General features: G+C 46.7%; 1 protein-coding gene across 1 annotated transcript; it reads left to right on the top strand.

The window, feature by feature from the left end:
* The first annotated feature begins 23,982 nt into the window (after window positions 1-23,982).
* On the top strand, window positions 23,983-44,413 carry LOC139701850 (snake venom metalloprotease inhibitor 02A10). Its single transcript, XM_071601980.1, has 6 exons — window positions 23,983-24,063; window positions 24,389-24,439; window positions 42,509-42,730; window positions 42,796-43,356; window positions 43,422-43,585; window positions 44,263-44,413. Exons 1-6 carry the CDS (start codon window positions 23,983-23,985, stop codon window positions 44,411-44,413), a joined length of 1,230 nt encoding a protein of 409 aa, XP_071458081.1.
* The last annotated feature ends 27,676 nt before the right edge of the window (window positions 44,414-72,089 follow it).

Here is a 72,089-nt window from a genome sequence, read left to right as displayed (position 1 = left end):
TTTAATTGAGTAGCATTATAGACAATTTTACAACTAAAACTTTGCAACTTTCTACCCAGAGGATCAACGGTGGGGTGAGACTTTGTGCTGTCAACTTGTTCACATACAGAGATTTCTGCACAGAGCAGGACCCTCAGGACTCCTTCCCCCTAGACTCCTGTGCTGAGGATGGCGGAAAGGGGACACCCATGCGCCGCATGGGTGGAATAACGTGATGACCACCAAACGACTAGACCTGGTCAGTGAAGCAATTCTGACTGTAGGGAACTTGGTATCAATGTTCTTATGGATTTTCTAGGAAAGAAAGGGAAACAAATTCTGAAACAGTCATTTGTGTATAAATTATAGTTAAAAACTATTACAGAATGATGTTGGCAATGCTGAAACTGGTCATGGGGACACTTTAAACTGCACAATTTGATTAAAAAAAATAACTCATTAGAAATAATGATTCATATAAAAAATGCAAAATGGCATAAGTTCTGACCAATACACAGTAAGAGTAAAAAAATATGTAAATTAAATTGTGTAAGTTCACTCAGAAAAACATAATTCTGTGAGGAAATAAAAATAAAATGAATGCTAAAATGGAAAAACTCAGAAATGTTTTCATTGTGCAGGCAGGAAGTCGTGGAGTGACTAAAAAGACTGACCACAGCTGCCCCTGACGCGATACTTCAGAAATGAAAATGCGTTGGTTTGGTCTTTCAAGCCCATGTCCAGCCCCTAACCACTTGGGTGTGTCGTGGAGACCACCAGAGTGTGGTGCTCAGCTCTGGGGGCGGGAGGACACGCAGATCTGTCTGCGTGTGATTTGGAACCACTGAACCTGGCTGCCTGAGAGACTTGTGAGTGGAGCAACGTGGCAGTGACAAACACCAGTGTTCTCTGTGTCTTGTCATTCATTAAATTAGCATGAGTGACAACTGCATGCCTGTCTCTACTAATTTAAATTAATTCAGTCATAATAAAAATGAGTTTTAATGAAACACATTAAATGCAGGAGATCTGGTCAGGAGTTATGTTTCTGGGGAAAGTTCTGTTCTTTAGAATCATCAAAAGCAAAGTTGACTTCTCCCCGGTCTGATGCCCCCTCAGAGCAGTGGCTATAGGGAGTTAGACTTCCTAAGTCCAGTAAAGATTTCCAGTTTTATGTCAAGCAAAAGCAAATTGAACTTGGGATGTTTCCTCCGTGCTGACCCTGGGGCTGCTGGCTCAGCCAGGGTTTCCTAGTCCCAGGCACCTGGGGATCATCATCCAGGGGTCAGCTGCTTTTGCCAAGTGCACTCTCACTTGTTTAATATGTCTACACGTCCAGGTCACGTCTGTGGCCATACAGTGGACACTGAATTGCTTAAAAATGGAAATTTACCAGGAAAATAAGCAGTTTATTAACATATTTCAGAATCAGAAAAATAAACAAAATGAAAGAATAAAATGCCAAGCTTTGGTTTCTGTGCTTTTTGTTTGTTTGTTTGTTTTTGTTTGTTTGTTTGTTTGCAGAACTGGGTATTGAACTCAGGGCCTCATAAATGCTGGGGAGTCCCAGCCTGATTTCTAGGTGACTGTAATTCTCTGAGGGTTACAGGTAAGAGATAGTTTTAGTTCTGAAAAGCACAACATTGTTGATAGCCAGTTGATCAATGAGCTGCTGTCCTTTGTTGTCCACAGGGGAGGACTAGACACATGGTGCCTTTGTAGAACTTCATGACAATTTTGTGATGGAGCGAAGATGGAAGTCCATGTAACAGTCACCGAATTTGTATATCTAGTACATTTGGGAAGAGGGAATGATCACTACGAAGCAGTGTCTTCAGAAAGGATTTTGGAGCGGCAGGGGAAGCACTCCAAATTTTCAGCGTGTCTTGGGATCTGGAATCTGCGGAAAGCACTAAATGAAGGTAGACCGCAGAGTCGGGCACTGGGTAGCACCAGCCGCAGAGAAAGTAACCATTGCACCCAGTTTAGAAAGTACCATCTGGAGGCTCTTCTGTGCTCTTGACACTCCCCCGCATGCTGAGGAGGCCAGTTAGCCAGCCCTGGGGGCTTCCTCTCCCTCAGAGAAAGGAGTGCAGTAGTGTGGACAGGTGGTGTGGACAGGTGGTGTGGACAGGTGGTGTGGACGCTGCAGGAGCCCAGAGGCAGGAGAAAGCAGAGTCTGGCTAAACCCAAGAGCAGCCTCAGAGCCAGCTCGCTGCCTTCTCACAAACCCTGGCTGAAGCCCCCTCTGAGCAGAAGACTCGCCTGTGGTTGGGGACCCCGTGGGGCAGGGCAGTACTTCAGACAAAGACGGAATACACAGGAAGTCCATGCCTCCAAAACCTAAGGGTGTGTGCTTTGACCTTGAAGAAGGCTGCAGGGCCAGATCCCAGGGGTGTGGGAAAGTGGTGAGCAGAGGGCTGGAGCGCTCAGATCCACCCCCGTTAAGTCAAGTGCACCACGTGGAGTGCCAAGATCAGAGTCCCGCTGGGCAGCACCTTTCTGGTGCACGTGGGAGATCAGGACCAGGTGGCCAGATAGGAAGACTCCGAGGCCCTCACGCTCCAGGAGAGGGAACAACAGGGGAAGAAAACGTGATAGCAGTGAAGACTAAGGAGAGGGCGGGTGCGTCAGCAGGACACGGTGAGCCTGCAAGTGCTCAAGAGTTGGAAGGGAGCAGTCTGACCCTGGGTGACTGTCTTGGACTCACAGATCTATTGTTGACCAAAATATACAACACATGAAGAAGAGCAGGTTTGAGAACAAAATCATAAGAATTTTAAACGACATCATTCTGCAAATATCGGAAGCAGATACTGCAATTATACTGTGTGTGGAAGGGAAAAAAAAGTGTCTGGATTCTTGAATTGGGAATTCAGAAAAACAGGTGAAATCTACAGCTGTGGGAGGAGCAGACACAGGTGTCTAAGGAGGTGGACTGTACTTGCTCATGAAGGAGTCCTAGGAGATCGAGCTACACAAGTAGCATAGGGTTATTTTTATGCAGCTTTAAATATCAAACTACACAGTTTAAAACATGTAACTAGTGAGGAAAGTTCAGTGTTTTCTCCCTCCCCTGCCCCAGGAAATTGGTATGGTGTATAACCATTATGAAGCTAAAGCGAATCCTGGGAATTGTTGCTGGTATTATCAACAAATCACTGCAAAAATCTTAAATAGCAACTAGAAACTAAAGATGAATGCTATCACAAACCACTGGCCAGAGACCAAGGAGAATGTGGGCACTGGAAAGATGTTTTGTGATTTGCTACATCATCAAATACATATTGGTTTTTCTCCAGACTTTGTCTTGTCCCAGAGAGGCAAGATAAAATTAATTAAACCACAGCAATGCTGCTACATTGTGTGCATGCACAACTATGTAACAATAAACCCCACCATCGTGTGTAATTATAATGCAACAATAAAAGGAAAAATATTTAATAAAATCGGTGAGAGTTGTCCTCCCCATTCAGCATTTTATTGATTCTGGAGATCAGAATCTGCATCATCAAATCAAACATGATAGTGAGTTGCTAAATAGTCTGTTTTTTCACAGAGCATCTGTGAAATCCCAGAAGATCTCAGATTTCAAGGTCTAGTACCATAGATCAAGAAGAGGGACAGGACTAAACAGCTGTTCTGCAGGGGAATCTCCCTCCAGAGGCGAGCACCTCTGTTCCCTGTCATGACAAAGATGTGTGTGGTTCGTGCACATTTCTACCACTTCCTATTTCATCTGTTTCCTTGTCTCTATATTGAAACAGGCAGGATGCCATTAGAATCCTTTAGGTGATTTTCACCACATTAGATGACTCTTCTTTCTCCACATTAGAACAGTGAACTATCCCTTGCTTTAATACAGTAGTCTATATTTTGTAGATGAATGTTGCTCTACAGGGAAGAACCTAGATGTCCAGTTTGGAGGGTGCAGTCCTATCAATTTCTGGCTCAGATTGCAGGACTCCCTGGGCTGGGAGGTATCTCCACGGGATGTTCAGTTCTTACTGTAAAATTGTACAAAACAGTGCTACACAGTTTAAAACTTCTTTTATTCTTTTCTAAGTCTTGGTGCTTCCATAGTACTTCTCTTATATCCGTTCCCTTTTCTCATAGGAGGCTGAGCAAACATAAGGTCAGCCTTTCAGCTGAGAGGGGCTTTCCAAAGTCACAGATTCCCTGAGCCTTTCAGATCCTTTAAGACAGAGACCTGCAGAGTTCAGGTCAGCCTTGGTTTGGATCTGGGAGTCACATGTACACTGATTCAGATCCAGGTAGATGGGCTCTAGATGCATAATATCTCTGTGGTTTTATTTGCATTTCTCTGAAACACTGTTGCATACTTCAGCCACCTGAGCTGCATCTGAGCCACTGGGGGCTCATGCTTCCTGCTCACCCTCTGCTCATCTCTCACACCATAGTTTTCCACCAGGGTCAGGTAGGTAGGACCTTCCACAAATTATTAAGAGTACATAGTCCACTGTGAGGAATGATTTTACATTTTTGTGATTTTGTGTATTTTCAAAAGTAAAAATCATCCCTTTACTCAACAAGGTGATTATTTCTGTGCCAACTCCAGGGGCAAAGGTGTGGCTGGCAACAGACTGTGGACAGCGAGTGGAAATTGTCTCAAACACATTTCTGTGTGGACCTGTAGAGCTCACTTGGGGCTGCAGGGGATGTAAAGGGGCGATGAGGTGTTCACTGGGCTGTGTCCTTCACCGCTGACCACTATGGACTGCACAGTTCCCAGAGGATGGGGCTGTGGAAGCCCCCAGCTGTGAGGCAGGGCTGTGCTCCCTCCTAACGCAGCACTGATGCTGAGCACTTCTGCTAGAAGGCAAGGAGAAGAGGGGACCCAGACAAGGGTGGCATGCTTCAGCAAGGTGTGCATGTGCCAGCTGCCAGGTGGGGTGGCAGACAGAGAGATCCAGGCCCCCCTCAGCGCGCTGGGTGGTCCCAAGGCCACAGTGGCACCCTGCAGTGTGGAGGGCAGAGCCCTGCCTGCAAGTCCATGGATCCATGCTGTCCACAGACTGACACCAGCTCAAGCAGGGAACTCGCACAGGGAGACAGGCGTGGTGACATTTATGAAAGCTAATGCAATACACATGTGCGAGTCCCACAAAAGGAAATTAAAATCTAATTTCAGAATTTGATATCCAATGGCTGTCTAAAAAAGCAAAAGGCACAACAAATTAAGCTGAAATAATCAACTGCTGCCTGAAATCATTGATTTGAATCACACAGAACACATAATTGTCTCAATTGAATAGAGTCGCAATCCAAAACAATTCAGTTTTAATAAGGAGGCATTCTAAATGAGTCACAGTGAGAAAGGCCCAGCTGTGACTGCATTTGCCCTGGATGATGATATCATCTTCTGTCTCTGCATAAAGCAATCCTGTTTATCCTTCCCGGTGCCACACAAGTAAGCAGGCATTGTAGCAGGACCAATCTGCAGCGACTTTACAAGCTGAAAGCATCTTCATAATCACCATGACTTCATAGCTGCAGCTATTAGTTTTTTTAACAACCTGAACTGTACATGGCTGATGCTTGAAAGACCTAGAAACTGGGGGCCCAACATACAGCTTTGCTAGTACCTGAAGAGGTGGAGAAGCCTTACTTAAAGTCTTAGACTTTTGGGCTGGGATTGTGGCTCAGCGGTAGAGTGCTCCCCTAGCATGGGCAGGACCCAGGTTCCATTCTCTGCACCACATAAAAGTAATAAAGGCATTGTTGTGTCCTTCTAAAAAAAAAGATATTCTCTCTCTCTCTCTCTCTCTCTCTCTCTCTCTCTCTCTCTCTCCATGGGGAAAAGAAAATGAAGAATGCCTGTGAAGTACCACTTTGGGTGGTACTGAGAGCACACAGTGCTACAGACTTACTTCATCTTCAGATTTAAACTATGAACTCTTTATGGCGGTCTCATTAGCACTTGGCGTGAGCTTGACAGAGAACATGCTCACTCCTTATTTGTCAAAATAAATCAAATAAAACTTAGGCTTCTAATTCTGCGTTTGCACCATCAGCTGAGTGAAAAATCCCATTGCTCCAGCTTGCAGGAGGTGCCCCCTGTGCGGGTAGGGAGCCAGACACTGCCCCACCAGCCGCCAGGGGCAGGAGAAACCCTTCACCCTAACTGAGTATCCATATTTGGAAGAAAAGAGCCATGAATTCACAAGAGTAATTTCAAGTTTTCTCTGTATTTAATCTTCTATTTCCTCCCCAGTGTTTCTCATTCACATTTTAAATATTGTAATTACCAACTGCAAAATCCCCAGGGGCATCCACATTCGAATTTTGAGAAATGAGGAAAAGGGGTGTTAGACAAGGCTTCGAGACATTTAGTGAAATTTGGCAGTCTTTCATTGGGGTGCCCAGAAGGAGGGATACTGTGGAAAATTTTGACTGTTCAGATCGACCAGTGAAGTGTGGAGAAGCCCGAGCACAGGGAAGGTGCAGCCTTGACCTGGTTTTGCTTCCCAGGTTAATGGCAGTTAAAGGAAAGATGGAGAGGATCAGAAGGAGAAGCACCTGTGGTTCAAATTCTTCTGAGAATCTTCCAAAAACCAAATGTAGACCCACCTTTTAATAGAACCATTTGCTCCATCTGTTTAACTGGCCTCTGCATTTAGTAAGAGAAGGACATATGGCCCCTAGAACCCCAGGTTCCCTCTGGTTGTTGGGATTAGTGGAATTCTCCACGGCACTGAGAGGAAAATAGACCCTATGTGATGATGCTGCTTCACCACCCAGAACTGCCTTTGTTAGGGCCGTGACATGGCAATAAGAGGTGAAGTCCCTGGGCTTGCCTCTCTAGCACACAGCTGCAAGGTCAAGCCTGTGCTGCTACTTTCAGTGTTGTCAAGTTGTCTGTGAGCTCTGGGCGGCATCATCCATGTGAGAACTGGGCAGAAAAGATGACTTAGAACCTGGAGTGTCCTGGACAAAATGCTAGTGTCCCTTCAAATCCGTATGCTGCCACCCTGGCCCCAGCAGTTGTCAGCAGGGGGGCTGTGGCAGGTGGTCAGGTCTTGGGTGGAGCTGCCAGAGCTGGGATTAGTGCTCCTGCAAGAAGAGACAGCTTCATCGTCTCCGTCCTCTGCCCAAGGGGCACGTGTAGAAGGTGCCATCCGTAACCAGGCAGGAGCCCTCTCCAGACACTGGGTCTGCCGGTACCTTGATCTTGGACTCCCACCTCCAGGACTGAGAGGCATCAGCACCTGTTGCCAGGCCACCCAGTCTGTGCTGTTTTTATAGCAGCTGAGCTGACTGCGTCCTGTGACAGCTGTGAAGATGCGACCTTGCATGCTTACTCTTCTCAGCACTAGGAATCCAGAAATAACGGGCCAGCTCTCTGGAGTTCAGCCACCAGAAGCTGTGTTTGCTCTCGCTCCTGTCACCCAGGGGCTCTCCTCTCTGCCTAGGCCCCAGGCACCTTCTCTCAATTGGAACCCCTAGAACATGTGTCGTTTAACTGGACTCAGTGCACTTTAGAATTTGGGGTGTGTCTACACATTAGTGCAGTGAGAATATGTCACTGAGATGGCAAAGGAGTCCCCCCACCACGATCCCATCTCCCATACCTGTCCCACACCCATGTTCTAGGGGGACCTAGAGCTAATGAGTGGAACAAGCTGGCACTCAGGAGCATGTGGCAAAGGCCACTGTCATTTCCAGGGCCCTGCCCATACTGACATGTGGCAGGCCCTCTGTAGGTACCTGTGGTATTCTCCAGGGGACCCTCCTGGAATACAATCCTGGTTAGAAGATCACTTCCGCCTCACGTGGCCGCCTCCGGGCCTCTCTCCCATTCCTCAGAGGTTGTTTCTTTTTTCCTTAGTACGATTTCCTCTACCCGGGGGGAGCGAATCTCTAGTGTAATCTTTATGTCTCAAGATGGTACTTTCATATCCAGTGAGTCACTGCCACATGCACTATAAAGTGCACCCCACAGTGAGCAGGCAGAATGACATTTGTAAGTTTCCCTTCAGAGGATCACACTGCACCAGGGGCAGGCCCAGGAAACGCTTCTCCAAACACAGAATCCACAAGTACATTGCTGGCCATCACTGGAAAGCCCTTCCCCTCTTTTGGGGGTACCCTGATCCCAGTGCGGACCACTGGGCTTTACTCCCTGCTCCTGGCCAGCTGGTTTCAGGAGGAAAACAAGAGTCGTGAAGGAAAGCTGGGGATTTTCCATCAGGGATCCAGGAGCTGGGGCTCTGGATGGGTCAGCTAGCTGAGGGCTGCAGTGCGCCAGGCTGTACCTCACCAGGTGCCAGCCTTCCGCTTCTGCTTGGTCATCGAATGCAAGCAAATCCAGACCCCTGAGTGGGCAGAGAGACCTTCACTGTTTGTCCTTTGGTGAGGACTCTGGAGATGGGCAGCTGCTGTGACAGGAAGTTTGTGTGGCACATGGGGCCAGGCAGGACTCCCCACAGATGTGCTCCAGAACTCTTTGTTTGGTTCCCTGCCCTCCCAGGACAAGGGGAACTAGGTGTCATCTACCCTATGTATCAGTACACATCAGTCTGCCTCTCAGACAGTCTGCGTTTGCTTCCTGTGTTGTCTGTTTTGAATGAAGACAGCTTGATGCAAAGGAGGGACGCCCAGGTGTGGAGCAGGTGCGCAGGACGCCCTGAGTCCTTTGCAGGAGACACACCCACCCGGGATCGAGGGTAAGGGAAAGGGATGCACAGTGGAACTGGAAGTCAGAGTTGGGATGTGGGCAGGAGCAGAGGAGGACAGGGCCCCTGACCACCTGTGGCTCACATTCCCCAAAGGAAACATGGCCCGGCCAAGGCTGCCATTCTAGAGGCACTGGGAGGACAGTTCCAGGATCCTGCAAAACCCACAAACTCCACTGATGGCAATGCCAAGAAGTGAGCTAGTCCAGTGCACAGGAGGGAGCAGTCCCTACCCAGGTTCCAGCTGTGATCCTCCCCCCAGGAATGACCTGCAAAGGCCTGGCAGGGATCCAATGGCAAAGAAGGAAAAGGGCTAGAGAGGTCTCAGTCCAGCAGGCAGACAGGTGGGTGGAATGCAAGCAAATGAAGAGGAAGAGCTGAAACCGACAGTGTGTGTGCATGTGTGTGCAAGTCTGTGTCAGTGCATGTGTCAGTAGGTGCATGTAGGTGAATACGTGTGTCACGTGTGCATGTGTGTGTCTGTGTGCATATGTGTCTATGTGCGTGTGTGAGTCTGTGTGTGTGCATGTGTGAATCTGTGAGTGTGCATGTGTGAGTCTGTGAGTGTGCACTTGTGAGCCGTGGGTGTGTGTGCATGTGTGAGTGCATGTGTGTGTCTGTCTTCATATCTGACTCGTGCGAGGAGCTCCGCAGGTGCTGCCTGCTTTCTGGCTTCTGTGCTTCTCAGCACGTCACTTTCCTGGCTTGGCGAGGAGGTAATAGAGAGAATGTGAAGAAACAGTGTTCATGTATAGTAAATCTTAATTATCTATCTATTGTCTTGTCTTTACTGTAGGATCAAGAGTAAAGACTCTTATCATTTGTTTCATATAGACATTTCATTTCTGCAAGTTTTGACCACTCTATTTTAATATCCTCAGGATATTTGAAAACAACTAAATCTTACTAACACAGGTAGGAGAGAAAACTTGTGTACCACTCTGAGTCAAGGAAGATTTTCAAGAAAATGAAATGATGTTATCAGGATCTCATTAATCATTCTGAACTTGGATACTTCCCAGTTGAGGTTCTACCTCTTTTACTAAAATGATGACAGTTGTTTTGGATGCAGTACCACATGGTGCAAAGCCATAGCTATGAGACATACTTGATTCTCCCACTACAAGCGCATGGTCCAGTCCAAAAACATGCATTCATTATTAAAATCTGCCAACTTAAATAAGTATAATAGAAGGCAGATATCTCCATTTCTATATGTGCACATGCGATGGGGACAGTAAAGCCTATAATTCGGTCGTTGTGGAGGTTACAAATAATGTGTGCAGAGTTCTTGCGCCCTTGAGTGCTCCGCAAGTTCCTCTTCTGTGTTTGTTACTTAGGGAGGAGAGCTCTGAGTGCAGAACAAAAGAACTCTTGTTGAATATTTGACACAAGCACATGCACAATGAAGGAGTAAGCAGGATAATCAAAGGAGGAAGGAGTAAGAAGGGGATAAGCATGGCAAAGGGAAACAGAAAAGGCAGACCACGGACTTCCGATTTCTAAAGTAAGAGACTGCAATGAGCGGAGCCACTCGTGGCCTGTCTCCTTGAAGGAGGTCCATGGTTCAGCGAGCCTCCACTCCCGGCATCCCCTGTGCTCCTGGAGGACTGATCAGGAATGGAGGTAAATGGTGTTTCTGGAGCTGCAGATGCAGCCCTGGGTACCCAAATCACAGGCACTTGCTCTGATGGGATGCTTCGTGATTTTCCTCTGTGTGTCCCTAATTGCCTTTTTACGTGGAAAAGTTAACCGTGCAATCTTCAAATGCCAATGTGGAAAGGCCGAGTGGTAATACAGATGGCTGCACACGACACTCCTGCCTGGGAAGGGGCTCAGACACTCTGGGGCCCTGCCGCTCCACCCACTGGGCGTTGGACAGCCTGGGAAGTCCTTCCTTTCAACAGTGACAGTGGAGGAAGCACCCAGGATGTGGAGCACAGCGGGGGGCGGGGGGGACCACCCCTTCCACAGGTCACCTTGACCATGACTCCCTTCCTTCTTCATCTGACAATGTTCTGACATTGCCACCTGCAGGGGGCGTCAATAGGCAAGAGAACGGGTGAAGCAGCTCTACCCTCACGTCACCACTTCACGTTCTGTGGGCCACACGGGGCGAGGTCGGATGTTATCTTCCCCAGGACAGGGGGCTGTAACACTTGGTGTATGTGCAAATGTGCACACATGCATGCACACACACACACACACACACACACACACACTTTCCCTCAAAGAAGACGATGTTCCACTGTGATAAGACATAAGGAGCAAATTCTTGGGATTGTGATAGACTTTGAAATGAATCTTAGAGGGCTGTCATGTCAGCACTCAGAAGGTCAAAGATACTTAAAGGGTAAAGAGCATTTTGAGGGAAGGAGGAATATTGTACACAGAAGAAGCATTAGAGGCTTGAGTTCTCTGGGCACGGTTGGTTTGGAGTGTTGGTCTGTGTGGTGCTGGTGACCAGTGTGGACCGTCCAGGGAGGGACTGTGTGGAGGGGGCATTCAGAGCTCTGGGCTTTGTTTGCTGGATTTGAGCAGAGGTCATGGACACCAGGTCTGCAGGTAAACTTTCAGAGAAAAATAGGGAATATCACATAAAAAAAATTCTTCCAAGAATTTAAGTAAAGGAGACAATGTGTCCCATGACACAGGCCAACAGAGTTCACTCATATGACAACCACATCCTCAAACTTCCTGAGAAACCTCAGGCTCTTCCCTGGAGAACAAAGGACAGGTAAGTTTTCCCAAGTCACTGTGTATCGTCTGCTCCCAGGGAGCGTTCACAACTCAGATAGACAGACAATAGGTACACACATAGATAGATAATATGAAGGTAGATAGATAGACAATAAGTAGGTAGATAGATGGATAGATAGATAGACAATAGGTAGGTACATACATAGGTAGATAGATAGACAATAGGTAGGTGGGTAGATAGATAGACAATAGGTAGGTAGGGTAGATAGAGAGATAGATAATAGGTAGATCAATAGATAGACAACAGGTAGGTAGATAGATAATAAATGATGGATGGATGATAGGTGGATGGAAGGAAGGAAGGATGGATGGATGATGAATACATGATAGATAATTGATGGGTAGATAGATGATTGATAGATAGATGATTGATGATTGATAGATAGACAGGGAAATTTCTAAATGAATTTAACCCTGAAGGAGAATGAGAGATGAAAAAGAGGCACTTCTAGTAATCTTCAAATTGTGAACTGAAAAAAAAAATTAAAACCCATAGAAATAGGTGTAAAGTACACTGATCCACAGCCTTTGGATTTTAATTTGTTTAAAATAGTTAGTGACTGATGTCCAGGGGCTAATCTTTCTTACCACTTCAAAGTTTTCTCTTCCTCTTCTTATTCCTCTAGATCCTTTTCCTTTAAAGAGCAATGACTGCATGTGGGACTGTCAGGGGAACGGTGTGGTTGAATTTCAGAACCTCTTCTCTGTCTCTCTTGGGGGTCCAAGACAGCAAAGCCTGCTGGGATGCGCACTGAGGCTTTGTAACGGCAAATGCAACCTGCAGGAGCCACGGTGGCTGTGTCCTCCCTCCACGGACCTCACTCCTGCATCATGCATGGTCTGAAGGCGCTGAAGGACTGCCCTGAGGTGCGGAGTTGTAATTCTTGCTTCATGACTTGTAGTTAGGCATTGGTGGTCAAGTTGTTGACCATATTTTTATATCTATACATGAAGGATTTGGATAATAGGAAAATCAGTGTTTTGAAGCAAACTGAAAGTCCATGCACCATGGACACTTTCCCGCAAGGGACTCTAAGCTTTTGACTTTCATCATCTTGTTGGGTTTTGTAACAAAACCCTGACAGCCTCCATCAATGGGATGCAAGATGTGCTGGGAGAATGTGATGTCAACAGCCAGATCACCTTCACTTACTGCTCTCAAACTGTCACTCGTGTTTTCAGATGTGTGGCTTTTCCCTGCAACTGAATGTTTGCATGATGTTAGTCTCAGAGCAGAAGATGTGACTCCCTCTCTCAGCACTCTCAGACTTTGGGGCAGCACTTCACGCGAGATGTGTTTCTCCAGACATTAATTAGCAGACGAGACAGCCACACCTATCCACACCTGTAATCCAGATGTTGCTGCACACAGCTGCCTCCACGGTAGTTCACACACTGCTACCACCCCACCAGTTAGTCATTCATTATGCTGTGATGTTTTCCAAAATAGGATAATAATAGAAAATCTTTCAGCAGCTGTCAAGGCGGCAGGAAAAACACGCCGTTGTTAGACGGCCTTGACTGTGCTCAGTCCCGGGGCTGGAGCCCAGCCAGAGGCTTGCAGCAGTGCCTTTTCTGAGCTCTGCTTCACAGTATCAATGCAGAATAATGTGGTGACAAACTCATTGGTGCACCTTAACGACATAATAAAAACTGGCCTGGCAGCAGAGGACTCACACGAAAGGCCTTTTGTGCACCCTCATAGTGTGCTGGGTTGGCTACAGAAGGGGCCAAGACACATGCACCCAGCGTCCACTCCAGAACCACACCTGGCCTTGGAAATGGAGGTGAGCAGCCCTGTGTACCAGGGCCCAACTCATCCAGTGTGGACGCAGGCGTGGGACAACCACTGACTCCAGAGCTGTGTTCCTGGGAATCCTGGTGCCCACGCGTTCCCGTCCTGCCTGGATAACATGTGGTTCATGACAGACTACCTGACTTTGGAGATTAGTGTGTGTATGTGCTCACTTATTAAGAAAATTGTTATTTGGAAGGACCTGGGATCTCTTAGTTGTGGGCACCGGCTTCCCTTGCAGAGGAAAGACCCATAGACTTCAAGAGAAAGAAGAACTTGAAGTGATGGTGACAGCCGTCCTCAAGTCACAAATGAAACGCTGGATGACATCCAGTAAGACCACGTCTCCCCTTCTGGCGGGATCTCACACATCCACCTGCATCAAGGGCAAGTTCCGGACCTGGACGTAAGGGTGCAAGGCAGATACTCAGTACTGCTGAGAGTTGTCCCAAGTCCTGCTATTGAAATTCAACAAAAGGTAAGCATAAATTTTATGTGAGTACCCAAGCCAGCATCTCACCAAAGAGACTTAATGAGCTCGTTCACCTGATTGAGATTGTCTGGCTAGTGCAACACGTTCAGAGCCATGTGGGTGTGTGGGACGCAGGACCACATGCCGAACTTGAAACAAAGTCTCGGGAAAAACAGGAGTAAGAAGCTCAGGTGTGAGACCACACACAGGGTACTCACTTGCAGATAGTAATAGCCACACTTCAAAAAGCAACAAGAAAGGACTTTGAATATTTTAACCATAAAAAATGGTACATATTTGAGGAGACAGACCTATTTAGCCTGATTTAAAATATAATAAAAAGTATATATGAATCAAATCCCCACAAGATGACCCACATACATATGATTTTTATGTATTTATATATCAGTTTACAATAAATTTAAATAGGAAAGAGGATGAGTGCGAGGGGCCTGTGGGAGCAGCCACAGAAGGCAGGTGGCACACAGCTGGACGGGGGTGGACCGTCCTTGCAGTGTCCCACAGAACCTCCTCTGCTGAGTGGGAGGGGGCCAGTGGCCACCTGCCTCTTGGTGTGGAGGTGCACACTGTTCTTCCCACTGCTGCTGTCCTTGTCCCATGCCTCTGCTCGCCTGGCCCCTCCCTATTCCTGCGACACTCACGTCAATCCTGGGCCTCGTCTGGTTTGGAGAGCCGTACAGCAGCAGGTCTCCCATGTAGCCTTGCACTTGAGACACCATGGCCTCCGTGGTCCTCACCTAACCGACCACATCCCAGCTGGAAGAGGCACCAGCCCCCTCCTGCCCCTGAATGAGCCAGGACACAGATTGGACCTGCTCTCAGGGGCCCCAGGTTCCCATACTTCCCTCCGCAAAGGTAGACTCACCTTTCAGGCCTGGAGTGGGGATCACGCATCTAGAAGAAAGGGAAGAGCCAGGGCATCAAGCCTCACCCCTCCAAATGTTTGTGCGTTTGCCTGATCACGTCACAGGTACACTTTTCTTATTTAAGAAAACCAAAGCCTAAATTTCCATGTTGATTTTCACCCCCAACCCAGACGCACTGTGCATAAGAACCCCTAAGCCACGACAGGCCTTGGGAAATGAGGACACCCCTTGTGGTTTCAGGTCTCCTGTTCTTCATATGCCTGTTGGCTGCAGGGCAGCTGTGGGGGCTCTAAACACCAGCTGTCGCCCTGAAGGAGGGGCCTACGGAGAATCCCAAGCTGCTGAAGTGAAACTAGAAAGGCTGGTGTTCCTCCAGTCACCCTGAGCCACGCGCCCCCATCCTCCTCTGAGACTGGGAACCGGTGTTTAAGGCTGCCCAGGAGTGGGGACATCTGCTCCCACCGCCTGGGCCCGGCAGGGCCACAGGCACTCTGGTCTGGGTCCCCTGGGCAAATGCATGTGAGCTGGTAGGGTCGGGAGGAGGGCAGAGAGCCCCATGGGTTCTCCTGCTGCTGCCGCCCTGGATGGTGCCTGCCCCTGCTTTTGCAGCCCCACGGCTTGGCTAGGGACCACGTAGACTCTTTCCTACCGCCAACTTGAAAATGATACTATTCACAGCTACTTTTAAGTCTCTCCAGTGGAGCAGCAAGATTCCCTCCTCTCCTCCTTCTGTATCCCACATATCTTTGGAGACTGGCCTGTGGTTGAACTCCTTGGCTCTGGGAAAGTACTTTTCCTGTGGATCTACACAGCTACAGAAATGCACCGGTGTGTGGAAACTGAACTCATAGAGCCAATAAGGGGGTCTCCATGTCAAGCTGATTATCCAAGTGAACTGTTGAATTGCCGGTAACTGGGCGACAATGGAGCTCCTCTTCCAATTCCACATCTTGGAACTGGTTAAAGCCTAGAGAGAAGGAGGTGGAAGAGGCTGGGCAGCTAGCAGTTCAGGGCTCCTCTGTAGGTCACAGACTGGGCTGGCCTGTCACAAGAAAACCACAACATGTAATTTACACATATGTAAGACCAGACCATCTATCCAGCCCACTGGGCAGTGAATGTGCCCATACCATGAGGGGACAAGTGCATCCTCAGGAGAGGGAGAAAGGCACAGCTGGTGATGGCAGCCTCAAGGAATTTGGGAGGACAGACCCCTGACCTGAGCTATAGGAGAAGTGGGCAGATGAGAGTCACATTCCACTGGGCAGAACAGCTCTTCTCAGTCTGCATGTCTGCGCCCAGCACCAGCCTGAAGTGAGGGCCATGGGTAAGTATTCAGAGAAACCAATTTCAGTTCAAGACAGTCTTCCCCAAAAGCAGCTGACCTGGTTGGATGTGAACTGTCCCCTGAAACTCACATGTTAGGCAATGAAGCAGTGTTTAGGGTGAAAACATTGGGTCATAAGGGTCTGACCTCACCTACAGATTACTCAACTTGGTGGATTAAGAATAGATCATTGGTGGTGGCCATGGCAGGTTGTGGTTGGAGGAAGCAGGACACTGGCAGCATGCCCTTGGGGGTAATATGGGTCCCAGGCCCCTTGTCCTCTCTCTCTGCTACCCAACTGCCCTGAGTTGAACCGTTTTCCTGCACTATACCCTTGCACTGTGATGCCTCTGCTTTGAAATCTGACGATCATAGATTGAACCTCTGAAGTCATGAGCCAAAATAAACCTTTTCTCCTCTAACTGATCTTGTTGACTAATCTGGTCACAGAGAATGAAAGCTGACTAACCCAAAAATTGGTACCAAGATGTGGGGTCTGGCTACCTCTACCTAGAACTGTGGTTCAGAAGCATAGGAATTGGGTTGCAGGAGGAGTTTGAGGAAGTTTAGAGATGCAGGTGGGACACCTTAGACTGTTGTAAGGGGAGCTTCTCGGATGATTCTGGTGGGTGCTCAGAAGACCAGAATGCTGATGGGAATGTGGGGGTAGGGTGCTCAGAAGTTTCACCGAGGAACAGGACTCCTTTGGGGACTGGACTAGAAGCCATTCCTGTTGCATTCTGACAAGGAACTTGTTCTATATTTTTTCCTGAGTCCTGAGACTTTGTGTGAGGCTGAATTCAAAGGAGATGGGATAATCAATCTGGTGAAGAAAATGTCAAGGCAGCACAGCCTTCAGGCAGTACCATGGACAATGATGACAGATTTCAGACAGATTGACTCTGAGGCTCAGGAGCAAAAAAGAGACAGAAAACATTTTTAAAATTTGCAGTTTGGCCAGAAAAGCTCACATAAAATTGGGGTCAAGGAAGATGTGGTTGCTCAAGATATTAGCATCATTAAAGAGAAACTTTAGCTTCATCCTAAAGTACTTTGCACAGAGATAATAGGAAAGATGCCTGAGGGCCTCTCGGGTCTTGCAGCAAAACAACTTCCTGAGCCCCCCTGTGAAAGCAGGGCCTGAAAATCATCTCTTCTCAATGGAATTTTCCTTTCTATACCATGTGATCCTGACAATTCCTGGGATACTCTTATGCCATCTTTCCTGTGTCTCTGTGCAAAGAACTTAGCATGCCTTTAGTGGCTGTAGTCTCTTCAACAGCCATGCCTTTCTCAATCCATTATATGCACTTTTATTTCAAACAGAGATTTTTAAAAATCTTTCAGCTGTGCTTTCTGCTGCTGCTGATTCTCACATTGAAACTGGCTAAAGGCTTCCAGAAATACCATGCCATTGCCTGAATGCATCTACTGCCTTAAAATTTCTTCCACCAGATTAATTAGTCCTTCACCTTTAACTTCAGCCTCACACAGTCTCAGAACCTGGGCAAAATGTAGAAAAGTTCTTTGCCAAAATATAAAATTAATGGCCATTAGTTCAATTTCAAAAGAGTGCCCGTTTTCCTCTAAAACCTCATGAACACGGGCTTACTGTCTGCATTCTGGTCTTCTCCCATTAACTCTGCTTGCAACATCCTAAAACTTATCTACCCTACACCTCAAGTATTTCCAAACTCTCTTCCTGCAAAGCCACACCAAGGGCTTTTGAACCACAATTCTAGGTATCATACTCAAGACACCACTTTTCAGTACCGATTGCTGTGTTAATCATCTTTTCTATGCTATTACCAAAATGCTGGACAAGAACAATTCAGAGAAGGAAAGTTCATTTTGGTTCATGGTTTGAGAGATTTAGTCCATGGTGGACTGACTCCATTGCTCTGGGCCCAAGATGAGGCAGAAGACCATGGTGGAAAGGTGTGGTGGAGGACCCTGCTCCAATCACGGCAGCTGGGAAGCAGAGGAGGAAGGAGCCCAGGTGCACCCTTCAGGGCAGCCCCCAGTGCCCTCTCTCCTCCAGTTAGCCCCACTACCTACAGTTACCACCCACTTAGGCCATTTAAACTAGAATGGAATGACTAGGTTACAGCTCTCGTAATCCAATCATTTTACCTCTGAATATTTGTGCATTAACATAGGAGCTTTGGGGGATCCCTCATGTTCAAGCCATACCAGCTTGGAAAATCCTTCTGCTTATTACTGACAAGAAATGTTCCTTTCTCCTAAGACAGGCTTCTTCTAGTCCTCTGACTTCTACCCTCTTAATTCCAGGAAATCTGTATTGCTGGTCATCTTCAGTCTCTCACATTCCCAACCACACTGAAGACAGATGAAGAAAGCTCCACCTTTGGAGCCCTTCTCATTCTTCAATATCCTCTTACTTCTTCTCTCAAACCCTCACCCTTACATGTGGCAATATCTTCAGAGGTCCTTCTTTTATTAACAAATCCTCACTTTTCTTAGAACTCCCTTTTCTATGATCTGAACTGCCCTCTTCCAGTTGATACATTGAAACACAGTACCCCCAAAAAACAGTACTGAGAGGGAAGGCATCGGGAGACGGTGGGATTACAAAGGTGGCCTTCATGAATGCATCAGCCTACTTATCAAAGGAACCTGAGTGTGCGTGCTTGCTTATCTTTCCATGTGAGGAGACTCTGAGCAGGCGCCATCTTTGAAGCACCAGACACCACATCTGGTCTGTCTTCATCTTAGACGTCCAGCCTTCAAATTCTGAGCAATTAGTCTCTGGGGCTTGTCGGCACCAGTCCAGGTGTGTGTAATGGTAGAATGGATGGGCTCGCTCACACCTTCATTCTGAGCGTGGTGCCTGCCATTAAGCCACGTCCATGTTCGCTCACCTTGACATGGAAACCAAGTGTCCCTTGTTGACCTTGATCTGTGCTGACCACACATCGACACCAAAGCAATGCCTCAGGCCACCTGCAGAATCCTCTCTTACCTGATTCCTTGGAAAATTGATTCCATGTTCTTAAGTTTTTCTTTCATTCAATATTTTTTTTTTGAAATCACCTACTTTTCATTCTGTTTACTGCTCCAGGAGAAGCCCCTCTCCTTTCTGCCCCGTGTTATGGAAAACATTCCCTGTGTTCTGAGAGTATCCATCTGGTTAGAGGAACTTAGAGTGAATGTTTGGGTGTTGGGAGGCTGAATGGCTGAAATGTCAATTGGATCAGAACCAGACTATGAAATCCTATGCTTTGAGAGTTTCCCATCTGACCCCATTGGGCAAAGCCTCTTTCTACACTTATCCAGAAACATACTTTGTTTATTGAAAATGATCATAAAATGTTTGCTAAATCAAAATAAACCAAAATGATAATAACATGGGTAAAAACGATTCATACCTAGAGCAAATGTGGAGAGAAAGGGAGATTGAAACAGGTTTATCTAGTCCCTAGGCAGATGGGTATGTATTTTTCAAATACTTTTTTTTTGTATTTTTATAATTATTAATGTAAGGATATAATCACACACTAAATGAAACACACGTGTGATTTAAAACTCAGGACATCTTCACGCTCCCCGCCAGGAGCACACGGTGCCATGGGGATGCGCAGGCTCAGGGTGTCTTCAGCCAGCCCGTCAGGTGCGCCCCGCACACCCTGGGGGTGCTTTCATAGCCTTTCCTGTCTTTCCTGCACTTTTTATTCTTCATGTCATTGGTAATTTTAAATACTGTGCTTGTCATTCTGAGGACTCTCTGCACTCTGGATTTTCTAACCATTTCTCCCTCCTCAGTGCCCAGTGGTTTGGGCCATGAGGTACCAGAGGCCATGACTCCCTCTTCTCATTGCATCAGAAGGAATCTTGGATTCTTGCAAAAGAATTTCATCTGCCAGATTTCTTCATTTTAAATCTAGTTTATTTGTAATTAACAACTAATGTGTATCAGTGATACACCAAGGTTCTCCCAGCTCTTGGCGGCTCCTGCTGCGTTAGCAGCCATGGTAGAGTGCCCTGTCAGTCCGTGATCTCACCTATAGCTCCACATCACTGACTGGCCTTCTTCTGTGAAAGAGGGTCCAAACCACGCCCACAGGCATATTAAAAAAAATCTCTATTTACATGTGTTTCCAAACTCTCAGTGCTCGCTGTTGTCATAGATTTCAAATTATACCCCAAACTGGTCACAGGTAACTCCTTAGATTTACAGAATTATGCTTTCCTGACATTCTTGTTCTTATTTTTCAAACTTTCTATTGAGCTTTTTCACACACACACACACACACACACACACACACACACACACCTTGCACTAATCAAAACTCTCCACAGGTTCGATTAGCCTCCCCAGTCTTCGCCCCTGGGCAGCCAGCACAGAGTCCAGAGGCAGGACATGCCGCCCTGAGGACACCTCTCTTCCTCCCTTGGCAACATCCCGGTTCTGTTAACTTCTCTGTGTTTTCCTGCTTTCTAGCACGAGATGCCAGAACTCACCTTGCATACTCTTTCCCCCAGAAATCTCAGTTCATTGAGTAGAGAATGGCATTTAGAAACTAGGACCTCGTTGAATGTTACCTTTTATTGTGAATATACATTTACAATTTCTATAAATATAAAATAGCTACAAGCATAGTGGGAAAATTACAAGTCATTACTAATGAAATGAACAAAAGCCGGAACACTTAAGGGAGGCAGCATATGTCCTGAGGCAAAGCTAAATCCAGCAAAAGTCATAATCTTTCGAAATGGAACTGTTGAGTTAATGAATTTAGAACAACCTGCCTCACTTTTTGGAAGATCATAATGAGCGCATCAGAATAAGAACAAAGGAAACTACAGATTAGAAATATAAAGGCGATGGGACTAGGAGACCCAAAGGCACACTTGAACTCTGAAATAACAAAAGTACGGTGGTAAATATCCCCAAATGGGCAAAGAATGTGAAGGAGTGTCCAGAAAAACGTCACATTGAAAAATTAGCACATACCATCCGTGTGGGAGGATGGGTGTATCTCTAAATAAATAATACTGGAGATATTGCCCTCGATTTGAAGTTTCCAATATTAATTATCAAGACTGACTAGCTCCAAAATGAATCAGAAATGTTTTTTTAAGAAAAATAAACACAAAGGGAGAGCAGGTGACCGAACACGGGAATTCAACCATTTGCAGGCATCAAACGGCACAGCTGTTTTCACATTGAAAAAAAGAAGGAAAACACTGGAATATTTTGAGAAATATATTTCTAATACTATAAACGAGACGGCACACAACATGAAGAGTAAAGAGCACACAAAAAAATAGCCATCAGGGACAGTTGACGCACCTGACATTTCTCAAATAGTCAAATTAATGCAAATCCCAACAAGTAGAGACGTCTCTTGGCATACCACACTGACTTTTTGTAAACTTCAGGATTGTCCAGGGCATGGGACACAGGACATTCCCCTGCCAGCGGAAACCAAGCAGGCCACACAAATGTGCTGCACCTTTTCCATAAACTGGTGCCTGAAAAAGGTGTTCACACAAAATGGAAAAAGCATCCCTGTTTTATGAGGTTTTACTGCAAGGTGAGGTATTCCTCAAGGTACATGCTTTTCAAATGCTGTGGTACAAATACACATCAACACGCTGGCCCACGTGTGTACCTATGTGCATGTGCACAATCTCATGCAATTACACACATGCATACATACACATGCAAGCCAATGCATGTGCCATTCATGCGTCTACATTCATATGTAGGTATGTACACATACACATTCACCTTGCACTGATCAAAACTCTCCACAGGCTTTCCCAGTCTAGGCCTACGTGTACACACACAGCTACCTGCAAACACATGCTTATGTGTGTACATGTGTGTACATATACAGGTATATATACACACACATTCCAATACGCACAGGCACTGACACACACACAGTGAGTTACAATCAAATGTGTCAGCATTTTTCTGCATTGATGGACGGTGCTTCCAGTGCTGCCTGCTGGTGACAGGAGGGTGCTGGGGGCAGACACGCCACATCACAAGGAAAACACAGAGGCGTGGTGTCCTCACAGAGGACCTTTGACATCTCCATCGGAGGTGCAAATGGTACCCGTGCACAGCACAGTCTTCTGCTACTGGGATTCTGTCGTAAGGATAAATGAACTTTTAATGAAGATTTACCAACAAGAACATCTACTGCATACGTCTAGAATAAGACCTTGAAAACAAAACACTAGCTGGGAGAGATCTGGTGACGTCAGTGTGACGATCACATAAAATGGGGTATCCAGCAGTGACTGGAGCAATGTGATGATGGCAGTGTAGTTACACACAAGGCCGAGTGACGTGGAGAGCCCGTGACACAGGTTGTCCACTGTGTGTCCACTTACACAACCAAGGAATAAAAAGCCAATACAGCAACAATTGTCATGATGATTTTTGAGGTAGAGAAAATAGGCTTTGTTTTTATTTACAATTCTCTCATGCATGTTTTGAAAATATTTTATAACATAAAGGTACAATTCACACACACACACACACACAGAGACACACACACTCTCTCTCTGTCTCCTACATATGGAGCTCCCTATTATCTCTAATATTTATCTCTATGAGATTTATTCTTATTTTCCTTAATATGAAAACTCCTTCAGAACCTGATCATGATTTTAAAAAAGAAAAAAGATCTCTTTATTACAGTTTCGTTCAATGTTTTGACAAACAATGTTTAGCAAATGAATGCTACTCTGAAACAAATCTGGTAAGACAATAGGAAATCAAGACACAGCGTGTGCTATTTTGGAAAGTTTGACAGTGAATGTTTAAAGTACTTTACCAAAATAAAAGGAACATCTCCCAGTGGTCTGCGGAGGGAGAGACCACTGCCTGACCTGAGGCAGGAGACAGTTATGGTACTAGTGACCCAGGTTCTTCCATAGAGGAAACTTTGTGTGTGTGTGCATGTGTGTGTATGTGGGTGTGCATGTGTGTGTATGTGGGTGTGCATGTGTGTGTATGTGGGTGTGCAGGTGGGTCCACTGCATCCTTGGTCATTCCCTGTGCTCACAGTGTTGGTCATCCTCTCCACCTGCTCAGCAGCCCTCTGCTTCAGCTGAATGGAGGGCCCAGAAGGAGAGGTGTCCTTAGACATAGCTCTTGTGGTTAGGGACACTCAAGTGAGTCTTCTTAAAGAATTAAGCCTAGAATTCTAGGGGGAAAAAAAAGCCACATGATACCCTTGTAAACACGGTTTGGTGGAGACTGAGCCACACAGAGAAGAATCCAAGAACTCTGGCTTTGGATCCCATTTCTACTCACAAAGAGAGTTCCCCTTTGTATCAACTCTTACTCTCCCTGGGCTTTAGTAACCCACTGCCAAGTAAACTCAACATTCTTTTTCTATTTCTATTACATGGGATGGCAAAAGAATTTTAAAAAGTTGCATGAGATTTGCCAGGTGTATGTTTTTATTTACATTCTAAATATTTAATGAGTAATATGTCATAGTTGAATTAACAAAAGTAATTTTAAGTATAAATCAAAGACTTCTATTCTATTATTTTTACCTTAGTCATTCTCTGCCTCCTCCTGAAAGGCAGGCTGCAGCACGCCCAGCTGTGCCTCTTTCCACCACTGGAGGCTTAATTCAAAAGGAGGAGTCTGCACAGGGGCCTTCAGTCTGCCCCAGTGCCAGTGGGTAAAGAACAAAATTAAAGTATTTATTCTAACCCTCAAAGCAATATTATTTATAATAAATTCTAAAATAAGAAAACATATCTTTGTAAGGGGGTACCCAGCACTGTTTTAATTTATATAGTCCATGTTACACCCCCTCCCCCCTCGTAGAAGCTATCGCTGTCCCCGTGTCAGGTGTGAATTACAAGAGGGGAATTAACCCGGCCACAGTTCCTCAGGTCAGAAAGCATCCTGCCCGCCACCTTCTCGCCATTATCCTGGGCCATCTCCAGGATCTAGAATCGTTCTGAAAGCAACCGTGGGAAGAAGTGACCCCTCTGGACCTGCTGTTCTCACGTGCTCCTGTGCTCCTGTGTGCACCTAGGAGCACAGCAGCAGCAGCTTGGTGGAAATGGGAACCGATTTCCGCGAATGCCTCCCCTCTCAGGACCACCTGCAGAAGGGTGGACAGCCCCCGCCCTCAGCTTTGTTGGTGGGCTCCTGTCTTTCCCGACCTTGGTTTCTTCACATTGAAATCAGGACACGGGGTATTTCACGGGTAGTCCTACAGTGAAGACCCAATACAGTCTCTGCAAACCGTCCTGCCCGATGCCTTACGAAGATGGGGACCCGGGAACCTTGGTCTCCGCCCTGGCGTGGAGCAGCCCGGGGTCTGTGTGCACACTCTGCAGGATGAGACCAAAGGGCTGGCTGGCTGGCCTGCACTTCCTGGGAGTGCTCTGACTCACAGGGCCACATTTTGTCACAACAGCATCCACCATTTACCAAATTCTGCCACATTTGTCCTTGCTACCCAGAACCCCGGAGACCGGGACCTGGGGTTTGGGATCCTGAATGGCACCTCCCAGGTGAGCCGGCCCTTTGGCAGCTCCACGCTCTCTGCCCCTCAGCTGTGTTACTCATTCCTCCTCGAAGCTATTGCTAAGGTTGTGATCACTACCATCACTTGTGTGCAAGCTCACCTCAGTGGCTTCTGTGACTTGCAAAGCACTTGAGCTGCTGTGTAACGCCGAGGCCCTTCCCTCTCCCGCCGGCTGCCTTGCCACCGACACCCAGAACAGGGTTTTCGTGGCTGATGGGGACCTTGACAACCATGTTGGAGTCCTCACAGCAATAGGTTCAGCCACAGAGTCCTTCCCTGAACTCACTTCTCTTTTAACTCTTCATTTCATTGATTTGAAAAAAAAAATGATACTTTGTGAAATTCTTTATCCATAATCTTTTATAAAATCTGGCCATCCATTACTAATGGCAGGAAGTAATCAAACCAAGGTTTTCCACCATCAACTTGAGAATAATTGGTAGGAAAATTTCAAAAGAAAATACTCCCTAAAGTTGATGAACTATTCAAGAAAATATTGAATATATATTCACGGCATTCTAAAACTAGACTTGTAGAAAACACTAGTACTTGTTTTAAAAAGATGTATTTTTATTTTTAATATGTGATATAATTAGGTTTTTAACTTTTATTTTTTCTCTCAGTCATGTAGGGCATCTGTCACAAAATAATATGCAGAGACCACAAGAAAGGGTTTTGAAATTCTAAATCAAACAAAACTTATCTGGACCCCAGAGTCATGCTACAATGTTTCTCAGGTCCTCAGTGTAAGGTCCTTGCTTAGCATCTGGATGGCCATCTTTAGTGACAGCCACCATTTTAAGAAAAAATTCACTTTCCCGCCCTTGGGCGTTTCTAAGAAAGACTCACCACTCCCTCACACCAACCCCAAGCTTAACCACCAGCATCAGGACCTGAGCCTGCCCCATAAAAGTCCCGAACCCAAGCCTTTTTGCCTCCCCGTCTATGGAGAGATGGCCTTGTCCTCTCGCACCATCTCCCGGTTCCTTGCTTTCCTTTCACTCGGGATTTTATTCCACGTGTGTACAGATAAGGACAAGTGTTGAGAGCCACAGCCGAAGGGGCCCCAGCAAACTTCCAGCTGCCAGCAAACTTCCAGCTGCCGGCTGATGATTGGCTCACAGCGGCCCCAGCAACATCTAGCTGATTGGCTCCTCTGCGGTGATGCTCATTGGGCTGTTTCCCTGCCCTTTCAGACCACGGAGCTGCTCATTGGGGGACTTTTTTGGCTCCGCCCACATGACCCAGCCAATTGGCCTCAAGAGCAGGAGGATTGTGGGAGGTGGAGAGAAGCTTGTGTGGGAGAGAGAGGCTTGTGGAAAGCCGGTGGTGGCAGTTGAGGCTCTGAGGGTTTTTCCTGAGAGGCTGTTTTGTTTGGCGTGTGTGGTTCTAAAAATAAAGTTAGTTTCTTTTGACAAGTGGCTCCTGATTGTGCCCAGCCAGACTGCAGCAGACAAGGGCGCTTGCACTCCTCAGCTGGACCATGATGCCTTCCAGACTGGTGTGAGCTCTGGACCAGAGCCTGGCCTATGTCAAGGTCACACCAGGGCACTGCACTGTGTCCCATTCAGGGCCAAACGAACCCCATTATTATGCCACGCTCAACCCACAGCTTCCTGGAAAATGAAGGGTCACCAGGAGCACCTGGTGACCAGCTTGTGCTGGAACTGGGTTAATATGCTGGTTGAGCATGACACGCGAGGCCTACCTGGTGCAGATCTGTCAAAGTTTCCTTTCAAAGCAACTACTCTATTGGCAGAGAAGTCAATGGTCCATGTAGATACAAGGAAAACTGTGTAGAGCAGAAACGAGTTTGCTTCATTTTGAGTTAGAGGATTCAAATCCCTAATAAAATGTGCCTAAGTTTTTGCTTACAGGGGGTTTGTGGGTGGGAAACAGAAGCAACCAGGGAGTGAGTCAGGTGGGAACTAAGAAGGAGCCAGAGGAGGGCACCAGGAGGGAGAAGCAGGCCTCCCACCAGAGACTGCCTGGAAGCACCAGTTAGGAGTCCGGCTGAAGGATGGAGAGGTGTCTCCTCCTGAGAAGCTGTGTCTCCAGACAGCAGATCAGCTCTCTGGCTGCGAGGCCAGCACGCGACATGGCAGGGCAGGCATAGCCTCTCTCAGAGTCATGCACATGTCATTGGTAAGTAACCGAGGACACAAAAGAAAGGAGAAAAGCAATGTCACCTTCCTACAACTCCCAGGGACCAGCACTGGGGAGTGACCAGTCCCAGGCCAGGTGCGCAAGAGCGTGTGCTGCCCAGCTGGCAGGGCCCTTCTTCAGGGTTGGCTGCTTCTGTTCAGCAGGCCCAGCCAGGGACCTTCCTCTCAGCACAGGGCAAACAGTGCTCCTGGGCACGTGCTGGGCTGCAGGGCAAAGCTGGATGCCGAGGGCAGCACTGGCACCAGAGCCCAGCAGGAGAGCTCGGGGAAGGCCGTGTCCTCGTGCGCAGGCCTCCTCACAACGTAGGTCAGGGGCGAGCAGAGCAGAGCTCAGTGCAGAGGGCTGGCCTGAGACACCCGAGAGGCCAGCCCCTGTCCTTCAGGTGCCCTTGTTGCTCAGACAGCTGGAGGATGGGGGACACACAGCCAAGTCAGGATTCATGAGGACCTTTGGCTGGACCCACGGAACCAGGCCCTTTATTAAATAATAATCACACTTTGAAAACAGAGGCCAGGATGGTTGGGTATGGCATGGGCATTTGAACCTCCAGCTGGGAAAACCCAGTGTGTTGTGAGCTGAAGCAAGTCACCGCACAGTGATTTGAAGTTGCTTCTATCTTATTTATTTTCTTGCCAGAAATACTAACATGTTAAGCTCTTCACCAATTAGAAAAGTAAGTTTTAAGGAAACATGGTTTTAGGTTACACACACACAATTCTTACTTTCTGTCTGTTTGTAAATAGAGAGCTAGGACAGCTGTCCTGTAGGCCGGCACTTCCGAAGAGTGAGCCTGGACAAGTTGCATCTTTCTTACATAACACTACATGGAAATCCTTTCACTATGGAAGACAATTTTTTATTTTTTTAAATTTTTGTGATATTTTCAGATTAACTGTAGTATGCAATGTCAAAAGAATTAGAAATGCAAGAATACATTAGAATTACAATAAATATGTCTCCAAAAGAAACACATATAAAAACTCATGGCACACGCTGTCCAATGCCTGCATGGATGTGCCTGGGCAACACGCGTGATGTCATACAGAGGACACAGTGTGCCCACGTATATCTACACATGCTCTACATATAGACTGCATGTTTGGGTAGTTTAAACAACATTGCTTATGGCCCATGTAAGGAGCATAGGTATGCCATGTGAATTTTATTTATGTGCTTTTTAAAGACATTGTAACGTTGGAGACATTGTAACATTGTAAGTGTCTTCCACAGCATGACAGCCATGAAGGGCCACACAGCTCTCTCCCTGTGTCATGCATTAACCACTTCAGGGAGCATTGTCTTCTAGTATCTTATTGTTTTAACAGCATTCGAGTAGCATGCCTGTCCAACCCAGCGCGCATGCCTCTCAGCACTTGATCTCAGATGTGAGCTCACAGGTTGGTCTGTGGAGCCGTGGTGAAGGCCTGAGGTGCTTTTCACAAGCAGTCTGCGAGGTGGTGCGCACCACCAGGAAGCACCTTCTCCTGCTCCTCCTCCCACCCCTCCTCTTTTACCTGTACGGGACAAACCTGCATCCCACCCTAGTCATTTCTCCTTGGAAGACAAATGCTTCTTGTAGATTCCATGTGTCTCTCAAAGAATACATAGCATGGCTGCATCCTTCAGAAAACCTGAGACTTAGCACTCAGACATTCCCTCTCCTCACAGAATCTGCATCTTCCTGCCCTTTACCCCCAATACCATGTGTCCCTCCTGTCTGTGCTTTTCAGCCTAGCTGGCTCAGTGCGCAGACCATGTAGGGTCATGGACTGGTTACAGGTTTGGGGAAGGCACGTGACTCCTAGCCTACTAACATGCTCTGTGATGCATTTTTGTATATAAAAACCTCCCTGAATTCAATCTTTCCCATGAAAAATGGTAACATCGGGCAGAAATGCTGGTTGCCTGGTGTAGCCCCCATTAGGGATGCAGAGGCTTGGAAGCTAAATACTGTCCTTTTTGGACATGATTGAAGGTAGATTCTTGATGTGCGTCCTGCTCTGTCCAGCAGATTACCTGGCATCTGGACTGGGAACACGCCTGTGACAGGCTCCGTGTGGTGTGTGAGACTCTGTTCTGCCCGGGCCCTGGGAGTGCCAGGAATGTCAGGGCTGCTTCTCTCAGTGGGGAGTCCCTGGTCTTCGGCAGGTCCAGAAGCTCCAGGTGATTGTGGTGGTCATCTTGAGGCTTCAGTCTTTCTGAGGATCAACAAGGAGAACAAATCCACTTCTGTTTAAATTACCTAGAACCGGTCTTTATCTGCACAGTTAAAGGCAGGCCACGGGACGATCCTGCAGTGTCCCTGTGGCAGTCAATGAAGGAAAGCACACAGCTACCTGGTAGTCAGTTGCACAAGTAAGTGGAATTCTGTATTTTTAATTTAAGTACACCTACTTTATTGACATCAGATTTCTCACCTGGGAGGTCATTCTGACATTAGCTTACTGAGAACAAGACCCCGAGTTTGACTCCCCTTTCGTCCCTCCCAGTATCCAGGGTGATGCATTTCTACGTGGCCAGTAACCTCTAATACATTCCAGCTAGGAGGAGCACCAGGTAGTAAGGACTATTTACATGGCACATTTGCATGCCAATTAAACTGAGAACCATTGGAGGTTTTGCAATTTAAAAGAAGAAATGAAGAAAACTACTTTGCTCGTCTGGATTTTCTTTTCTTTTTAAACCTCAATGACCAAGTAAAATGTTCCAAGAAAATGATGTTCACACCTCGCTTTAAATCTACTCACTGGATTCCTTTCCCAGTGCTGGTACACTCCAGTGACAGCGGGTGAGGGGTGTAACCGCTGCTCGTCTGTGTGTAGGAGCTCTGCTTGGCATGCCGACACTGGGGTGCCTGGGATGCTGGAGGCTGTTCCTACAGATTCGTGCATGCCTAGAACAGGGGCCTTCGGCAGCCAGGGTGGTGACAGATATACATGCCTCGTGCAGTTCTACCGAAGACACGCCAAATCACATCCGCTAATTTTTCCTGCATCACTTCGAGAACATAGTTTGCCTGCCTATGTGTGGTTTTTGAAATCTGGTGGAAAACAAGCCAATTCCTATTTGTTCCTGACAGTTTGGAAAGAATTATTTATTGCTTTTATGGGAATGTGCCTCTTCCCTCCCCTCATGCTGAACCTTAGCATTGTGCTCCCAGAATGATAATAATCTATTTCTTTCCTCACACTGCTGGGCCCGGGGTGACCCCGTCTGACCCAATTGAAATTGATTTTGTTGTTGAACTCCTCGCTAGTGCAAATTAATCTTAGATCCATACAAGATCAGGGAAGCAAGACAGAGAGTACAAAGACCTCAAGTGCTGAGGGAAAAATTAGTTCTGCAGAAGGTATTTTAAGTTTGGCAAGATAAATGGTCACAATGACTGGCTTTGATAGAACGTCTGCAGGAAGGGGAGGGCCTGACAGGGCCTCTGGAGAAAGGCTGTAATTTAATAGCCTAATTTCCTGCCCAGTCCTGCAAAAGTATCTGCCTGCTCCTGACAGCTGATGGAAATCACCAAGGGCTTGATTTGGTCCCCAGTGTGGGACAAGTTGAGACCCCTTTCCCTCGGACTGGGGCAACAGTGCTTTGGCACACAGAGGTGGGTCCCGTCTGCTCCTCATGGAACAGAAGCCATTCATTTTGTGAAATTCGTCCCGTGCCCACGCGGGCCCCGGCCTGTTGGCCCTGTGACACTCACGAGCTCCCCTTAGTGAGTGCAGGGAAGCAGCTTCAAAACTCACGGCTCCCCCAGTAAGGAGCATGCGGGACTGGAGGCACCCTGCAGTGGGAGGGTTCCACTCCAGCCCACCTCGCTCATCTGGTTCCCTCTTCCTCACCACACTGACCCACATTCTGATTCTCAAGAAAAGACAAGGCTGATCAGCTCCCTGCCACTCTGGCCTCCTTTCCACTCCTCGAGTGGCCTCCCTTTCAGCAGTGCCAGCTTTGACAGGCCTCGGAGACTTGGACCTCGGGTCCTGCTGGGCTTGGGTTATAGGCACTCCTCATGCCCGGGCACCAGGCTGACTTCCAGGGGGGAGCAGGTACAGGCCCAGGTCCCCCGCTCCTGCCACCGAACTGTGCTGAGGGCCAGGTCCCGAGCCAGGGGCCGGGCGACAGGCAGCAGGATCCATTGCTCTAGATCTGCCCGGGTCTCAGACTGCATCTTCATGCCCAAGCCATTGACCCTCTTCACAGCAATTTTTACAAGACAGAATTTTCAAATACTGGAGCAACCCTAATGCCAAGTTATGATTTAAGGTCGATAATGCTGTGGTTTTTAAAGAGGTGTTTTTAGTGTTGTTGTTTTTTTATGTTTAACTGTAAAATATCAGTGTTTTAATATTGCTTATCTTAAAATTAATGAATTTGACTGAAAATGAATAAGATATTATTTTTTTAAATGTGTAATTTCATCTTACCAATGATAAGAACTTTCATTTGTTAAATTTCATGATTGATATATGTGTATAAACACATTGAATATGTGTATATATGTAATATGTAATTAGTGGATAGTAATGGACTATCCACTCTTTTCTTGAAACAATAAATTTTAATTTCTATGCTTCTGTATGGATTCTGCAAGAACATTTTGGATGTATGTGTCATAGTCCAAATTGTATTATTATTTAAGATATTGTGATATCACATCCCTTAGATAATATTCATATTTATATGAAATCATTAGCTTTGAAAAGTTTCTGTTACTACAATTTCTAACATAAAAACATAAAGTATGATTCTATTTGTTGTCATGCTCTCTTGAAAAATGTTAGGTTAATTGTTAGGAGTGACCAAAAAAGGTCCCCATTCGTGTTCCTGTGTGTGACTGCACTCAGCCAAGCTGCACCACTCTCGTGGCTCTTAAGACATGAGGCCGGGTGGGCTGAGATGTGGCTCAGTGGTGTAGTGCCGGGCTGCCGTAGGGAAGGCCCGAGTCAAGCCCCAGCAAGACACAAAACACAGGCTTTGTGAAGCCTTCGGACTACATGTGAAGACTCCACAGAGTATTTGGGACAGTTATTGCTTTATTCAGTTTTCCACTGGTTAAGCAAATAATGTAGATGGGAAAGCTCACTGTGGTCAGGGAGGATCTATGATGAAACCTACAGCATGGGGCAGGACAGCTCTCCACAGCGGTTATTCAAAGAAGCAGTGTCACTGCTTGTGAAACCAAAACGACTCAGTCATTCCTGAATGGGTTGAACATTATGTTTGCCCTGAAGTACTTTGAAAGAATAACATATCTATATATCTATATCTATGTATATGTATAAATTTTTGTTGTTGTTACCAGGGATTAAACCCCGGGGTGCTTAACCACATTGCCACATCCCTAGCCCTTTTTATATTTTTTATTTTGAGACGGGGTCTTGCTAAGTTGCTTAGGGCCTTCCTATGATTCTGAGGCTGACTTTGAGTTGAGATCCTCCTGCCTCAGCCTATTTGAGCTGCTGAGATTACAGGCATGCGCCACCATGCCTCACTAATATATATGGATTTTAAAAACATATTACAATGTGGAGAAAATGGCTACAGAGTGAAAGAGAGGCTGCAATACAGCCACCTCAAGAGATCTTTTGTAGATCTCTGGGGTTCCTTGGTGGAGGCCTCTGGGCCTTAGGAAGCTCCTTCTCCCTGAGAGGTGGCCTATGGCATGGACAAGCATATTTGAGGGCTGTGTTGTCCTGAGCAGTCTCAAATCCAGGTTGGCTGCAGTGGCCAACCTTTGGCCGGGTCTGCTATTTTTCTAAGAAGGATCTATAAATTGAATCTGCATTTTCTTGCACAGAGAGTGTACCAATAACACTACTATATAGAGGTGCTCTCGAGGAATTCCCACGGTGCCCTGCTGGTGAGTTAACAGTTGTCCCCCGCACTTGAGGCACCATGGAGTCCGAGTGAGGGATGAACGCTGAACTGTTTGATTTGTGGGTCTGCACAGCAGTTCCTGTCTCTTAACAGAAAAGAAGCCAGCATGAAAATAGCGCCCTCTGCCTTGGGCTAATGGGATGAGGCTCTCCACCCACTCAGGAAGGACAGGGTACGCCCCAGCCGCTGACCTCACAAATCCAGAACACCCAGAGAAAAGCCCAGAAGGGGTGATGGGTGGTTCTCTGGTTACTGACTGGTGCGAAGTGTTAGGATCAATCATGTGTTTGCTGATTTAGCCAGGAAGGCAGGTTGTGTTCACTTAGTCAAGGATGAAACTTCGGGGGCAATCGATACTGTAATTATAAAACCTAAAGAAACAACGAGGAAGGGAAGTCATAATTCATGGCACGTCATGTCTTTCTGGTTTCTCTGGAACATTTCCCAAAACGATTACAGCTCATTTTTGTGCACTGTGCTTCACTCCACAGATTTAGCATATAAATCAGATGATTATCTAATTGGATTTTGATTCATTCAAAAATTGTTAAATTTCCAATTTCTTCCTCTCACTGTGTATTTAGGAGTTATGATATATGAGACAAATAATTCAAACTATAATTAGGGCTCAAAAATAAAGCATATGTTACATTTAACCTTGAGTATGTGGGGGTTTAAGTGTTTAGTCAAGTTCTGTCTAACCTTGATATTAAGACTGAATGAGTAAAGCATCTGCTAATGAGGAAAAAGAGAAGAGATTCTAATTATGTACAAGATTCACAGCGCTGAGTTCACAGACTTAAAAATGTATCCATATAGTATTTGTAATATTGCAAACCAATATTGTGTCTTTTAAAGGTTCCATGCAGCTTTGACAGGAGAAGCAAGGTGGGTCCCTACAGGATGTGGCTTCATCCCGCTTTGGTCCCCGCTGTGGGGTAGTCTGTGCCTCCTCTCCCTGCACATGGGTAACAGCAGGCCAACCCCCGGGAAGGCTGTGGACATGCCATGAGACACTTCATGCAAAATGCTCGCCACCGTCCCCTGGTACTCAGTCGGGACTCGGCAAACCTGAGTGACCGTCACCATCACCACTGGCTGCCAGTGATGCACGGGAGGGCGTAGGAAGTCACAGGCCTATGCCACAACCTGAAGATCTCACTGAGCTCCAGCATGAGGCCGCCTGCTTCCTGCCCTTGAAACACTCATTTCCCACTGGCTCCCCTGGGCCTGTCCCCAAGCCGTTTCCAGTTGAAGGAAATGTGGGAAGAACCCTCTCATTGGATTTTGAGTCAGGCAGCACACGGGCCTAATGCCCTGGAAGTAAAGGCACAGGTGAGGTCTGAAGGCAGAACACGCGAGGCAGGCAGAGGGGCAGTCCAGGAAGACGGGCAGCAGCACGGATGCACAGTGGGCAATGCCAGGTACGCAGGGACGCAGTGGCATGTCCTTGTCCTCTGTGGGCAGTCGGACCTCTTGTCACCACGTTTCCTGGGGCCGATCCTACTGTGGGAGCTTTAGACACTGGACCCAGCAGGAGAGGCATCTCCTGCTCACAGGGTGGGATCTCGGAGCCTGGCCTTGCACCTGCTCGGCTGTACCCAGGGAAGAAACGCACTGAGAGGGCAGCAGAGGAAACCCAGACCAGGGACGGGCGACGAGAGACGTGGAGGAGACTGGGTGGAACAAGCCAGGGCTCCCAAACAAGTCCCCAGGCCTGCAGGTCTGGGGGGCTCAACCCAGCCTCCGGGGCTTCTGGACCATCTCCGCCTCTTTCTCTCTCCTTCCTCTCTGTCTCCGTTGCTCTGCCTTGCTTTCTCCCTTGCTCTCCCACAGTTGATGCTGCCTGTTTTCACCCTGCTACAAGTGACGGATATGTCCCATTGAGTCCTTCCTCATAGTCACCCTCTCCTTGGGATTGGCCAGTTAGCTCCCATATCTGAACTTCTGTTCTGCTCTAAGCCAGGGTGCTCAGAGAGATGCACAGTGCTCATGGCCCCTCGGACCATTTCTTCCCAGACCACTGGATTCATGGTCTTCAGCCATGTCCTTTGCCCCTTAAGGAGTTTTATTCCAAATGAAATCATACCTGGAATTGCCAGACTTAAGGCAAACAGCTGCCCTTGCAGGTGTGAAGGACGGTCTCCCTGTGACCACCATCGGCTTATTGGGAGGAAGGGAGTGCCTCTGTCCAGCTTGCCCAGGAGAGTTCTGGATTGTGCCTGCTGTCCTGAGGGTATTGGTGGTAGCAGCCCCTTCACTGCAGGAGAGTCAAGTCTGGGCCCCCAGTGCGGCCAGCTGACCTCCAGGGATGTGCTCACAGCCGCCTGCAGTTCAGCACAGTGCAGACGGGGCCCAGATTTCCTGGGTGTCCTCTTGGTTACAAGGTTCCCCCAATCTTCCCTCTTATCTAAGAATGAAGGAAGGAGAGTTCCTCAGTCCCTGGGGCAGGGTAATGATCTCCTGGGCTCAGAGAAAATAGCAGAGCAAGTGCGAAGAGCAGCCCGCCGGGCGGTGGGTGAGTGCTGCTGCAGCGCTGAGTCATGAACAGGCTGACCTCAAAGGGCACCACGGGCACCGTCCGCAACACCAACACCCGTGTCTACACAGGGTTATTTTTAGAAGCTATTGAGCCAGGCAGGTTGCATGAGGCCAAGGTGTTTCAAACAGAAGAAGTCCGTTCTTTGTCAAATGGCTTCCTGCTCTTATCTGCGAACCCCTCGGGATCAGCGTAACCAGGAGCACAAAGTTCCCAAATGAAGGCTTCATCCGGGCTTCGTCGCGGGTCCAACGCAGGGTGTGTGAATTGCCCACAGCCGTGAGCCCTGGGCTGCATTTCACACTCCTTTATTTCACTCCTGTCCAGGCCTCTCTGGGCAGGGCAGGTGCTCTGGACAGCACAAGGGCCAGCTGGCCAGTCCTGAAGGTGGAGCTCCTACCCTCAGGGCATGTTTTAAAGCCGGCACTGAAGCCACGTTGCTCACATCCAGGCCCTCCACCCCGTTAAACCAAGGTCTGACTACCACTAACGGGTTTTATGTTCAGCATCGAGTTCTAAATCATCTTCACACGTTGGGGGAAGAGGGCAAAGGACCCGCATTGAGGGGTGCAGTCAGAACCCCTTAATTTGTTACTCTTTCTGTCCTCCAGACCCTCCGTGGCCACCTTCCTGCTCCCCACCAGGTGATTCTTCACTCAGACGGGATGTCTGTGTCCTGGGCAGACAATGGCATCTGCAGCCCGTCACCCAGGACCTGCCTTGGCCTCCAGCTGACCCCCTTGCCTCTTGCTGCAGGAAAAAGGTTCCCTGGGACCCAATCCGCCGTGGTTAATGTAGTGCCATTTGTTCCCACAAGCCCTCTGGATGCTTCTGCACCATGAGACCTCCTGCTCTCCGTGTGCCCGCCTCTCCCAGTCTCGGATTCTCATCTGTAACTGCTCACCTTGGTGTCTACGGCACGTAGCTTATGAGTTGTATATAACTTTAGAGTCAGGGTGCGCCTTTGCTATGTGACTCCAGATTTATCCCTTCTTTAACTGCCTGCCCTCCAGCACCATGAGGGTCCACCCTTCTGCAGCTCAGCTCAGCGTTCAAGGTAAAAGGAAAGGAGCAGAGAGCAATCGGCCTTCTCGTTGACCCTCAAGGCGAACGGTGTTTTATTGTTTTATTACTGCCCAGCGCTCCCGGGATCCTCTAGGATGGAAGAGCACGCTGAAGAATTTAAGCAGCACCTAGGATACAGAAAAACTGCCAAACCAAGCCGTGAGTACGTTATATCTATTTCTCATTTTAATGAGCTCCTCAGGGCAAAGGCAGTTAGAAGTTAATAAATTAGTAAATAAAAAATAAATAAATAAATAAGTAAAATCCCTACTTACAGGAGGCAAAACCTGAGATGCATCCTCAGGATAGATTGGGTCCATTAATCGGCCTCTGAACAAATATAGGGCAAATCACCAGCAAGCCCACGTTTCAAGGGAATAGAGCAGAACTTGTTCAGTGCATCCCTGAGCACTCCTAGAAAACAAGCGGGCGAGAAACCAAGGCGTTTCCTTGCCGGCCCGGCCCGTTTCCAGAGTGAAAGAAAGGCAGGTCTTGCATAGCTGGCTCCCACGCAGACAGCTGATCCTGGGGCTGGGCGGGCGGCCACACGTCAGTGAGCTCGGACTAGCTGACCATGTGCGTGTGTTTCATATTTCACATCCACAGCTGGCAGGGAGTTTCTCGGATTCTTTCCCTGGGGCATTAGAACTGCTCATCAGAAGATGCTTCTCCATGACAACACTCATGTCTGACTTTTCCTTTTTTTTGGGGGGGGGGGCGGTTCAGAGTACCAGGGATCGAACTCAAGGGCACTTGACCACTGAGCCACATCTCCAGCCCTATATGGTATTTTATTTAGAGACAGGGCCTCACTGAGTTGCTTAGCACCTCACGATTGTTGAGGCTGGCTTTGAACTCGCCATCCTCCTCCCTCAGCCTCCCAAGCCATTAGATCACAGGCGTGTGCCACTCCATCTGGCATGTCTGAATTTTCAATACTTGGTAGCCTGACACAGAAACACTGTCACCCACATGATAGATTAGGGATTTGGGGTTCAAATGGATTATATGTCTGAGTCTTACCTTTTTAAACTAAGTTATAATTTGATTAAAAAATAGCAAGAGAGGGATGTTACAGCATGTTTAGATAAAGACAAGTAGATTTCCAGCTTCCTTTTCCATGTTAAATGCACTGCCAACTAGTTAGGTGCGTTACTCACCCCAGGAACTCTCTCAAGAGCCTTGGTGGAGGGCCACAGGGTCCTTCTGCTACAAGGCCTTTGCCAGGCATCGATCCTGTCCAGGGCAGAGTGGGAAAGAACAGTCCTCTTCTCGTAGTATTTCTCTCACTGGCACCAACTGTGGTATTTGTCACCTTACTGTGGACCATACTGGACAAAGTATAGAACAAAACAGGACTGAGCCAAAAAACCCTGGGCTTGATTGGAGGTTTTTATCATGTTTTTCTTTGCGGTTCTCCTGCACCTGTCTCTGGAGAAATGCTCTCAAATTTCTGCCTTAGTATCTTGCCTCAAAGCCATGCAATGCCGTCTTAGTATTGATGGTGTGTGTTTGCCATAGGGGGAATATTTTTAAGCCTCTCCAGCTACCTGGATTAGATTAAGGGAGGGCTTGTGAGCACTTGTGGAGTCCTGTGCCCGGACCCAGGGGAGAAAACCTGAACCACAACGATTTCCACGTTTTCTTAGCATACAGGGGAGAAAACGTAAATGAGATCCTTCATCTGTAGGTACGGGCTCTTTCCTAGCCACGCTGTGGAGCTTAAGTTTTCCCTGGGCTAACTTGACTTGTTTCATAGTTTTCACATATTTGTCTCTAGGAAATAAATCAGCTCCCTCACTAAAAAGACATTTTTGTCTTAATCATGTGGAAATTAGAGATAGATCTGTTGACAAGGGATGTGAAGCAGAATTGGAACTTCATGGTTCACTGATCATTGAAGGCGTTTGGAGTTAGCACATAGGTCCAGAGCCATTACAACCGTGGAACTGCGTGGGGGACACGGTTGCTCTTCTGTGCCTCTGTGGTGCCCTGTGCAGGACAGAGGAGATGGCCAGTACAACACAACACTGCTGGTCAGGGAACCCAGCAAGAGCAATGTGGTACCCTCCCCTCAGGAATCCTTGATCCCCTAAGGAATTCTAAGGAGTCAGAGAGGAGGAATGATGTCCACACAGCAGGAAGAGTTCTTTTTGAAGGTAAGGTCCCTCCTTGGCCCATGCAAACAAACCTTCATCCCATTCCCTGAGCACAACAAGAAAACAACAAAAATAGCTTTTCTCCTACCAAACCCCTTGGGATCAGGCTGGGAGCCTGCCCTGCTCCTCAGGAAGGTGGCGAGTGAGTCGTGGTGGATTTCTCCCCACTTTCTCAATGGGTGTGTGGCCAGTCCTGGTGAGGAGTGCCCTGTCCTCTGAGGGCAACCACAAGACCCACAAAGCTCTGGTTTTTAAGGTATGGAATTCCATAAATGAGATATTGCCACCAAGCCTAGACCCCCCAAAGGAAACACACTGACATGTTTTAATGAAGTTATCAAACTTCAACTCTGTGCCATCAAAGTCATACAAATCATTCAACAGCACCTTTGTACAAAATGGTCAGTAAGTGCAATGCATTTCCTGCAATCAGTCATGACAGCACTCAGCTGCAGTGGCCTGCAAATCGTCTTATTTTACATTTCCCTAATATCTTACATTACATGCCAGTCAATATTTAACCAACTTTTTCATGCCTGCTGCTCAAACTTTCTTGAATCAAATGCTGAGCACATGCTTCAAGGCAGATCATACTGAATATCCCGCTACCCTACCCCACCAACCCTGCACACTGGAAGACAGTGGCACAGCAGAGACCCGTCGGGAACCCACAGGCCCACTGTTGGAATGTGATACAATATTCACCAACGCAATACTATCATCAAAAATATGCTTTTCTCGTCTTGGCATTATGTCTTTTTTTTCTTGCACAGTGAAGTGTTTCTGAACTACATTTCCAAATTAATGCCTTTCATCAAATCGGCAAAGATTAATATAGATTTTTAGACATTTTTTTCATACTAAGGGCATTAAACATTCCTGTGCACAGCCTGGGGCACAGATTGTTGACCTGGCGTGGCCTGCTGAGTCCTTCCACCTGCAGAATCATCTCCACTCACCATCTCTGCCCAGTTGGCAGCAGTCATAGACATCTCCTAAGGGCCTCTGGGTAATGACCTTGTTCCAAGGAAGCCCCTGGGAGACTCACAGAGTTACACGTAGAAATATGTTTCATGCAGCAATGAAATAAAACTAGGTAAAATTCCAGGTGGGGGGACCACTCTGATTTGGCTATCTCGTGTTTTTCAAAGCTTCCTGTGCTGGACGCTTGGTCCCAAATATGATGATGTTGAGTAGTAGTGGACCTTTGAGGCAGGGGCTAGAGGAAGGCGGTAGACCACGGAGGCCCCACCCTCAGAAGGGACTGAGGTAGTTTTCACAGGAACAAGCAGTTCTCAGGGGAGCCAGCTGCCGTGAGCCAGGGCACCTGGCCTGCTGGGCCCCTTGTGCACAGAGCTCTCCCCTTTCTGCTGCTCCATGTTGCCACAGAGAGGCCCTCACCACACTCCAGGGCTTTCTGGCTTTCCCTGCCTCTTTTCCTTGTATCTTATAAAATGTACCAAGACAGAGATGAACTAAGAACCCCTGAAACAGAACACCAGCCCACCGAGGGGGCGCATCCCACCAACGCCCTCTGAGTGAAAACAAGCCTGTTGCAAAAGAGTATTTACCTTGTTCTTTAAATTAAAAGATGCGACCAGACACTGCATAATACCATGAACAGAGCCACTTTGTCACCTGATGGAGAAGTTACATTTCCTTTGAGTTGTTTCCATACTTTTTCTGTTTTTCATTGAAAATTTGCTACTTTTAAACTTAGAAAAACAATTATCTTATAATGTGAGTGAAGATATGTCCCCAAAATTTTATTCTTCAGGGGGTATTATAAAATATCATGATAACAAAAGAATATGATTAAGAGTTTTTCTTTTTTGTATTCCAACATCATTATATATTATTTTAATGTAATTCTTTTCTGCTGTTTATTTTTAAAGAGATACAACTTTTGCTTTATGAGAACATCTGCTAAAGAGAGCTTTGAACATGATACACTATCAGTTAATTGTATTTAATAATATATTTACAGTTGCCATCAAAAAAATTTGTATTTTATTCATTTTAACATCAAAAATAGTTTTCCTCATAATAGATGCCAGAGTTAGAATTTTCCATGATTTTGGTTTGTATGTGGCTTTGGAATCACAACTAAACATCATGAGTCTCATGACTGTGATGCTACATTGCAGCACATAACTTTCTAACCACATCAACAAAGGACCTAAGGAACTTTTTAAAGATTATGCTTCTATCTTAGGTCATATAGGACTCACCCACAGGCAGTGCTTGATATCCTATCGCCAACTGTCCCTCCAGCGAGTCAGCCTGAGAACCCAGTACCAGTGCCTGCTTCCTCAGGCCACAGTCAGTGCCCACTGTTGCAAGAGAGCGTAGGAACTCCCCGTGGCTGTCATCACAAACACCCCAAACTGGGTTGCTTTAAATAACCTGAATCTGTTCTCTGCTGGTTCTGAAGGACAGAGTCCAAAATAAAGTTGGGGTGGGGGCTGTGCTCCTGCTGAGATTGAGCACAACCCCTTGCTTCGCCACGGCTCTCAGTGGTGGTCTCGCTCAGAGGCATCCTCGATTTGCAGCCACGTCCTATCTCTGCCTCAGTGTGTGCCTCATGTGCTGTCCTGACTCTCTCCATCTTCACGGGACACGACCTCTCCTTAGAAAGACACTGCCTATTGCATGTAAGCTCAGCAGAAATGTTTTGCCATAAAGAGATGATACCTGCAAAGAACCTGTCTCCAGTTAGGTCACATGGGACACACCAGGGCTTAGGACACCAGTACATTGGGATGGGGGACGCATCTGCACCCACAGCAGGTAGATTTTCTGGGAGGTAGAATCAAAGGTGAGTTTACTTGAGAGTGCTCTTGGGATTGACCATGTTGGTGGGAGGGGAAAGTGCAGGGTTGCCGAGGGCGAATCTGGACTGTAGGTGTTCATCCTGAGAACAGATGCAGCTGCCTGTCCCGGAGCTCTGAACCTGGGAAGAGAGCCTTAGAATTGTCCCAGATTGGGGTGAAGAGGATTTGGAGTTTGCTAAGAGCCATAGCCAAGTAGTAATGATGCATGGCATTTTTGGTTGAAAGGTGACACCAGCAAGCCACTGAGATGATATGATTATGTTAAGATCTGCATTCAAATGGATATTAGACCCCTGCTGTTGACCTCAGCCTGCTCGGGACTCCTGGAGAGTTCCCATTGGTTGGAGAAGTGCGGTAGGAGGGAATTCCGGAGGAGGGATTTCCTGTTGGTGTCCAGGAGAACACCCCCTGTGTGGGTCGGCATATTTCCCGGGAGCTTACAGGGCATTGGCCGGGAGTTTCAAAAATAAAATTTGTTCCTGTTTGAGTGGCTTGTGATTTTTGTGCCCAGCCAGACTGCGGCAGGAGTTCAATGACTGGCCAAGACCAGGGACATGATTTCTGTCCCCCAGGCAGCTCTCTGTGCCTGCAGTGGAGCAGCAGGGACCCGTCCTCTCTTCCCCTCACCCACGTTCTCACTTCCTGTCTCTTGACTCCCGTCCCATGGCTGCTGTGCTTCTCCAGTGGCCTGCTAGCCCACCTCCTTCACTATCTCCTTTGCCTTTGCTTCCAGCTGTGTTAGAGAAAGGAAGGAAAAAAATAAAGAATGCCAACAAGGCCCGAAAGAAAGACAGAAAGCCCCTGGACTGTCCCGAGGGCAGATTCAGTGGCAGACGCTCTGTTCCAGGCCACTGCCTCTGGCTGTTGGCTCCCTCAGGGGCTTTAGACGGGAGGTCTGCATCTCATGCACACGTGCTCGCTGGATTTCTCTTGCTGTCCTTTTTAAGTTCCAATTTTTCCTGGCGACGTCTGGAGCAGCAGATTTGGAGTCTTCTTCCTCAGAGGTGTAGTCTAACTTTTTATAGTTTTTTCCTTTTATTTCAGATGACTAAAATACTTCCAGGTTCAGAAAATACCTAAAGTACATTTCAGCCCTGCACAAACCCAGCGCTGGAGCTCACACCTGGCTGGACTTGACCAGCTTACTGAGAGGCAGAAGGTCTAAAGCTGACGCCAAGCTCTGCCCTGCTTACGCCCTGGCATGGCCCCTGAAGTGCCCTGCCTCGGCCCAACAGCCCCCATCTCACACCATTTGTTACTACTCTGCTGAAAACTTGGGGTCCTCACTGACCCTCTGCCCTCCACTTCCACACACCCTGTGGGCCGTGCTGCTGCTGAGTCTCAGGAGCCCTGGGTTCCTCTCCTGGTCAGCGCCACTGGCCTAACTCAAAGCTCCATCTTCCCCACCACAGCAGGAGCTCCTCCTGGTCCTTCAGGTGCCACAGCAGGAGATCCTCCTGGTCCTTCAGGTGCCACAGCAGGAGATCCTCCTGGTCCTTCAGGTGCCACAGCAGGAGATCCACCTGGTCCTTCAGGTGCCACGGCAGGAGATCCTCCTGGTCCTTCAGGTGCCACGGCAGGAGATCCTCGTGGTCCTTCAGGTGCCACAGCAGGAGATCCACCTGGTCCTTCAGGTGCCACGGCAGGAGATCCTCCTGGTCCTTCAGGTGCCACGGCAGGAGATCCTCTGTTCCTTCAGGTGCCACAGCAGGAGATCCTCCTGGTCCTTCAGGTGCCACGGCAGGAGATCCTCGTGGTCCTTCAGGTGCCACAGCAGGAGATCCTCGTGGTCCTTCAGGTGTCACAGCAGGAGATCCTCGTGGTCCTTCAGGTGTCACAGCAGGAGATCCTCGTGGTCCTTCAGGTGTCACAGCAGGAGATCCACCTGGTCCTTCAGGTGCCACAGCAGGAGATCCTCGTGGCCCTTCAGGTGCCACAGCAGGAGCTCCACCTGGTCCTTCAGGTGCCACAGCAGGAGCTCCTCGTGGTCCTTCAGGTGCCACAGCAGGAGATCCTCCTGGTCCTTCAGGTGCCACAGCAGGAGATCCTCGTGGTCCTTCAGGTGCCACAGCAGGAGATCCTCGTGGTCCTTCAGGTGCCACAGCAGGAGATCCTCCTGGTCCTTCAGGTGCCACAGCAGGAGATCCTCCTGGTCCTTCAGGTGCCACAGCAGGAGATCCTCATGGTCCTTCAGGTGCCACAGCAGGAGATCCTCGTGGTCCTTCAGGTGCCACAGCAGGAGATCCTCATGGTCCTTCAGGTGCCACAGCAGGAGATCCTCCTGGTCCTTCAGGTGCCACAGCAGGAGCTCCTCTGGCCCTTCAGGTGCCACAGCAGGAGATCCACCTGGTCCTTCAGGTGCCACAGCAGGAGATCCTCGTGGTCCTTCAGGTGCCACAGCAGGAGATCCTCCTGGTCCTTCAGGTGCCACAGCAGGAGATCCTCATGGTCCTTCAGGTGTCACAGCAGGAGCTCCTCTGGCCCTTCAGGTGCCACAGCAGGAGATCCTCCTGGTCCTTCAGGTGCCACAGCAGGAGATCCTCCTGGTCCTTCAGGTGCCACAGCAGGAGATCCTCTGGCCCTTCAGGTGCCACTCCCAGGTGCTCACACAGAGTGGACCATATGGCCCTCTGCCCAACAAAATTCAGTTTCCCTCCAGGGCATCTTTCTCACCGAAGCCCCCTCCTCGCGAGCCAGCGACCCAGGCCCTGGAACCCCTGGTGCCCCTGTTCTCAGCCTCCCAAGGAACCCTGAATGTTCCACCCTTCAGGTCTTCAGAAATGGTCTCAGTTTCTGTCGGGAGGACGCCGCACAGTGCCTGGAGTCTGGAATGCTCCCTGCTCTGTTCTCCTGGCCACCTCCTTTTATCCCTTCAGGTCTCCTTTTAACAGCTACTGTCACCAGCTCTTTCCACCCGCTCAGCTCTACACGCCTGTCCTCCTCTGTCACGGAACGAGGCTTTCTTCCTCAGAGTCCCAAGCACACACACTCCCTGTTGCAAGAGTCTCTGTTAAACTGTCTCAGCAGAATTCTCAGGAATTACACAGGCTGTGCCTCTGTCGCATGTTGAACAAGGGCCTGGCACACGGTAACCACTTGACACAGATTCGTCTCTGCTTCAGGGATCACTCAGGGCGTGCCGGGCCTCACCTGGCCCCCTTGACAGGGAAGAAGTGGACATTCAGCCCAAGGAGCATCCACGTCGCCTCTATGGGTCTTCAGGCCCAGAGAGCGCCAGGTTCCCACAGATTAAGAAAGCCCCGCCAGGCATGGAGCAGCAGAACCCGTCAGATGCTGTGCAGGCGCTGGTGTCTTAGGAACAGATGGCTCTGGGGGCCTTTGGAGAGCCCCAGCCCTGGAAGTGGGGACTCCCATAGTTCTTGTCCTCACACAGAGCTGAGCCCCTGCAGCGGAGCAGCCTGAACTCGCTGGCCCACACCCTGCACTCAACAGCACAGCTTCTGGCATGCTGGAGTCTTGGGCATCAGCAGGTGCGGTCACCTTCCAGCTGGACTCCTTCCACTGTCTGCATTTGTGGCTGAGCCTGATCAACCTCAGGGTGGGGGAGAGGGCTGGTGTGGTCTCCAGGAAACAGCTGGGAGTCGGAAACACTCTGCTGGAGGTCTACCTGTGCCGGGGTTTCTTTACCAACAGTGCACATCAGGAGAGGCTGCTGCGTGTCAAAGCTTCTGGAAGAGCTCTCTGCCCACTGACCCTTGGCAGAAACTTCCCTGCTTAATATCAAGAATTGGAATGAGATTAAGGATATTCCTTTGTCCATCGTTCTGTCTTTAACACATTGCAAGGCCAAAGACTGTGTCTCTAAAATATTCCCCGTAAAAATAATGCAGTGCGCCAGGACCTGTCCTCTGAAAAGATTGCATTTTCCTGGCTCCACAATGTCCTTGATAAACTGCTCAGGGTGGTGCGAGCACGTGGTCTCCAAGGCAGGCTGCTGTTAGCACTCAGCTGGCCATAAATTAAGTGCAACATGCCAAGTGGGTCTCCTGTTAAAAGAATCTCAGGAATAACCAGTCTTTACCACGAATCTGGAAAGAAAAGTTGCATAAATATCATTTATGAGCTCCTAAACTGAGGAAGGCATATAGAAAATCAGGAGAAAAAATGAGGAAATGCTGCAACCGTATCCTTGTAAGAAGAAAGCATGCACTTTTCCCCAATTGTCTCCAAAATTATGCAACCAAAGCAAAGGAGCTGTCAAATCCCTTTCTAATTAAATTCATACATTTGTTCCTCTTCAAAAATGGCCACACACTCCATCTGCTCGTGCAAAATGCCTGGTTTTCTCAGCCAGTATTCTCATGCTAGGCTGTTCACACGGAGTCGAGGGGCACGGGGGCCTGAACCCTTCCAACAGCTCCCTGAAGAGAACTGAAAGAATGTTCTGTTTGCATTTGAGTTATTTATTTTCACTTTTATGATAAAAAGATCTAATACTGCATGAAAGTTAAATCATCGGAGGGTTCAAATTGCAGGCACAGGCCTGACAGGCTGAGGAACATTTTTAGTGGTATGATAATTTGGTTGAAATGCAGTGATTCTTTTTAACAGCTCATATTAAATCAGAAGAGTCGTTAACTACAGCTACTCAAAAAAAAAAAAAAAAAAAAAATCTCAGACATTTCATGTGCATTCGCCCAGCGTGTGTGATGATCCACGGGCCGGTTGTCCTTGTTCCCTGGTACTCACACAAAACCCCTCGGTCACGCCTGCAGCCTAAGGAGGTGGGAGCCTCGTGGTACCTCCTTCACCCTGCCCTGCTGCCTCCAGAAATTCTCCGGGAACTCTGATTTCTATCTGAGTTCAAGTGAAAATCTCTTGTGTGGGTCCCAAGACTCTTGTTCTACAAAAATTATGTCATTTTCTCTCTCAGATTCATCTCTTTTCTCATTCACTCCACAAATACTGTGCTATTTTTATCCTCCCAATCCTTCTGTGAGAATCTGATTCTCTCCTTCTCTCTGGCTTCCTAACCTCTTCCTCCCTTCCGTCCTTTATCTAGTAATGGATACAGTCTCATCGTCTGTGATTACATAAACGGGCAAGTGGGGCTGTGATAACCCTGTGACAAGACCACGTCCCATCAGCTCAAGTTTAATCATTATCCTCATTATTGTTGCTATTTTTGTCAGTCATCAAAGCCAGAGTAAGTGCCTAATAATCTGGAAGGTTATTCTTGTTCTCAACAAATGCCATGGCAGGAGGTTTCAGGCAGGTTTTCTGAGAGTGAATCAGGTCACGTGGAGCAACTCCACCTGCTCGCGGGCAGCGCCACCTCTCCTCGGCAGGCTGCGTGGCACAGACCACCTAAGTTACTGCCGTCCTCCTCCTCCCCCCTCTAATACCCTAGCTGTTCCCCTCGGAGTATGGAAAGTGAGTCTCATCCTTGCCGTTCTGAGTGCTGACAGTACATTTCACTCAGTAGGTTTTTTGGAGAAGGCAAACAGCTGTCCCTGGTCATCATCACTAAAGTCGTCCACTCAGCAGAGCGCCAGCCCTGCGTCTTCCCTCCCCCTGGATCCTGGCTGCTCCAGCGTCTCCTGTCCGTCTTCTCACACTTGGTGTAGGATGCCAAGCTGGTCAGTCATTTAGAGCGGGCGCCTGGTCTTCCCTTCTTCTGACTACTGCTGAAGTGGACTCTCTGGTTTCATTTGGTGTGTCCTCTTCTGCCAGCAAGATTCCCTCCTTCCTCTGGTGACCCCAAGGCTGCCCACACCACCAGACATGCTGGACCAGAATCCCCACATTCCCCAGACAAAGGGACTTGAGTCATGTCTGCCTTCTGGAGACCGCAGACTCTGCTCCGTGCTGTGCTGAGAACTCCAACAGCCTCGCTCCCCTCTCTCTCCTCAGCCCAGGTGAGTGGCAGAACCCACGCCTGAGCAGGGAGATGCTCAAAGAGGTGGAATCCAGGCAGCTGGGTCCCTGAACAGTGGACACCATCCCCTAAGATCCCCTCCAGTGCGCCAGCCTTGTCCTCCTTTGCTCTCTGTTCCCTGGAAAGAGGAGGGAGATGTTCACCCACATGGACAGAACAAAGCAGCAGACCCCAGGAGGGGCGGTGGCTTCTGGGTGTCATTTAGTCTCTCAAATTATGTGAAATGCAGGAGCAGCAGCAAGTCGACCCGAGGGCGGGGGGAGTCCAAGTTTCCAGGGCCTTCTGCTGCATACAAATTCAGCAAAACTGGCAGCTCAAGAGAGGGCCAGGTGGACATTTTCTAGAAAGATATAAACTTCTTGGTCAAAGTCCTTTGCAGGTAAAAGGAAGCACTTAGTGTCAGATGCCAAGATTATTGTACCTGTGCTGATGTCAGGCAATAGTCCTTGAATAACCAAGCTTTGTTTTAGAAAAGTAGGACGCTACTGAGGAAGAGCTCAGCAGGATAGAGGTGGAGTCAGGAATAATGTCTGTGAAATGTTTCTCACAGGGTAGTTCATCAGCCACCAGGCATTTGTAGACCTTCTTGTTGGAATCTTCACCATCACCCCAGCTTTGGAAGGTGTTAATTCCATATGGAGGAGAATCTCTAGCTGAGAAGTTTGGAAGCTCACCAGGTTCTTGCGTGTGAATTGCCAAGCCAGGACTCCAGCCAGGCTGCCTGACCCTGGCCCCCTCTCTTGCCTCACTCACCCCATAGCTGAAACACCCACTGGAGTCATTTAAGGACCAGCACACTTTCTTCTATTGATTCAGATTGTTCTGTACATTTTCAAGAGGTGCTTACTTATTTCCTGAAAAGATTTTATCTTCTGTCCACCTAAAGCAGAAACATGGTCCCCCTCTTCAAATCCCCAGCAGCCCAGCAGGTGAGGGCCACTGACCATTCCCTTGCCCCATATCCCTGAAAGGTCTCAGTCAGGCTGATTTAGACTGTTGCACTATCCAGTGGCTTAAAGCACAAAAGCTTAATCCTTTGATCCACTTGCCTCCTACCATGTGGTGGGGTCTCTGCCCTGCCCTATCCCCCAAGAACCCAGGGTGTCCTTAGTCACCATCTCAGGGTGGCCCAAGATGTCATTGGCAAGCACTGTTGTTGTTACAGCCTGTAACCAACATGCACCCTCCTCACACCCTGTCTGCTGCCTGGAAGCAGCTGTGGGCTCCTAACTATAAGAGAGCAGCACGTATGTTCAGTCATGGGCCAGAGAGAGTAGAGAACCTGACCCCTGGGTGCCCTGCAATCCCTCCACGCCCCCTTGTTACTCATTCACAGCACCTGACTCCCCATGACAGCCCAGTCTTAGGGACCTGGAACCTCTGAGGACTTCTTTTGTTGAAGTCCTCATTCCTTACTGTCCACCGCACCCCTCCTTGACCACACGGTCAGAGAAATGTGATATCTCGCAGAGGTCATCTTTTCACCCAGTATATCTGCTGTACTAAAGAGGAATTCAGCTTATTTGAATTATAGCCTCTGATATTAGGATGAAGACCTAATTGAAGTTCAAGAGACAGGAAATAGAAATTCTCTAGGTCTTATGTGTGACAAACCCACCATTTAATGAGAGATTCCAATGTTGCTGGAGGGGTGTAAACTTGATGATCCCCACAAAGTCTCAGAAGGAGAGGTGTATGCTTCCTATTTTTAACTGAAGCAACTGACGCCTTAGGAGTTCACTTATGGTCATGGTCAGTAATGGGAGTCGGGAGTAGGACCCGTTCTGCCTGTTAACAAAACACTCACCCCAACCACTGTTCCATTTGCCCTGTCCAGAGTGAAAAATGGGAATCATAGTAATTTAGGGCTGTTTTATTAATAGGCTGCATGGGGACAAGGACAACACAGAAGTTATTTATCTTGCCTTTGCAAGGAAGCCATCTGGATGCCAGAAGTCATTCAACACAGGACATCTTAGCATCACGTAGTAACCCTGGAGCTGAGTCCAATGATCCGAAGACCCCTCTTCCCTGCAAGATGATGAACACTGTCAAAATGCCTGCTCAGACTCCGGGTTGACACCTTCAGCTGCCTATGGCTTCAGTGGTTTTGATCATAAAGAAGTGATTCTTTCTCTGTCTGATCTGTTACTAAGATGGAAATATTTGACATTTGAGGGATGGCATTTTTGTGCCTTAGACATGACCTTTAGGCTAATCGGAAGGTGGAACAGAACTCCCGATCAAACGTTCCAAACAAATACAAAGGGCAGCAAATATCAGAGCCAAGTCCTGGGTATTGGGGCCCCAGCTATGTTTTGTATCACCTAGGTTAGCATCCATTTTCCCCAGCTTTATTGAAGTCAATTAACAAATAAAATTGTGTAGATTTAAGGTGTACGACTTTCATGTTTTGATACACATACCACTGAGAAGTGCTTACCACAGTCGGGCAAACCCCTCACAGTTAGCATGTACTTTCTGTTTACTTTCTTGTGATGGAGACACATAAGATCCACACTCTCAGCAAACCTCAGGTACACAGTTCAGAATTGTGTGTCACGTGGGTCACATCATAGACATGAGACCCTGGAGCCGACTCATCTTGACAAAGTAGAACTGTGCACCCTTGGAGTGGCGCGTCTGCTTCTCCAGCACCCACCAGCCCGCTCCCGTGACCCCTCTCCACTCTGTGCTTTCATAAGTCTGACTACTGAGTCCACAGGTGCGTGTGGTCATGCAGTCTGTCTTCTGTCTGGCTTGCTTCACTCAGAAAGTTTACCAGGTTCCTCTGTGTTACAAACACCAGGATTTTTTTTCTTTTTAATATTTCTGAGAGTGTTTGTGGGGGGCTGGTTGGGGGGAACATTCTCTTTATCCATTCATCTGTCAACAGACATTTAGGTTGGAGCCACTAATTTTTTTTTTTTTTAACCAGCTCCAGGCTTCCTCGTGGTTACTATAGATGTGCAAACAGGTTGAATTTGCTAACCTAGCATAATGCCCACTGGAAGCAAACGTTTTCAGTGGTTTTGATCATAAAGGAGTGATTCTTTCTCTGTCTGATTTTTTCAAGGGTGTGAAAATATTATTAACAAATATAAAAAAAGCAAAAGTATTCCTTCTGATAGGTGGAATAAGATCTGTAGCTCTTCTCTGTTTTTCTAACTCTGTGTCTCTTCCTTTCTGGGTGGCTGAACCCCCCAAAAGCAATTTTGAGTCACAGGAATACTATGAAAGCACTGTATTTTGAAATACCAGGAGAATTCAAGAGACATATATTTGTGTTACTTTAGTGAAAGGACACATATTTCTAAAATAATCACCAGTTTCCAAATGTGTCAGAATACATTGTTACATATATTCTAAATATATTGTTCTGGTTCCACAAATCGCCACAGTTGTCTGGGTTAATTGATGGCAGTTGGATCTGACATTAGTCTTTCTGTCTTACACATATCTGTCTTACACATATAAAGAAAATCTGGGGCTGGGGTTGCAGCTCAGTGGTAGAGTGCTTGCTTCGCATGCGTGAGGCACTGGGTTTGATTCTCAGCACTGCATATAAACAAACTAATAAATAAAGGTCCATTAATAACAAATAAAACATTTAAAAGAGAAAATCTGGACTCATGCTAGTATGTACTGGAAAAGTGAGGGGTATTTTAATAGCCTTCCAGATAGCTGTGGATATTCTATTTAATTTACATCAAAATTCAGCAAATCACCATCTTACAGGTTTGGTTGCAGTGTGGCATCTGAAACCTTGTCAATGAACTCTGCACATTGCCTTCAGGAGGAGACAGCATACAGAAAACCATGGCTCTTTGCCACAGTACCATTACAAGGTCTCTGCACAGGGCCATTCAACAGTCATTGTAAAAGCAAACACACGCTTAGTACCTCTGGCACTTTGATAAAGACAGTTAATTTGATGATCAACTCACCCAAGAGTACTGCATAAGTGGTGAAGATCGTAAGTCCCAGATGAAACCATCAGGATCACGGTGGATAACTTACTTGATTGGTCTCAGTTTTCTGGTCTGTAAGTTGGGGACTCTAACATCAATGATTTCGATGGGTCACAGCAGGCCTTAAATCAGACATTCTCATAATGTGCCAGGCTTGTGAAAGTGGTTGACGTATTCAGATGATTATCTCTACTGAGTATATGTGCAAAAATTTGTGAAACTTCTTGTTAATTCATTTTTTATTCAGCATTTATTTGGCACCAGATACGCTTAAGTCTCCAGGGTTATAACAGCTAGTAGGACTTGGTATGTACTCCTAGGGAGCTCACACATGTGCAGTGAAGAAAACACGAGTGTCATCCAGTACCTGCACAATAATGTTGGAGATAATACCCCGTATGAAGGACAAGGAAGGGGCCGCAGGAAGGAGCGTGCTACTTAAGGGCCTTGATCAGGGACATCTCTGTGGGCGTGACATGTGAACAGAAGATCATTCAAACAGTGAGCATGTGCACTTCTGAGAGTCAGGATCCAGGCCAACGAAGCAGCAGATGCCAAGGCACTGAGGTGCACTGTGCAGGCCAGCTGAGGATCAGGGGCCGGCTTCTGAAGAGAGGACGAGGGCCTCCTCCCAGGCTGTTGAAGTTCTGCCGCTTCATCTTCATTCTGTGTGAGCGCAGAAGCCATTCCTCATGGGGACAGTGTAGCTGTGACACTGTCAGGTTTACACACAGGTCTGCAGAAGAGCAAAGACAAATAATCAGCAAATTCATTCTTGGTACACTTTCTCTGCCACTGAGTCACAGCATCTTAACACTTAACACACTATTAGGGCTCAAGACGACGTACCTATAGATGAAACGTGGTCAAAGGCCAACTTTCAGACTCAGTCCCAACTCTGATTACAAACGAGACATTTTAAGGAAATATAAATTCAGAATAAAGTCTCCCACTAAAATTGCACAGGGGTTCTGTTGGGGGAGAGCCTTTTCCAGGGATCCTGGACTTTAATACCTAAGACAGCTCCATGGACTGTCCTATGGTCACACCTGGTACACGTCCACATCACACTCATCAAATCAGCACATTTAAGACACTAAGATCCATGTGGGTAAACTGAACACACCTGCACTTTATTGCTTCTTTAATATTTGTCCCAGCAAATTAAAAATAGTCTTAAGCCCCCTTCTTAAAATCCATGTTAAATGCAAAGTCTTCTTAATGAGAAAGTATTCATATATGTAAAAGCACATACACAAACATCTTTCTGCAGAAAACTGTATCTCAAAATGTGCTGTGTATTGATTTATTTAAATGCTCATAAGGCTTGTTAGCAAAAATTGAAAGTGAGAGTTTTGAAAATTCATTTGGACAATAGTAAATGCAACATTTTAATTATTTTATTTATTTTACTGAGACAATATGCACAGCTCATGCTTTGCATCTTTTCAAATCTTTGGCAGCAAATATTCTGCAACATCTAAAGCAGATGGCCCACTAATTTTAAAGTCCCATGTTAACCAAAAATATTGGAATATGGTAAAAGTTGAATTAATAAAATTATATGCAAACATCCAACAAAAACTAGTGCTTGTGCCAAATTCAATAAATACTCAGTTGGAGCTCTCCACTGTTAGATACTGCACACGCCATAATAAATATATTCTTTAAGGTTTCTGCAGGCCCCAGCATGGAAGCCAGATGGAAGGCTTTATTTAATCTGGCCCTATTAAGCCAGAGCATATTTCTCTCCCTGTTATCATGTGCCTGCATGATAGGTTTAAACTGTAATGCAGACAGGTCTCAAATATTAACCCCGTGTTGTAATCTGCCTTAAAAGACAGGATGCGTAGCTAGTGTGCCCCAGAGATGCCTGGGCTATGCCGTCCTCTGTGCCAGGCTCTCCTGTGCACCGAAGGGTGGTCAGGAGCAGCTGGCCCCCATCCAGTAGTCCTGGTTGGACCCCTGCCTGCCACCTGTAGTTGAGGCAGTCAAAAATGTCTCCAGTATCTCCAAATGTCCTTTTCATATCAAGAAATTAGAGTTATGGCACTGGCTTCTCATTAAGGGGTTACAGTGATAGACCTTTTGATGGAGAAAGAGAATTCCTCTGTCCATGAAGACTGTCACCACCAGACACACCACCAAAAAGAGATGTCTCCCTCCTATCAGGAAATAAAATCTAACATAATAGAATAAAACATGTATTTGTCCTCCACCAATTTATGTCTTGTAATTCCAACCAGAATTTCAATAAATGTTTGAAAGAAAACCTGGTGAATTCAAATATTTCCCCATTTATTTCTTCATTAAAGTTGATGTATATAACTGACTGAACCAAAAAGAGTGATTTTTCCGCCTTGCCTGTTTCCTCTCTAGTCTGGCTCCTATTTAACATCTTATAAGTTGTGTGATAGTTGTATTGGTAGCAGATTTCCAGCAAGGGTCCATTTCTCATTCTTGAGGAAAATGAGTCCTAAACACGTAAATGTGCAAGAAGAAAGATATAATTCTGCCATCGATAAGAGTTACTGAAGCTTTAATCAAAGATACTCCATGAATCTCTTAGAAATAACATTTAATCTATACACAACCAGCAACCATGTTTCCCTGTTGGTGGAAATAAATGATTGTTTCAGTTCCATATTTTCAAATGAGAAATGGACACATGTATTCAAAATATTTTCTTTCTAGTGATTATATTGTTACTTTCAGAACCAGATTCCCAGCCTCCCCTGTTAACCTTGAAAACACAGAAGTGTCTCTTTAGGACATTCCGGGCCTCCGAACAGTTTCAGCCACCTAGTGAAAACCGGCATGTGGAGCAGCGGCTCCCCTGTACTGTGGGGCCTTCCTCCCCTACCTGTGCCCACACTGTGATTCTCTGCAGCTCTCAAAAGCCAGGGAGCCTATAGAATTGATCTGTTGATAAGATCAGAGATTCATTCCTCGCCCATGCATTTCTAGGGCTTTTGAAAACTGAGTCCGTCTGTTGGAGAAGATGGGATGATGTGAACCGTGTCAGTAGATGCGCCTGTGCTGTCTCCACGTTCACCCAGTCCTGACTTCACCCTGAACATCCCAAGGGGTGAAGAAATCACATCGAGAAATCAGACTCATGGCCCACATTAAGACACATGTTCTTACTTGGTGTGGAAGGGAACGGGGTTTGTGGTTTGCGGCCTGTGCTACAGGACTCTACCGGAGGGAGCCTGCATGCAGCGTTCCGCAACGGGCACCTGCTTGAGGTCCTCCTCCACCAGGAGCTGAGTGCGCCTAGCTGGCTGGTAATGACCTGTCATTGACCTTTAGTGACATGGTCCTGTATTCCATGACACTGACAAGAACCGGCCTACTAGGCCCAAATAAAATCCAACTTAACCATTATCGGCCTTTCATAAGCAAGTGGTGGAGGTTCAAAAGGAATAGGAGAGTTTCAATATTTTGAACACGTGTGTACATTTCTCATTTGAAAATATGGAACTGAAACAATCATTTATTTCCAGAAAGTGAGTTCTCTTTTTGTGGTCCCGGGGATTGAACCCAGGGAGCTCTACCACTGAGCCACATCTTAGCTCACTTTTAAATTTTATTTTGAGACTGGGTCTTGCTAAATTGCCCAGCTGGCCTGGAATTTTAGATTCTCCTGCCTCAGCTGCCCAAGTAGCAGGGCTGACAGGTGCATGTCACCATGTCCAGACAGTCTCAGGTGTTCAGAGGCCCTGATAGCTCCTGCCTCGGGGAACCAGAGGCAGCCTTGGACCAGCGGCAGTCAGGCCAGATTGCTCCGTTGGCACCTGCACAAGGGTGCCGCGTGTTTCTGAGATGTGTCCTCTAAACATGACTTCACTTGGCTGTGTAAGCATATCACAGAAACAGCAAATCTGACCGGATGGTGCCCCGATTCGTGGTCCAGTGGCCTTAACACCACTGGCACTCCCCAGTGTCACTGTGGGATCCTCCCCATACTGCCAGTTTGCCTTTGCTGTGGCCCGCAGAGCTGCAGGGACACTGAGCTGCACATGTGGGCAGATCCTCTGCCTCCCCGCCCCCACCCTTGCTCCCAGGCCTGGCCCTGCTCTCCTCCTGCAACATGCCATGGTCTCTGAGCTCTCTGCACGTCCCTGACAGGACCCTTTCCACCGTCTCCCACGACCTCTCCCCCTCTCCCCCTCTCCCCCTCTCCCCCTCTCCCAGGCCCAGTTTCAGCCACCCAGCTTCTCCACACTGGACTGCAGCTCGTCTTTCTCACCTGTAAAAGGGACTGAGCCTCTAGTCCCAAATCCCACAGGGGCTTCTTGTCTCAGTAAGTGATGTGCAATCCCCACATCCTGGCTGCCTCCTGATCTGCTCCACGTCCCCACCCACCCACGAAGCTTGGAACGGCCCCTGTCACACAACCCCACTTGCTCTGTGCTGGGGACCATGTTCTCTGCTGTCCCAGGGTTGGCACTTTCTGTTCCCTTTCTCAGAATGTTCTCCCACATCATCTGTTAACCTTTGTGTCCTAAAATCGTAACTAGTATTACTACTCTGCTGCACCTGGTGACCACTTCTGTGTGCTCTGGGATTCCTGTGCCATCATCTGCATTTGACAGACAGAAGGAGGAGCACAGAGGTTTTCTCCCTAAATGTCAGGGTTCCTCGATGGATTTAAACACAGTAGCTGATCACCAAATCCTGGCTGTTGCCTTTGCAGCACCAAGAGGGCTTCTTTCACAAATCCAAGAAAACCCCACCATCCAGGAGTCTGGCCTGAACCCTCCCCTCTAGGTCAATATGGACCCCAGGCACCCCAGATTTGCTCCCATGACAACTGAGATGTTCTGATTCTGTGTATATGTCCTCCTGTCCTATTCAGAGCTGCACGAGGAGGGGGTGTATTGTATTTAGATGCCAATCCTCAAGGACAAGCAAAGGATGGGGGATACCAGGGATTTGGAAATACTACATGGGTGAGTGAATATGGAAACAGATTAAAAAGAAATAGAGAAAGTCGAGTCAGAGAATGGACCCTGGCCCACAGCTTGAACAGTTTCAGGGGCAAGACAAAGCTCCTTCTTCACCTTGATATGGACACACACACACACACACACACACAGAAAGATCAGCACATGTTCTCCTCAGACAATGAACTCCAGTCTTATAAAAAGAACATGTACTGATTATGTAATTTAATAATATATTAGAGAGACACTTGGTAGGTTAGAGATGTTGAAAAATCAGACAGGGTCTGTGCTAGATCTCTGCTCTCTCCAGTAGCTTTAATTAACCCCTGTACTCGTTGCTCTCATTCTTAACAAGAGCAGCTCTCTCCTCCCCATCCTGTGTTTTAAATTCTGTCTCTGACTAAGGCTCTGGAGCTCAGGATGAATGTCCACCTCAGCAGGTATATTGTGTGCTCCTAGAAGAGGCTTACTTGGGTTCTCTCTATTCTTCTTGCCCACTGTGCATTTTCCCAAGGTGACTTCACTCTTCCTCTTCACAACGCTGCCGTGCTTACCTACAGGGGGACATTTTTCTCTAGTGCCTCCCATGTTGTACAATTTATCCCACCACTCTCAACCCCCTCACCTGTGCATTTTTCTTTTTGTACCCAGAAAAGTCAATTAAGGTGCTTCAGTATGCTAGCTCAGAAACTGTCTCTAAATATTGTCCCTCAAAATCAGAATCGGAAGTCACTGTATATCAAATCTGCAAACATCTCTGCCACCATGAGTTAGTTTGTTACAATTAATACTTGAGATAAAACATGTTTGCTTGCTGGATCTCCTTCAAGCAGATCATTTACTCTGTAAATGCATCAGTCTCATTTAATTGAGTGTCAATTTGAAATAAAGAATGCTGTATCTGGGGCTCTGAGTTTGCATTTAAAATTTCACTTGTATCTACCTGTGACAACATTGATTTGTAGAGTGAGAAAACAAGGTTAAATCTCTGCTTTCTCTTTGGAAATAAATTAGGTTATAAAGACTTTTAATAATGTGCTTCTGTTTTAGTCTTTATTATGCTTTTTGAAAGATATTTCATTATTTGTGGCAATCCCCAATTATTTGAGGGAAGAGAAGGAATTCCCTGTTTTCCTGTAAGTACTCTTCTGCCAGTGAGAGCTAAGGCAGAGGGTTAGTTTAAAGGCCTAAACCCCACCCCACCCCAGGGCTAGCTTTCACTCCCTAATATGTTACTGTGAACACTGGGGCTGCTCCATACACCATTCCCATTTCCATTACTCGAGAAGTTCTGGGGGCCCAGCCAGGCACTCATTTCTCCTAAGGGGCATTCGGGCCACCAATCCATTCTGTGTCTGCAGGTGCCTCTCCGAAGGGAGGACTGGCAGCTCAGCACTGACCTGAAGTGTGAAGCCCAGCGACTCACACTCAGGGAGACCATGACAAGAGAACTCAGCGGTGTGCACGTGAGCCTGTGGCAGAGCAGACAGTGGTTTCAGAAGAAGCAAGGCCATCTGCTCCAGTCTGCTTAAACCGGGGGACTCCAGCAACACGGGACTTCTCCAGTGGGACTCACAGGTCCGGAGCTGCAAAATAGGGAGCCTGGAGAGGTCCTTCTTTGACCTTTAATTTAGAGATTCTGCAGACACTGCCTACTGATGCAGGGTGGACTCACACTTTCAATTAAATAAGCAAAAGAGGGGCTGGGGTTGGGGCTGCGCAGTGGAGGGCTTGCCTAGCATGTGTGTGGCCCTGGGTTCCATCCTCAGCACCACATAAAAATAGATAAATAAAATAAAGGTATTGTGTCCAACTACAACTAATAAACCAATAAATAAATAAGCAAAAGATAAAATTGTTATGACTGTGCAGACTTCTTAAAAGAACTGCGTAGCAAAAGCCTTCATTGCATTAGGAAGCACCATTCAGCCTCGTTTTTAAATATGTATCTATATTGCCTATTTAGGATTCCACATGTCTAGGAATCAGTTACTTATTTACATAGAATATGACCCATATTTCAAATGGAATTTTAGAGAGCTGAGCACTTGCCAAAATAGATGAGGTAAAATGCATAGAAACTTAAGGTGAAGAAATGATGCTGGGGTGAGTGTGCTAGACCTAAGGAACACTGCCAGTTCTTTTCCTGGCACCAAAGAGTCAGCCTAAAATCCAACTCTAAACTCAAGGGAGAGCAAGGCTACAAGCTACAGATCATATAAACGCCAAACCCTCAGTGTCTGCAAATGTCGCTCATTAGATGAACATGTTCGTACAAGTGACATCGTGGTCTACCTGTGTGTCTCTACATACCCTGCATCATCTATCTCCACTGGCACCAGCTCTGAAGGCACACCTGTGAGTCTAGGACCACGACAAGAGATGGTGGAAACTGCACCCAGGGAAATTCAGAACCACAAAGAACCTTAGGTATCCATCAGTCAATTCAACTACCCTTCCCAGGTGTGGAAATCAAGGCCCAGGGAGGGATGGACGTTTGCCCCCTGGTACTAGGGAACCTTGTGTCATTTTAGACTTGTGGGCATCTCTTTTCTACCTGGAAGACTCCCATAAGAACCCAAGGCTTTCTTTCAAAAGGAATGGAAACCCTGGGGGAGTATCACTTTATGTCAATGCACCCTTAAAACAACTGGGAAGAAAGAGGGGACCCAATGCCTTTCTCTACTTAGGTCTAAATGGCCACTGTCCTTTCTTGACCTTAACCCTGGCTCGGCTCTCCACTGACGGCAGGGGTTTGCGACCAGCCTCCTACACAGTCTAGAAGAATCCTGACGACAGAATCCGACTGGCCACCGAGAGCCTTCTGCAGAATGCTGGGGAGAAACCGTGGACCATAGAGATGACCCGAGCAGCACTGACAGACTTCCCCACCCTCACCTCGCCCAGTGCCTCGGGGTTTCTCGGTTGGCATATCAGCCTGCACCCGCTGGGCTGCATCGAAAGGCCGAGTACCAGAGATGACCCAGGAAGCTGCTGCTTAGGTCATGCCACAAAAGCACAGAAGCAGATTTTTTGAATATGAGTTCATGAAGGTCAATAAGTCCTTGAGGTGCAGAGGGGACCCTGAACACCAGGTGAGCAGACGGCTGAGGCACGGGAGAAGGAACAGAATCTTCTGGACATGAGGCCAGTTGTAGGGGGTGGCTTCAGGGTCAATAACAGAAGGAAAAGACATGGAGGACAAGAGGAGCAAAAGTGGACAAGGAAGAGCAGTGGGAACACGCCGGGCATCACGGGGCTCGGGGGAGTCTGAGCACGCGGAGCCTTGATTCTGTCAAGGACTCTCACAGGCACTGGGCTTAGGACCAGCACGTGCCCTTGCACCTGTCTACTTACAGGTGCCAGCTCATCAGTGCAGAGAGGTTCGAGGTGACAGGCTCGTGGACACTAGAACAGCTCAGAGCCTGCTCCCACACGTCCTGCAGAGCCTGGAACACAGCCAGGTTCTCCTGCCAGGCTGGTGCCTCCTCGCTCTGCACCTTCTGCCTCCTCGACCCAGGGTTCTGGAGTATGCACTTCCCCAGGTGCAGGGGGTCCAGTAGTAGACGGCATAGAGAAAAGACAGTGTCGGCTTCCAGACTGTTCCTGCAGGTAGGCACATGTAGGCAATAGCGGCCCATGCTGCCTTGCATGTGTGTGCACCACAAAACACCGGTGCCTGAGTAAGCACATGGGTGGGACTTCTCCATGTCCTAGAGAAGCCACCTGGGAAGGCCAGGCAGGAAGAGCGCTGTTTGAATGTGACCGTGGACACTTCCTGCTGGAGGAAGCAGGTGATGCGTGCATGGGAGTCATGCAGGAATGGAGTCACAGCCCCTGGTGCTGAGTGGCCTGTCTGTGCCATGTCACACAGGAAGACAGGGAGGGGCAGGTGCTTGGGCAGAGCTCCTGGATGAGGGGAGCTGTGGAGTAGGCTCGGGTCCATCTGCCCCACAGGAAGTCTCTGCTGCAGGACTGACAGCCGTAGATCCCAAGGGAGAAGGCGGGCATTATCATTCTGAGGACACTGAGTTTTGCAACCAGAAACGACTGTAACGGCTCTGGGACGAGGTGATAGGTTAAGAGTCCGACCCGGCCCTGGGATTCCGTGGAGGGCTCTTCAAGTGAGAGTCCATCAACACACTCCTGTGTCTACTATTTTGACAATTTCCAGGAAGCACAAACTCAGGATCCCTTATTTTATCCTCTGAAAATAAAACTCTAAAGTTCATCTCTTCTTCAGACCGTATGACCAAAATTCCAATATTCTCATTGTTTAAAACAACGTGATATGTAAAAGCACGTGTCCGTTTATGTTGAAAGAACAAAGGCACAGGAGAGCAGAAGGCCCCACGTACCTGAGCAGAGAGCCTGCCGCCTCCCGGACACGGGGCTGTGAGGTTCAGGCTCCAAACTGGCTCTTCCTGCAGCAGGAAGATGACAGGCAGCTCAGCTTCTCCACACGCAGCCAAGAGCGACGCAGCCGCTATAAGTGTGCAAGGGCTAGGTGACATTAATTATTGTAAGTGTGTAAGCATGTAAGTTAGTGTGTAAGAGCTTGGTCATATTAATTGCTCAAATCATTCTAATCTTGCTTCTTCAAAATTGTTATTGATTAACAAAGTAATTAGTTGCACTTGTAATTTTCTGTCTACTCATAAAAATAAAAAAATAGAGAGAAAAATAAAAAGAAACAGAAAGCACATCATTCTTTTTTCTTTCTGGGACTTTGGAACCAAGGAGTTGTACTACGAGACAGAGAGTGCTGCTTACAAAAATCCAAATCAAACTTGAAGCAGTACTTATTCTAACAAAGTCTGAAAGCCATTCTAACTGTGAAGATTTAAGGTTGTCAATAGATTGATTCTTATTGAAGCATTAGAAACACTAATACATTGGCAAAGCTTTGTGCACATAAATGGACCTTGTGTTTATGCCCCAGAACAGAGTTCTGGGGAGGCGCCTGCCCCTCTTAGGATCCCAGGGTGCTTCCCGCCATCATGGAGGAACGCGCCTCCTTCCCTGTGATGTCCTCAGGACTCGGAGGAGACAGTGCAAGAGGGATCTCCTTGTCTGTGAAGCCACGGTCTTCCTCATCAGCCCCTTCAGACTGTCCTGATGACAGTGGTCACAGAATGGCTCAGAGGAGGGACAGAGGTGTGCGATTATGCCTGGAAGGAGGGGAGGGTGAGGGCATCGGGGAACGCCCCCAGCTGCTAACACATCTGCCCCCGCACATTTCCCTGAACACACTCAGGTGCAGCCAGGTAGGCAGTGCAGGGTGCTCTGATGGTCTGCTCCCCAGAAAAAAGCCTCCACAGCCTGTGAAGGCTGACAGGGGAGGCTGATTACAGAGAGGACTCGAGAGTTTATGGGTAAATGGTACATTGTTCGAAAAGGCAAATATGGAAACTAAGTTTCAAAAAATACTACCAAAATTAAACATTTGACTGAGAAAAATATCGACCACGTGAAGATGTCACGTGCAAATTTAGCTGAGAATGCCCTGTGTGGCCAAATCCTTCCCAGGCTTTCAAACGGATCTCAGAATGGATTGAGATAGTATTTTTTTAAAAAAAACAATGGATTGATAGTAGAGAAGTGTTTATGTGCTACACAACTGTTGTCTCTATTTTATTGTTAAAGTCTGGCAGCTTTCAGATCTGCAATTAGCAAAGAACAGACATGCATGAATAAAACATTTTCTAATAATCCTAACAGTTTTAATCACCTGATACTTACTTTACTTTGGGCTGCTTTAGCAGGACGCCATATACTGGGCAGCTTCCACAGAAGATCCTCTGTCCACATTGGAGGCTGGAAATCAAGGTTAAGGAGCCAGCAGGATTGGAGTCCAGTGAGTGCCAAATGGACATAGAAGTCATAGAAGGATGATGTCCCCTATGTCCTCACATGGCAGAAAGGGAGCAAGAGAGCTCTCTGTGGTCATATTTATAAGGGCTATAATAGCACACATGAAGTCTGCACACTCATGACCCAGTCACCCCCAAAGGCCCAACTCCCAGCATGATCACCCTGGGGCAGGATTTCAACATAGGAATTGGGGGAGCACAAACATTCAGTTCATTGAGATACCACAAAATCTTTAATATGTAATCAGTGAAACAGATCAATTTTACTATACAAAGCGTCAGTGCCCTCAAAATTGACTGTATGTTCTTTATTATAAGCCACTGATTTTGAATATTGAGGATCATATTATTGAAGGTAATAACGCACCAACATGGTTTGCCTCAGAGGAAATAGAGTTTTTCTGAAGCTTGTTCTGAAGGGTTAAGAAACCATGAGAGATATTCTCAAGTTGATATCATTTGGGGTTAGACACTGAGCTGACCAATGGTAGAAATCATTTTATTTTCTCTGGAGACTATTTTTCTGGTAACTCGTGTCAGAATGTCTTTCTCTGCAGAGAGTCTGGGATCTCCAGAATGGGAAGCCTGTGCCCGTGTTGCTTCTGACATGCAAGGGTGGTGGGCAAGCTCCAGGGCTGATGTCAGAGGGGTGTGACAGGCCAGGTGAGCAGAGGTAAGCCAGGTCATCAAGCGGCACCACGACAAAGGGACCTGGGCTTGGAGCAGAGGTTAGGCATCAAAGCAGCAGTTGGCTTGTGGCCTGGAGGAATAAAGTTGTGCAAGAGAGAAGTCATGGATGAGAGGTCAAGGGGACCACTCAGAATGCACAGTTGCAGATTTGCAGCAGAGAAGCCCATCTCCAGGCCAACCCAGCCCTGAGTCAGGAGACACCCTCAGAGTTTCTGCAAGCGTCTTTTGTGCTCATTCTCCAGCATGTCAAAATCCCCAGCCTCTTGATAACCTGAGTGTTTCACACTTGCTGGCCATTGTACATCTTCTTTGTAACCCAAGAGCATCCTTCCAGCTTCCAGGTGGACAGCCTAAGGGGGACAGTGGGGGTGGGGTCCTAAAACCAGGAGCTGCGGTGGGGCACATCCTTGTGAGTCCTAAACCACATTCTAGGTGCAAACTTCTACATGAAAAATGTCAAAATTATGGTGGACACTTTATGTCTACAGCATATGTATTATTTCACCATCATTATCTGTCATACTTAAATAATCTTGAATTTTAAAGCTTTGATTTTATATATATAACCAACTCAGATGTTTCTTCTTCTTTACTTTCCATAGTTACATAGATAAATATTAACCATGAGCACAGAGAAAGCCGAGCTGATTGTAACCAATGTCTGAAGAAGAAAACTATAAAGAATAACTTTTTAAATGCAAAGCAGGAGAAACAGTTTGGGGACTCTGAGGTTCCTTGTGTGTTTCCCCAACCCCGCTGGGCATGGTGTATCCCCAGGGAGGTGTGGCAACTCCATAGCAACCCCATTCCCTGGGGAGCCACTGAGCTCCTGCCTCCCAGGGCTTAGGGTGTCAGGTGTCTAAAGAGCTTCACGGACCCTCAACACTGAGCACTGGCTTGCTCTTTTTCTCTGGGTCTGCCACATTCTGCTGTGATTATTTACAAGCATCTTTACATAACGTCCTTGAACCTGCCAGAGTTATAACAAGTCATAGGACTGAGCAACAAATTGTTGAACTAAATCTAAAGACTCAACCAGCAACACAAAAGCAAGAACAAAATCTAAAATGATACAGAAAGAGAAGACAGCATTTTAGACCTAAAAATTCTAGGAGGCAGACCAAAGTATAGATCTAAGGTTGAAACTCCACCCCCAGCAAGGAGGGACTGAGGGCTCTTATCAGATGACCCACTGGTGCTGAGCACTGCTGTGACTAATGTCCTGTGCCGTATGACGGGGTGAGAAACTAGCAAGTCTCTGGAAATGAATTTACAGCCAGCAGTGAATACACAGTGAAAATATAGATGCTAATGTGAGATAAGTGAGGCAGTAAGAAAATACACATAATAGCCGGGAGAAAGAGGAAGCACTTTCCTTGGAGATTCACAGGGCAAATAGGATTCCGTCTATATATGAGTCCATGCAGGACTATGTAGGACTCCATGGCTTGGATAGCGAGCTGATCTGTGATGTTCAGGGTGCTGAAAAGGACAAGCCCAGGTATGGGGAGATGGTGCCATTCTGCAGGAACAGGTCCCAGAATGGCTAGAATGACCCAGGGGAGATGGTGTTGTTCTGCAGGACCAGACCCAGGATGGCTAGCAATGGCAGGGGTAAAGACAGTTACAAGGTGGCCCTGGTGGCAGAGTTCTGAAGGCTACACTCCTACTTGACCCTCTTGCGAAGCACTGATATCTCAGTTTTGCCTGTGGACATGTGGGTGCTTGTCTGAGTACTCACCACTCTGCGTCCCTCCTGCAGGCACACTAATGGGACCCTGGAGTAACAGTGCACACACGTGGCCATGTGAGAGCCACGTGCCGGAGGAGTGTGGATGCCAGAGCCAGGATGTAAGGGGACGTTCCGGTCCAGCTCCTTAGTGAGGGAGTGGTCTTGGCATGCTGCTTAATGATTTGGGGTCTCAGCTGCTGACCCGAGCAGAGGGGATGGTAGAAAGAGCCTCACTGGGCTACGGTGGGTGGCGTAAAGTCCCAGGGAGCAGGCAACTCAAGGGAAGTGTCTCCTCAGTTATATCCCAGACCTTCCCAGGAGAAGGTCAGCACCTGTGGGCATGGCTGGTTCCTTACACTCCTGTGACCTCTCAAGGAAACAGATAAGGAGCAATTCAGCTGATGCTCTTTAAGTGTCAGATACAGAAAAACACTATGCGTGTTTAGGTCAACCCAACCGTGGGGATCCGATCGGTCTGTTCCTACCTCTGCTCTTCTCCACCATGCAAGCTACTAAGCCTCCTGCAGGGCCCTGTCCTCTCCCTGGCTCACGTGGCTGCTCGCTTCATCCTTTGCTCTCTCTAGTCACGCATGGTTTTCTGAGACCCACGAGAGGTGGGCTCTGCTCCCTTGAATGGCACATGTGAGTGGAGTCTCATTGCCATGGGCACCTCCACTACCCATCCGCGAGCTCTGAGCACGCTGAGGTGGAGGGGGCGTGCTGTATCTGCCCCCCTGCACAGGGCTGTGCACAAGCATGTGCTTGGTGAGCGCTGGTGGAAACTGGCCCGCATGAAGACGCAGAGGCCAGGGACACATCACGGTCAATGCTCTTTCCCGTTCCCATTCCAGGTTGGAGATCTCTGCACGACTCGTCACCAGGGCAGAGTCTGTGAGCAGCTGGGCTCCTGTGCAGAGAGCAGGCTCCCCGTCCTTCAGCAATGGCAGCCTCAGACTCGCTTCCTCCATCTTCCCTCACTCCCACTTTTCTCCCCGAGAGCAAGAGTGTTTGAGACCTGCTGCAGGAGAATCTGAGCAGACTTGAAGCCACACCCTGGAGGCAATGTGCTAACTCAGCCGCAGTGATACTTCGTCATGCAGGGAAGACAAACCAGTCAGTCAGGAGGACGTGGCTCGAGCTTTGTTCTGGAACAGGAAGGCAGGTCCCAGAGTATCATGGGTTTGTGGCTCAGAGCCCCTCCAAAGACAGATGACACTGTTTGACAGTTGAGAGACTCAGAGCTGCTTCAATGCCTGTGGGAAATATTTTGATACAAAGCTTTTCTGAAGCTAACCGTCTGATTTCTTGTAAAAGAGAAGTTATCTGGAAGAAGAACTCTGAGCAGTTTAGATAAATATTTTATAGAAAATTCCCCACATTAAAAAAAATCCTCTCACTGCTCTTATCAAATAGGTTTGTGCTGGCCGTCCTCAGGGGGAATGATGGTTTATAGAGCACATCTCCCCAGATTCACCTGTTGGATCGACGGCTTGCAGAGAGCTTAATTTAAATGATTACATATTTTCCTTTTTATCTTTATCCATCAGCCCGGCTCCGGGAGTGCATCGAACTAGTCTGTGAGACAGAACCTGGGCTGTCAGTATCCCCAGTAAGTCCCCTGCATCCGGTGAGACGGAACGCTGGGAGAACCTCGTCCTCCCTCCTTCCAGGCCACTCCTGTCTGCAGCTGGGAGAGAAACCCAGAGGGCGGATGTAACAACCCCAGCCCTACATCTCAGGGGAACTGTTATAGTTAAAGCTTCGTCCCAGGGTTTCATGAACTGACTTCCAGACCACTCACGTATCATCGAATCAAGCCTTTATTGAAGCACACGGTGGCGGCTGACCAGAACATAAAGCTGTTCCCTTGATCAGCCCCGAACAATTGCAAGGGGGCTCCTTATAAGCCTGAAAACTGCAAAAGAGATGTTCAAGGGGTCTAGCCAATGCAAGCAAGCCAGGTTACAGAAGCGGGACAGTGCAGTCAGGCGGAGGGAACCCTAACCAATCACAGTTAGCCCAGTCACCCCAGTTACAGAAACAGAGCCCCGTTACCCTAGTTACAGAAACAATGCCCCATTAGGTAGTTCCGTGTTCTTAAAGGTTTCTATAGCAAAAGGAAAAGAACATCTTGCTCCAGTCATGACTCTTCTACTTGGCATGGTTGTTTTACAGGATGAAGTCATAAAACAAAATGGAGTCACATTTGCTCCTACTATCACAGAACCTGGCCCCAAAGAAAGGCACTGTGGGACCTTCCAGCACAGCCAGGGACTGCCCACCCTGGCAGCACAGGGGACCAACCGCCCTGCTTCATTAAGTCGGTTTCCTGTGCTTTTCCTTTTCCCTTCTGTGCCTGTGTGGTCTTGTTCCACTGACTGGTACAGGTATTATTTACACACACACTCACGCGCACTCACGCACACTCACACACACACACACACACACTCACACACGCACACTCACGCGCACTCACGGTGCACAATCACAGACAATATTCAGCGTCTGTGGACCCCCGCGATGCACAGTTCTCTTCCATCTTGGTCATTCTCTCCCACTTGTTGGCTGTTCAGCTTCGGCATTCGAGCGCAGGGCTTTGATAGCTTGTCTGGGTTTGATGGCTCGTTTTCACCTTCGTTTTTTCCTTTCCTTTCTCCTTCTTCTCTTTCTCCCCCCTCTGATAGCCAGTTCTTCCTGTCTCCCTTCATTTTGTTACTTTTAATTATTATTTATTCATTCTTCTTTGTAATGGTCACCTGCTGCTCCCACCCCTGCTTCTCCTCTGTTCACTTTTTACATATTCAAGCTCCCTCTTCCCTTCCGACCCCACTTCCTCTTCCCTAAGAGACTGCAATCTTGCTGTATTTAATAAACATCTAGTTTACAAGATTCCCGCCCACTCTCCATTGGTCCTGGGGATGGAAGAGCTGACTCCTGCTGCTAACCCTGGTCAGGTTCATGGCTGTTCCTTGGTGTCAGTGCTCAGTGCTGACTCCGGAATCCCTTTATGTGGCAGTTAGTGTTGTGGACATCGCAGGCATGGGGCATTTATTTTAACCCTGATTGGTGGTTGCTGCTGTTCTTGCTATTGCTGGTTTCCCTTTTTGAAGCGGGGCTGGGAAGTGATCAGGACACTACAAGTTTATAGGGTAGAAGCTGTGCTAATGAGCTACATCCACGACTAGGCCAAGGGACAACAAACTTCTCTCTGTGCACAATCTAGCCCCAGTCAAGCTCCACAGGACTGGAACATATAGAATATGGGAGAGAAAACTCAAAACCAATGGCCAGGTCCCACATAGGAACAGCGAGAGGGAGACTCCAAGTTCCACCCCTGGACATCCACTCAAAAAGCAAAAACAGAGACAGAGCCCAAGAGGACAGTGCAGAGGGACCAAGAGTACTGCAGAAGCTCTCCAGGGGCAAATAAATCAGAAGTTCTACGGTAGCAAGCTCTGGAAGTTGAAATTAATACTTAGATTATTCTGACACTAAAAGATACCAACAACACAGGACTTCCTACAAAAAGATAACTGCACACCAAAGGACACTCATAAAAGAGGAATAGGAATAAATCTCCACAGATTTGCAAGTCCAAGATGTCGGAAAACAAAAGGAAACAGGCGAAGGAGTCCATGTGTCCCCCAAATTTACAATTCCATGAAAATGAAACCCACAGATAAGGAAGTGGATGCAATTATAGAGAAAGATTATAAAAATTTGATTTCTAAAATGTTAAATTAACTACAGGAAGACCTAAGGAACTAATTAAGATAAGAAATACAATACCCGAAAGACCATTGCAATAAAGAGGTAGAGATTTTGAAAAGCAATTAGTCAGAACCCCTGGAAATGAAAGACACAATGAATCAATAAAAAATGTATTTGAACCAAATTTACCACAACCAATGAGATTTTGTAGAGAAAAAAACTTCAGGTCTTAGAAAAGGCATATGAGCTTGAACCCACAGTATTTAAAATAAAAGGCATCATGATCAGAACATTTAAGGATTCGGAGAGAACATGAAGAGTCCACATTAAGAGTCTTCAGGATAGAAGAGAGCATGGGATATAGGATGAAGATATTAAGAATTTTTTCAGTGAAATAATGGCAGAAAACTTTCCAAACTAGAAATGAGATGAACATTCACATACAGCAGGCATATAGAACTCCAAATAGGTAAATAAAAAGAATGTCTCCAAGATAGATGATAATCAAAATGCCTAAAATAAAGAAGGAAGAAGGAACATTAAGGCCATACGGGGAAAACATCAGGTCATATTTAGAAGTAAACCAATAAGGCTCATTCTGACTTTGCAACTCAGATGCTAAAATCAAGGAAGATTTGGAATTAGGTATTTCAAGCTCTTAAGTAAACAATTACCAATCAAGATTTCTATAATCAGCAAAGCCATCTACCAGAATTGGAGGAAAAATGAAAACTTTACACAATAAGGAAAATCTAAGCTAGCACTACAAAAATATGTAACATATACTACATACAGAAAAATTCCAAAACAAACCTCAAAGCTCTCTGAAAGAGCAATTTAGTAAATGAGAATCAAGGCCAAATTAAAAGTAGGAAATAAACCAAAATTGTAAGAAATTAAAAAATCTATCTATAATAACACTGGATATAAATGATCTGGACTCTCCAATTAAGACATAGATTGACAGAATGGATTTAAAAAAAAAAATCTGGCCATATGTTATTTTAAAGAGACTTATCCCATAGGAAAATACATTCACAGGTCGAAAATAAAAGGATAGGAAGATATTCTATGCAAATGGAGTCTAAACACAAGTGGGAGTAGCTATTCTTATGCTGACAATGCAGATTTCAGGCAAAAATCAATCAGAAGTGACAAAGTAGGTCACTGTGTAATGGTAAAGGAAACAATCCAACAAGAATATATAAAAGAGTAAATATTTATTCCTCAAATGTTGGTGTACCTAATAACATAAAACAAACACTTCATGGCATTAAATCCAGATATATTGCAATAAAATAATACTTGTTTATTTCAACACATTCCTCTTATCAATAGAAAGGCCATTTAGAAATAAAAATAATGAATACTTCTGACAAAAATAATAATACAAATCAAATGGACCTAATAAAACATTTACAGAATACCTCATTCAAAAACAGCTGAATTCATTTTCTTCTCAGCAGCTTCATGGAACATTTCCAAAGTAGATTGTATTCCAGGTCACAAATTAAGTCATAGTAAATATAAAAAACAATATAGACCCATGCATCTTATCAGATCAAAATGGAATGAAGTTAGAAATCAACAGAAAAAAAACTATAGAAACCAGATAAACACATGGAGATTAAAAAAAAAATACCCTTTTAAATGAAAAATGGAGAACAGAAAAAATGATAGAAGAAATTTGAAAATTCCTGGAATCAAACAAGAACAATGATCCAACACACCAAAAAATCTCTAAGACACTATGAAGGCAGTTCTAAGAGAAAAGTTTATAGCAGTAAGTACCTGTATCGTAAAATAAAGGTAAAGAAAAAAACCCAGAAATATCCCACATAAATATTCTGTCGCTACTAGAATAGCTAGTGTCTGCCTTACTAGGTATCAAGACCCTTGTAAAGCAGGAACAAACTAATTTCAAAACCAGTAGAATATAATAAATAATTAAGATTAGAGCCCAAATTAATGACATAGAGAATAAAATAGATCACTATAACATGGAGGTAGTTCACTGAAAAGATAAACAAGATTGATAAATCCTTAGCCAAACTAATCAAATGAAAAAGAGTGGACACAAGTCAACAAAAATTGGTAAAATTCAGAAAATAATTAGGGACTATTTTTAAAACTTTTATTCCAATATATTAGAAAATGTAGAATATGGTTAAAATTTTCTAGATATTTATGATCTACCCAGATTGAACCAAGTGGATACAGAAAACTTAAATAAACTGGTATTGAGCAACAAGATTGAAATATTACTAAAAACCTTCCAATAACAACAACACAAAGCTCAGGATCACATAAATTCTCATCTGAATTCTACTGAATCTTTAAAAAGGAACTAACAAATTATTTCATGAAATAGAAAAGGAGGGAACACTCCCAAACTCATTCTTTGAAGCCAGTATCACCCTGACACCAAAATCAAAGAGAGATATTGAAGAGAGCAAACTACAGAACACTATCAGTGATGAGCTTAGACATAAAAATCCTTAATAGAACACCAGCAAACTGTATTCAAAAGCACATTAAGAGGGTTGTATATCATGATCTAGTGGGTTTCATATCAGGGAGGGTTCAATATACATAAATCAATAATGTAATTCATTACATGAATAGCATCCAGGAGCAAAATCACAAGATCATCTCAGCAGATGCAGAAAAAAAACTTTTGACAAAATCTTGCATCCATTTATGTTACAAACAGTGAAGAAAATAGGTGTGAAAGGAACATATCTGAATAACATAAAAGCTATATATCACAAACCCATAGCCAACATTATAATGAAAGGGGAAAACTGAAAGCATTTTTTCTAAAATTAGGAACAAGACACGGATGTCCAAGCTCAGTACTCCTATAGCAAATAGACTGAAGAAGGAAATTGAAGGGATACAAATAGGAAAAGAAGAAGTCAAACCATCTGTTTGATTATGGCATGATTCTATTAAAATTCTTGAACACTTCACTAGAAGATGTCTCTGTCTGATAAACAAATTCAGCAAAGTGGCAAGATACAAAGTTAATGCATGAACATCAGTAACATCACCTATATATGAATAATAAATTCAGAGAAAGGAATTAAGAAGATTATGCCACATAGCCTCAAAAAATAAATCAAAATACTTGGGAATAAATATAGCCAAGGAGGTGGAAGACCTCTATAGTGAAAATTAGAAAGCACTGAAGAAAAATAATTAAAGACCTTAGAAAATGAAAAGACCAACCATTTTCCTGGATAGATAGAATTAATGTCTTCAAAATGGAGATATTATTTAAAGCAATCTACAGATTCAATACGACCCCCATGAAAACACCATGAGATTCTTCACAGGACTGGAAACACATTTCTAAACTTTCTATGAAAGAGTAAAGATCAAGAATACCCAAAGCAGTCCCAGGCAACAAGAGTGAGGATGCAGGCGATGCCTGACCTCAAGTCATACTACAGGGGAGTCGTAACAAGAGAGCTTTGCCTTGGGAAAGAAGCGTTAGTGGACAGCAATGGACTAGGGCAGCAGACAGACACAAGTCCACGTGAGCACAGATGATCCTGGAAGAAGATGCTAAAAGTGTAAGTCGGAGGAAAGATGGCTCCTTTAACAAATAGTGCTGGGGAAACGGAATATTCAAGTCAAATATTGAAACTGCATCCCAACCTTTCACCCTGCACAAGATGGACTCAAAGTGGGTGCAAGACCCAGGAATTAGACCAGAAAGAGAGAAGCTGAGAGAGGGAATCAAAGGCACCACCCTCCAACGTACTGCCTGGGTACCAACTTCCTTCAAGACTGTGGAAGCTCAAACACGAAGCCAAGAGTCCCCAGGGGGCATGGCACTAGATTAAAAAGATGCTGCACAGGAAAGGGAACAATGATCTCAAAAACACCAAAAAACTAACAACCCACTCAATCAATGGACAAAAGATCTACAAAGGCTTTTCTCAAAAAAAAAAAAAAATACAAATGGCCAACAAATATATGAAAGAAATGTTCAACCTTCTTAGCCATCAGGGAGAGATGAATCAAAACTACACTGGGATTTGCTCTCTCACCATCAGAATGGCATTCACCAAGAATACAAATAATGGTGATTTCTGGTGAGGATCAGGGAGAGAGGTATTTTTTACCTTATCAGTTCAATCACTTTGTAAAGTAGTATCAA

This window comes from Marmota flaviventris, chromosome 14 (genome assembly GCF_047511675.1).
Source record: "Marmota flaviventris isolate mMarFla1 chromosome 14, mMarFla1.hap1, whole genome shotgun sequence".
NCBI lineage: Eukaryota > Metazoa > Chordata > Mammalia > Rodentia > Sciuridae > Marmota > Marmota flaviventris.
This window is presented reverse-complemented; position numbering and strand designations above follow the sequence as displayed.

Excerpts from the sequence above, each read along its gene's own strand:
- LOC139701850 (XM_071601980.1), top strand. The coding sequence starts at position 23,983 with ATGGGAACCGATTTCCGCGAATGCCTCCCCTCTCAGGACCACCTGCAG. Across the intron at positions 24,440-42,508 it reads TCCTGAATGGCACCTCCCAG|CAGGAGCTCCTCCTGGTCCT; the intron begins GTGAGCCGGCCC and ends TCCCCACCACAG. Across the intron at positions 42,731-42,795 it reads AGATCCACCTGGTCCTTCAG|GTGCCACAGCAGGAGATCCT; the intron begins GTGCCACGGCAG and ends CTGTTCCTTCAG.